Source organism: Pyxicephalus adspersus, chromosome 4 (assembly GCF_032062135.1).
Source record: "Pyxicephalus adspersus chromosome 4, UCB_Pads_2.0, whole genome shotgun sequence".
NCBI lineage: Eukaryota > Metazoa > Chordata > Amphibia > Anura > Pyxicephalidae > Pyxicephalus > Pyxicephalus adspersus.
In genome coordinates, this window is record NC_092861.1 from 74,070,725 (window position 1) to 74,142,813 (window position 72,089).

Here is a 72,089-nt window from a genome sequence, read left to right on the forward strand (position 1 = left end):
AACATTAATAACAGTATAATAGGTGCATGTGTCCTGGACCTTCTGCACATTTCAACTGTATATTTCCAATGATCTGGGTCACTTTTCAATGTCACAAACAAAACAAAAAAAATGTATGATATTGATCAATATCAAATTTTGCATATCAATACCAAATGTATGGTATTGATATGCAAAAAGAAACAACTGCAGAGTTTGTGTTGGTCATTAAACAGTTACAAGATGTTGCAGAAAGAGCTCAGTCCTTAAGATCACCCACAACCTCAGCTGTGTTTAGCAAAAGACTTAGTCTGCATGTCATGCAAACCGCCCCCTCCCCCCATCAAGCCTCTGTCCTGCACACAAACGAGCAGGGAAGCCCTGTTCATATATAGGAGTTGTCCATTTGTCGGATGTCCTTAACACGGGGACTACTTGTAGCTGGTGAACAATCCTATCTCCTAACAGAAAAATAAAAGATGGGAGATGTCTGTGGAACTGTGCACAGCTACAGAAAGCACAGCTAGGCAGTGTACATTTTAATTTAAAAATTGCATTTTGAAAGGTAAAACTTACATGCAACTTTACATGCATCGGTATTGCTTTTACAATTTGCTGTGTTCAGTGTTCCCCTTATTTTAGCTTTGGATCTCTGCAATAGATTATTAGTGATATTTATTCAATCTATGTTTGATACCACTGCTCAACAAAAAAAAAAATGTTTCACTTGTCATAGATTTTTTTATTATATTTAGTGTATTTCAGGTCTGCTGAATCCAGAAATGACATCAGTTTCATTGAATGGGTTCTAGTTCTTGTGATACAGGAATTTTAACAACAACAAATGGTAACACAGCATATTATTATCAATCTTTATTTACACAGATGTTTTGCATTTTATATATTAAATGTAGCAATATTTTCATGAAACCTTTATTCGCCTTCTTTTTATTCATACATTTTCTTTCTTTACAGAAATATGAGTTCTTCAAAAATAAGTTGTTTAAATGACCCTCATTTTTTTTGCTACATTTGTGGTGAATATTCTCAGAAAAAACAGAGATGAAACATTACAACATTTGTGAAACAACCATATCTTGCATATTTTGGTATTAAACTGGGGGACCAAGATAAGTATTAGGCTCCCCATATGGTATGCAAAAAATGGAATACCCATGGTATGGCGACAGCCCAAAAATCATCATAATGATTGCTTTTTTTGTGTTGTGAATGTAAAAGGTTTCAGTTTTCAAAAAGAGTACTCTGATTTGGAATCGGCAAGACGACCTGTGCCGTATGGCCCTGATGTTCCCATACCAGTGTTCAGTATACTCTCTGATATTCCTGTATCTGACATGGAGGATATACATGTTTTGGAGTGTAATCCAGGAGTTAGGAGTGGAAGTGAATATGAAGGAAGTGTTTCATTAAACCAGCAGTTCTCCCAAGAAGAGCTCAATGTTTTAATACATGACCTAAGTGTGTCAAAACAAGCATCTGAACTTTTAGCATTCAGGCTAAAAGAAAAGAACTCTCTGATAGCAGAAGTTAAAATACCAGTTTATAGGACAAGAGAGGTGACACTCCTACCATATTTCATTGAAGATGGAGACTTCGTGTACTGTTGTAACATCCCTGGACTACTAGCCCATATGGGAATACCAGAATACCGAGCAGAAGACTGGCAGCTTTTCATAGACAGTTCCACACGAAGTTTTAAATCTGTTTTACTGCATAATGGCAACTGCTATGCATCAATTCCACTTGGTCACTCAACAAATTTTAAGAAAGAATATGAAAATATCAAAATGGTCTTACAAAAGCTTTGCTATCATGAACACCAATGGTCCATATGTGTTGATTTAAAAATGGTGAGCTTCCTACATGGACAGCAAAGTGGACACACAAAGTACCCATGTTTCATCTGCTTGTGGGATAGTAAAGCAAAGCACGATCACTGGAAAAAAAGTGACATGGCCTCCAAGGGAAAACATGAAAAAAGTTGCAACGAACATCATTAACGAGCCAAAGGTTGACAAAGAAAAAATCATTCTCCCTCCACTACACATAAAGTTGGGATTAATTAAGCAATTTTTGGAGCTCTGAACAAGGATGGTAATTGATTCAAATACATTTGTAGATTCTTACCTGGATTGAGTACTGAAAAATTAAAAGCAGGAAACTTTGATGGACCCCAGATTCGGAAACTGATAAATGATTAAAATTCCACAAGTTACATGACTGATACTGAAGCTTCTGCCTGGCAAAGCTATGTTATGGTTGTCAAGAACTTCTTGGGTAACCATAAAGCACAAAATTATGAAGAACTGGTACAAATATTTCTTAAACTTTACTATGAGCATAAAGGTACACTATCTCCATAGCCATTTGCGAAATTTTCCACAAAACCTTGCCAATTTTAGTGAGGAACAAGGGGAGAGGTTCCATCAAGATATAAAGGTGATGGAAGAAAGGTATCAGGAAAGATGGGATAGACACATGATGGCAGGACTACTGCTGGAGCCTTCAACGTGATTGTCCTGATCATCAGCATAAAAGGAAATCATACAATGCTTTCTTTGTGATTAGTTCTGTAAATATACTGAATATCAAATATATTGATGACTTTAAGTATTTCATAAAATACATTTTGTATACGTAGGCAGATCTAGTTTAATTTTACCTAATTTTCATGTTTCATTGGTTTTCTATGAGGTTATTTTACAGGTCATTGTTTCAAAAACTAGAGCCAATGTAGCAAAACCAATAGCATGTTTGGAACCTGTGCATCAAACATAACCTTAAATTAATTTAATCTGTTTGGCAATAAAATGTTTGTTAGCCAGTGTATTTTATCTGAATGATAGATATTCTTTTAGAAAAAACGCAATGTCTGCTTAATTTTTGATCAACTTTTTCCCCAAATATTGATTTATGAATACAACTGAAAACTGAATGAAAATATTTACTGAGCAATGATCAGTGTGGTGTCCGCTCAATACAATTTAATATGAGTAGTTTTTTTAGGTAGACCATCAACCTGTATTGTTGTTTTCACATGAAACATAATCCGATGGAGTATGGCTAGAATGAAATTTACATAAAAGTAGTATACATTGTATCACCAAGAACTATAATGTACATTTGCACTTACATGCTTGTTTTTTTAATCTATTAAATATATGTTAGTTTTAATAAAAATAGATGACACAATATTTAAAACACATTATATTTAAATAGCGCTATCCCTTCTCACAAACATGTACACCATTGGTTAGTTCTTGTAACATCTCAGATATACTTTTTTCACTGCTTCATCTAGAGTAATATTCACTGTAAACAATAAAACTTAGTGCTGGTAATTTCTGTAAGAAAGGATAAAGATCTTCACAGTTTCCCATTTGCAAACAGTTCTTTTCATTTCCTGAACTCATTTAAAGATAACGACAATCATGTTTCATTTACTTTCATTCAATAATTTCCTCTAATCAAAGCAGCAATGTACTTGTACTACTGCATGCTTGGAAGTGTACTGCTATAATGCAGAAATGATCACTTAATTGTTACAGAATCAACATTGTGCCATGACTCTTTTCATGCCTCCTTCTTTTTTTCTAAATAAGAAAAAGGCACAACCTCAAGTCCCTTTATGCATAAACCGTTTTATTTCTTAACAGTTCCCCTCCTCTAATATATGCATTCTTTTTATTTAATGTACCATATCCGTTGAGGTAATAATTATTTTATGTCTCTGTAGAAACCTCACAGGCTCTGCAGAAGTCATAATACTGCTGCAAATGGAAGTAGGGATTTTAGAGGATGCCCTGCACTATTATCTGTAGACGTAGGGCAATCTTTTTGATGATGTGGGGTTATTGGAACTAACAAAGATAACACTCATCATCAGTGTTTCTAACCATGGAAGCGTACTGGTTGACAAAATTGGCATAAATTCACTGAATGGGATTTAGATTTGGCATTTTGTGGCAGAAAGCACTCTAGTAGGGTCATCAGACAATTATTAGAGAAAGAAAGACCATAAAAATAAGTTGAATATGGAAATTCTATTTTTTTTTTTTTTACTTTACTGCTATTTTATTAACATAATATTATTTTTGGATGTAGTTGTAATTTTAACTTTTTTAAGCAAACACATATCCTTGTAATACCAATATAATTTATGCAAGAAACAAAAAAATAAGTACTTCATACGCTGAACATGTTTTGTATTATGTAGGGTACTGCAGAGGTAAAGTCCATATAGAATGGGAGAGACTAACGGCCTGATTTAATAAAGCTCTCCAAGGCTGGAGAGAATACACTTTCACCAGTGAAGCTAGGTGATCAAGCAAACCTGGAATGGATTTCTTCAATGTCATTTGCTAGCAAATGCTTTGAATCCTGAATCCTGGACCAGATCCATCCCAGGTTTGTTGGATTACCCAGCTTCACTGGTGAAAGCGTATTCTCTCCAGTCTTGGAGAGCTTTAATAAATCAGGGTCTAAATATGAAAGGCCTGTCAAACCATATATCTGTATTTTTCAAGAACTGTTACACCTCTGTAAGTGTCACTGGCTATGGCTTCTGTATAGTTAGGTGATGTCTGACATGCCTAACAGTTTTCAGATTCACGCTTTCTACTCTTTCTTGTCCTAAAAAAATTTAAGACGTGAAAATAGCCACCATTTGTAAAAAAGAAAACCTCACTAAATAACTTATAATGCTACAGGTTAAATATTGTAGTCAATGTATATATTGGTATAAGACATTGTTTTAAATGAATCGTGCTTTCTGTTCGTGTAAACATCTTGACCAAATAGAAAGCCAATACAAGTGTGTTTTGTTCAATGTTACAACAGAAGTTTGTATAGCTGGGTTGTGATAAATATAGTACATTTTGTTTTCACAGTCCTCTGCCCTCTTCAGTAACTAATGCACATGGATAACTTTTACAGAACAATTATTGTGAAATAAAGAACTACAACCATCATATGTTTATCCTTTATTTCAATGCTACATAGACACTCATCTTATGAACAGGGATACTATTTACAATATAGGTACCATCCATATACGATATAAATACAAGCATATATGCTCTTGTTATAGTTTATTATGAGAAGGATTAATTGGTAAACCTAATTTATTGCATACACACCACAACATGTACATGTACAAGACAACATCTACTTTGGGGTGGAAACCATTAACTTTTACCTTAGAAAGATTGCTTGCATCACTCCTAACTTTCTACAGAATAATAGCTATAATCCGTTTTGTAAAATAAAAAAAAATGTGATGCTCAGCTGACAAAATAAGTGTGATGTTCAAGGCAAAATTGGTATTACCCATCACATTCACCTCTAACGGTTACAGCACATAGCTTAACTCCAATTAGTCACAAGCACTTTTGGTTCAAGGACACAACTGTAAAGCATAACTGGCTGATCCTGAATAAAGATGCAGCTAGGCGTTATACAACTTGTCACACACCTGTTACTTGTATGCTTTTTTACATCCAAGGAAGAAGCATTCTTTACAATGAGCTCAGCAATGGAACCTTACATTGTGTCTCAGTGGTAAGTCCATTGTTACACTAGTTGCTTTAAGTGACATAACATCAATACTGATGTAATACAAAATCACTCCTACATATAGACCTCCCTTATAAAGCCAACTTTTACATGTTACCAAAATGTATAACTTGTAGTTAATAAAGGTGAAAACAGCTTTATCTATTTTCTTTTTTTTGGTAATGTTGTCCATTTTTATTAAACACCAATTTATTAAACAGTACAGCATTTTAGGAAATATATAAGAACAGTAAATATATTTGGTACACACTTAGTAACATATCATTTGTGATTATTACACAGAAAGATACATTGTACATTTACAGTTAACATGAAAACAACATGACTATCACAGTGGCTGGTAAAATAAAAACTGACAAGAAATTACTGCTTTCAGCAAACTGGATTACAATAGCAGAATCTGATAATCTAATCTACTAACTGTAATATATTTCACATACAGACTTACTTACTGATTTAAAGATTTACCTAAGTACATATTTCACTTGGCCAGCTAAACCCACTCTGAACTATCCAATCTCCCAAACGACTTGTATATAGAATTTTCCTAATAGAATTATTGTATGATGTATGTTAATGTATCTTTAGTGCTCTAAATGAAAAATGTGATCCTTTACTAAAGCATTCACATAAAAGTGAGTGACCATTTAACCACCTCTAAATTATCACCTTGGTATAGCAAGCCGATGCAAAAAGAGTTAAATACTTTGCTTTTACCCAGTACCCTAATATAGAGCAAGTATAACTCAGTAGAAATAATGTACTTAAGTGTTAGAAAATGATCACCTTGCAATGTTATGCATGTTAATAAAAATATAAAGCTGTGTTTACCTCCAATGTCCTGTTTTGAGCTACTAAAATTTAAATAAGTTTGCGGACGCCTAAAGAACAATTGAAGTGAACAATTTTTTTCTTCACTGAGCAACTGAGCATTGAATTTCCACATACAATGAAAAAACAACCACTTTGAATAGCCAGTTAGATCACTTGTATTTGTATTTTTAGTGCTATTAGAATGACCAAAAGTTTCTGAATGCATCAATATCAGAGTTTCAGGTCATTTTCTGTAAACAAAAAAGAGCTTGAAAGAGGACAAAGTATAAAAGCAAATAAAAATACATTATGGCAGACAAAGAACTACCATTTAGATCTGTATTATAAACAGAAACATCCAGAAATGTACCATTAAATCTATTTTAATTTTATAGTCAACATGCAGATTTCTATTTACAAAGCTAAAACTTTTTTTTTGTTACAGATTGTCCAAGGTGGCTTTCATCTTTTTTAAGGTTTTATTTAAGAATATGACTTTTTGTTTATTTCTTCTTGTTCTGCACATATTTGGAAAAAAAAACAATAGATTGTTGTTAAATTGGTTGCACTGGGTACAGATGCCTATCTATTGTCCTTTCGATTTGCATTTACAGCTTGGAATAAAGCTGTGTTCTGTAATAAGAGTGTTTGCCCTTTAGTTAACATTGTTCTTGGTATTGCAATGCTTTAAGTACCTGTCGTTATAGCAAAATAGCCGCTCCACTTTATGTCTTATAAGCATCTAAGAACTTAGCATAGTACCCTCCTTAGAGACACAATTCAATTACACAGCAAATTGAAATAATTAGCAAAATAGTGCTAATTGAAAGTTAATGGAAAACAAACTATACAAATTAGTTTGTTGCAGTGCTACAAGAGTATAAAAAAACTCCAAGCATCACAATAATTTGGCTACCTGCAAACATATAGCATAGACTTTTTTCGATGTCATCTCCATTGCGAATTATCAGAAAGTTCTGATGCAAAATTAAATTAAAATGTAAAATTTTGCATTAATGCCTATTATTCCTTAATGATCTTTCGGGATTTCGAAATATACTCACATTATTTGATTACCTTGAAAATATACTTGGGCATAACTTTAAAACAAAAACTTTACTAAGGTTTTAAAAAATATTTGTAGATTTTTTTTAGCAGTATTTTGTATAAATTTTGTGCAATAATGAAATAACATGTCCAGTGACTCGATCCACTATTGTGTGTCCCAGAACAGGGAATATGAACTGCTGAAACACTTTAAGAATGTAAGACAATCCCAGGAGAAATCATGAGTTTGTTAGAAAGTTTCAAAGAATTTATGTTTACCTTTTACTGAAAAGATCAACATATAGCATTAATTATTTTAATTTGCTCAATAAAACATTGTAGAATCATTAATACCAATAACATAGCATATTTCATACAATATAGAACATTTAAAGCTGTAAATTTTGTTTGACTTTGTAGTAAACATTTATTAATAAAAATAATCTATCACATAACTCTTTATATGTTTAATATTACAGCAATTAAAACTGACTTTTATTCTAAAAATGTTTTTGGTTTAGATTCTACTGGTTACTGTCTTTTTGCAACCAGAAGGTCATGTTACTTTATTGTTTTAGAGCCAGTTGACCCCATTGCTGAAAACACAGTCTGCATCTTCTCTATTCTTAATTGAGGTGTTGTTATAGTAAAGAAAAAATAATAATTTTATGGGTATTGGTATAATGCATTTGTTTTAGTAGTCATAGATAATCACATATTGTGAAAGCAAAGAGGCACATACCATGCAAAACAACAATCATTAATATGTACAATACACTTTACTACTGTAAAATACTTTACACTGCAATAAATTAATACATTCTAATTATTCATGTCATTACTATTCTACCATCCCTTTACATCGCACATTACAATTACATGTTACAGTATTATAATTTTTAGCTGTACCTTTATATTAATAAAATGAAATATTTATTTAATAAATCCTGACCACAGTCATACATTTTCATGTGCAAAGATGGGTGGGCATTGCTCTTTTCCTGAAACATATACAGTATACGCTTAGCTCCACCTATGTACCTATGAATATCTTTTTAATTGTTGCAATTAATATTTTATATTTGACATATATAATATTAATGTTCTAAAAGCATTGTTTTTTTCTGTATCAAAATGCATTTATACTCTTACGTAAAATATTTATTTTCTGCTATCAAAAAAATTTCCATTTCCCAAATTTTATTGAAATGTTGGCAGAGCTACATGTCCTCTTAATAAAATATGGAAATAAAAATAATTTGAGGCTTTTAAATTGAACAAGTTTTATTTTTGTAAAGAAATAAGAATGTTTAGGAGAAAGTCTGACCATATTAGTTGTGATGTATACAATGCAAGCTATTTTGATGTATTGCACATGCCATAAAAGTAGCTAGCTCCTGTTGTGCTGTGCAGATTGCTCAGGGAAGTTATCAGTCATTGCAGTTCGATGTTCCACACTGAACTACTGTAGATAATATATACAGCTGCATTTTATCTCCCACCCCATTTAGATTATGTGTTTGGATGTTTCAGGAAATAATTTCATATGGCTGTACTTATTTTTTAACTAATTTAAAATTCCCTTGCTTAGTAAATCCAGTAGCTAAAGTTTTATAAAGAAAATGTTTCATTCTTGATTTTCACTGCTTTGAAAATCAAAACAGTTACATCATCAAAGCTTTTCCAGCACCAAGCCATAACACAAAACTGATAACAGTAAAATAGGCACTATCAATTTTCTCTTGCTATTACTATTTTATTAATATACCTGCTTTCTTTCTCTAAAATTGTATTCTTTGTCTGAAAATGATCTTTGTCTTTATTCCTAAATTGTGCATAATACAGGAATCTGTTTCCTATGCCTGTATTACTGTTCACTGGATTATCTGTTACAGAAATGAGCAACATTATTGAAATGAAAAAAAAAAAAATAGAATATATGACTCTTTTTTGAAGAATACAAAACATAATTTTAAGTTTTGTCAGGAGGAAAACAATATAGCATTCCAGCAAGAATAAAAAATGTTAAGGGAAAAGCAGAAACATTTATGGCTCTTTCAGACCATGACATCCTGTGCATTACCACACATGCGTTATTTGTCATTTTTTTCATGGATTAATGTGCATTGTGTTAAGTTAGTCCATGTGCTGGCAACTCACCAAAAAATCCCCCAAAAAAAGACATGTGCTATTAATTGCACCTAAACATGGTAGCGTATTACAGTGGGTTGTGAGGCTCTGCAATGCATGTGCATTGGAACTGTGTTGCCTTGGAACGTTGAGGTGCCAATCAAAATGATCAAAAACGTATGTGATGTGAGTTAGTGCTTTGTAGTAAGTATTGCATTATCCCTATGCACCCTAGCAGAGTAGTGTATTTTGGCCCCCAGTTTATTTTTATTTCAAACTATTATTATAAAAAGGGCTGGAGTGAAAATGGCTACAACAAATTAGTTGGCAGAGAACTAAAATAACATAAACTGTAATGCAAATGAAAGGGGAAACCACACTATCTTAGTCCATAGGGAGCTGCTGCAGCCTATGCAAATCATCTGCAAAAAATGATTTTGCTTATAAGCATATAAGGCCTCAATCATAATTGCAGGACAAAAAAACAGTTCATATTCCATAGAGGTTGGTATAATAAAAGTACCAGAATACTTAATTTTATTTTTATTATTTTTTTAATCCATTTTCTATGCACATGATTGTGTTATTAAAATAAATAGATTTTCACTTCATTAACAAACGTTTGCCAAAGTGATTGCAAAGTTTTATTGACAAAATGTTTGCAAAAGTAAATTACTATAACTTCTTTAGTAAATCAGCCACTTTAAAAACTACCTAAGACACGTGTCAAGCCAGCATACCCATAAACACATCACACTAGATTCGGCAAGATGACAGTTGTGGCTAGTATTTACACTACTGCTTTGTGGGTAAAATGGATAACATTCTGTTTTTGATTTACAATGGTTATTTAAATCCGTGCACAACCTATTGATTTTTTTTTTGTAATATTTCTACACCGAAGCAAACACAGGAGCTTGTTTTTCCCAGTTGTGTAACCAGAGGTGGGTTGTCATTATCCTGTGCAGTTTCACAGTTTAAGCTTTTAACCCAGACATTTTACAAGTAATCTTAGGTGTATATTAAAACGTAAAGGCGTTTTTCTCAGTTATAGTCTTTGAAACATTTCTGTGTGCATGGGGATTTGAAGGACAAAATCTTAACTACTATTTTAAACCCACTGGGCTCAGTTCAAAGAACTTCCATTCATTTCCTTTTCGCTTTGCAGGCAACACATTTTCAAAAGAATGTAAAAACTGAAGTTGATCATTTCAGTCATGTACATTTTGCTGTGAGTATTACTAGGTCAAGATTTCCTTTCTTTTTGTTTTCCTATTTGCTGTTTCAGCGATCTGCAATTTATTTCACTGAGATGGAAATAAAGTTGTTGATAGATCCAGACTTAGTGCATTGAAACTATAAAAGGGATTAAATCTGCTGCCTTGAAAAGAACTTCAGTTCATTGTTGTACAGTGCATTATATAACAATTTTAGCTGCTATGGAGATTTGGATGTTGGCTGAAATCCAAACAACACCATTGACTAGAACTGGTTAAGATGTATTTAAGCTGTGAATTGTGTGGCCAGGACGGACAAGATTGCACGCTAAGAGTAATGCATACAGTAAATGTGTTGGAATAAGTAAAAATGAGGGTGTTATTGCGTTAAAACAAACCATCAAGAATATTGTATTTTATATGTAAATAAACAACAACATAGAAATTATTAATGCATACAGTTAGGCAAATTATTCATTTCTATTAAATACATAAGATATGGTTACATATCCAAACCGTATGCATTTAGAGCTTGCAACCTACTTATAAATTATTTTACATACTAGGAAAAAGAAGAGTCACATGGTATTTTTGATAATGGTATTGTTCTTTGCTCCACTAGCCTAAGTGATTACTATACACAGGTTTTATGCAGCATTATAAAAAAAAATTATTTTCAGTTATCTTCACTGATGTGCATGAGGTGGCTGTACTTACTACTACAAAGAATCATTATAGTGAAATTAGGAAAACTTTATCACCATTGTATGGTATTTTCGTTTATTACTCTACTAAATGTGAATAGAGTTTGAAAGATATTTCCACAAGAATATATTTTTGATTCCTTTGTTATTCAGTGAATAAAACATGAAGTCAGTAAGATGGTGTTGGTAAAAATTGTAAACCATTGCCTGCTTAAGCTTCATTTCATTTATTGTTGCATTTACAAATATATGATACATCAATCTATAATTTTTGTATACTAGTTGAGTGAAAATGTTTTATAGCCAATGAAAATTTATATCTTATACATAAAATGTATATTTTTCATAAAAATATCAACATGCAAAGAATGTGTTTTTAATACATCATGTTCCTTCCAAGTTCTGTGTATACTTTAGCTGCCATTTAGAGTTCACTTATTGGGGTGATATACTAAATGTGTAAAGATTGTTTTCTTAGAAAGAAGATGCTGTGTATATTTTGAAAACTCAAAAATGCAGGTGAATAAGAAAATTGCAACCCTTTTGAGACAAACTTTTTTTTTAGTATTCACTAAAATCTCATCATTTTCTTCTGAAAATGCAGTATTTTAGGAATGCAATCTGACAGCAATAACCAATACGCTTCTACTGTTGCATTGTATAAAAGTCTGTATCTGATACATATAACTTTTGTTTACATTATTTTATATATGTCAATAAAGAAGTTTTGGATATCCTTTACTATTTCTAAAATAAGAAATATATCAATGATAATACATATTATCATTTTGTCCTTGTGAACCTGGATCATTTTTGTGCCCCTTTTTATTTATGTGTCTTTTATGATGTTTCAAGCTCAAACTTTTTTTGTGGTTATCTGTACTTATAATAGTCACATAAACAGTAACAGTAATTTTCCAATGGGGGAACTTGTTCAACAGACAACTGTCTAAGGGCCCTCACTATGTAGAGTTTGGAGTCTTTGGCCCTGATTTATCAAACAAACTCGCCGCTTGTAAGTATGTGCCGATATACAAGGCGTATTTGAGCTGTGGTTGAGTGCTAGTACACTCGCTTTCATTTGCCAGCTGGATTATGGCTTTGATGAATGAGCAATGGGGTCGAGAATATGCCAAGTAAGGTGATTCATTTTCAGCTGCGCCTTTCAGGAGGATCTGTTAAGCTCTGTCAATATGGAGGTCAGAGCAAATAATTAGTGCACACCTGGTCCCTGTTCTGTGCGCATCTACAGTCCATTACAGGTCAATTTGAATCTTTAAAGCTTCATCTCTTTTTGGGTAAGTGCTACTTTATTATACTCTTTCACAAAATTGCTTCATTTACTGTAACATTTGTGGCATATGTTGTTTTGATACTTTTTTGCCACACTGCAAACTAATTGATATCAAGATGTATACATACTTATTAGCACTTTATTATATGTCATCACACAATAGTAAGTAAAAAAATATGACCAAGCATTTTGGATCTGATTCAAATTTCATTCTTGTTTGGCTTTAGGGAAATCATATAATTGCAAAAAGGATTGTTGGCAAAGATGATGTAATACATTTATCAAGGGACATGAGTGATTTCCTTTGTGTGTGTGTGTGTGTGTGTGTGTATGTCAAAATACATTTAAATGCATAGAAATACATATGCATTTTCATTATTACAATTTTAACTGGACTGGTTTGGGGGGGGGGGGATTAATCAAGAAAGTATGCTTGGATAGTATGCATTGATGTGACTTTTTGTAATCTTCATTATTGTTATGTTAGCTTTTTCTGTTGCTGCAATGGTTTTGTGCCTGCTTTCTAATTACGGTTTCTGTTGTTTAGCAATTCTTCAGCAACGTTTTGTCATTTGTTCCACAAATATTGAGTACAAATGTATGCATGGTTTCCACTACAAACTGCTACTTTACCCCCTCGGTGCCTTTGTTCCATTCTCAAAGTCACATTGTCACATATTGGTATTTGAATGTCTTATGTACATATTCCTGACATTTGAACTCATGTTGATTTGCTGCCACACAACTCCTCTGTTCATTTGTAGTAGTGTTACAGGTTTGTTCTCATTGTGCTGTGATGCCTGATCTTAGCACTATTGTATACAAACACAGTTCCACCTGCTGTCCAAACAGGTGGTCAATTAGCTGTCAAGTTTAGTTGCATACTCATTTTAACACACTTGATGGTGATGGAAGGACATCCAGGTTGCCAAGCACAACATCAAACCACATTGATTGACATTATTATGCAATTTTTTAGGTGTTTACACAAAACAAATAGTACTAGTATATCAAACTTCCAGGAGCAAATTCACATATTTTCTTGTTTTTTCAGCCTTTCAGGGTGTTTATGCAGGTTTTTATGGCATTTTAGACCCTGGCCCGCTATATATTTACTTATCTATCTCAGCTTGGTAGCACATAACGGTGGATTCCTCTGTTAAACCAGAAGCAATATCCTATATGAATGTTGCTTGGAACCAAATCCATGACTTCAGAAATTATAGGAAGAAATAGGCACTCTTCAATGTAAAGCATGTTAAGCTATATGCCCAAAAAAATTCTCTTTGCCTATTTCTTTCTCTAATTTCTCTTTTCGAAGTATGTGTACACACATATAAATGCATGCATACATACATACATACATACATACAAGAGTGCACATGAAGGCAAACAAACAATATACACCTAAAAAGAAAAACTTACCTAAGGATCCTTCTCTGCAAAAGTGGCCAGTGCGATTTTATACTGATAGAACATGCGCACATAGACAACAGTTTTAATTAGACAATTGTGCTGTTTTTAGCTTTTCAATAATTCAGAGAAAGGAACTGCTTCAAAACAATCACAATTGACTTGTTAAATTGGAGGTCTGTTGAATCACCCAAGATTAAAAGTTCCTGGGAGATTGTAAAGGAGATCACAAAAACAAACCCATCATAAAAAATGACAACATTTTGAAAACAACTTTATTCAAAATTAACACATTTGCTAAAACATCACATTAAAATATAATGACTACACAGACACCACTGAATTTACATTACAAAAAAAAACAAAAACAAAAAAACAAACAAAAACATGTAAACCCACATTTCTATATCAAGCCAAAATGGTTCAAAAATGGCCCAAGAAATATTGCATTTAAAAATACTTACCAAACCAATATGCATTTGGGACCTATCAAGGGTGGAAAACTGGATTAGAAAATGTTTATGCAGGACAAACATTTAAAGGTGGTAATTAAGACATATTATTGCAATTAAGCAATATGGCCACAAACACAATAACATAGCATTAACATTGACTTTTTAATTGCAAAATGGACATTGAAACATTCAAAGTTTAAAAAACAAAAGCAGCTTTTGTGCTAAATGATAATCAAAGTATTAATTGTAGCAACACAGATTAGCAGAACACATCAAACAACTTCCCCCCTAAGACAAAAAAACAGACAAAGCAAAAACCAAGTCAGACAACACCCCTATATATGCTCATAGTTATGCACACAGCTGATATGAATTTGCGTGTAATTTGGACACGTGCAGTCTATGCAATTTGGCTGTTTTTTGACAGTTTGACATTTCATAATCATTTATTGATATGATCCTTTACATTTGTACACCAGTGAACATCTATCTAATAAATAATACATTAAAACAAAGTAGGCTTTAATGTTCAAGTGATTTATTAAATGTGTGTGTTTAGTGTAACACACACACTCTCTCTCTCTCTCTTTCTCTCTCTCTATGTATATATATAGATATATATAGATAGATAGATAGATAGATAGATAGATAGATAGATAGATAGATATAAATATCTATGGAAGCAAAGAAGAACTTGGTTGGATGATCTAGTCCGCTGGCAAAAGCGAGGTCTCTCCTGTTGGAACTCGCAAGTATTCATCACCCGGCAGATCTTCGGGTCTGGCATCATAAGCGTTTAGGTAGGTGACTATGTAAACAGCTGAAATCACTTGAAATCACTTGCAAGCCACTAACTAAAATGGTGGTTAAAAGGTTAAAGAACTTTAATGTGTAGCCAAGGATAATCCTAAAATAGCCAAAGATATGAGAACATGTGAGATTTATGAGATATCAGAACACATGTATCGTGTAATAGTAAAGGAGTAAAGAATAATAAAATGGCATGCATTCCCCTCAGATAAAAAATAATAAAGCAACTTTAATCTGAGGTACGTTTCCAGAAATACAGTGGTGCTTAAAAGTTTAGGGACGCTTTACAATTTTCTATAATACTATATGAATGTGACCTAAACCATGATTTGATTTTCAAACAAGTCCTAAAAATAGATAAAGAAAAAACCTAGTTAAACATTTGAAACAACAACTAATGAAAAAATGTTGATGTTTATGATTCCAACATAAGGACAACATTAAACAGCAATGGGGTGTATGGCAGTGAGGCAAAGAGAAGACCACTGCTCTCCTATAAAAAATGTACTGACTTTCTACACTTTTGTAGCAGGAATGGTGGGACTTTATACTACTAATACTAATGAGCCATGTAAGAGATACTGAATACATGTATTGTGGTTGTACAGGTTGATTTGTATAGACTGTCTAGTCTGTGCCCTTGTGAACATCTTGTGTCCTCCTTCCTACATTTATTTAGGGTGTGAGTGACCTGATAAAAAGAAAGTTGTGGTTGTTTTGCCTCAATGGGTCATGAGAAAAAAAGCAGCTGGTAATATACAAAATAAAATATAATTCTAACAATTGCAAGTTTTTCTGAAGTATAATGTAACCAGGAGGTTTGGCCATATTAGGCTAGCAATGGTCATGCAACAATTTGATTGGTTAAGATGAGTGTATAAATATTAACATAGTTATATAGTTACATAGTAGGTCAGGTTGAATAAAGACATAAGTCCATCAAGTTCAACCACCAGGGAAATAAACATATCCCAGATAATATTAATATTAATAAACAGGATTTATATAGCACTAACATATTTCGCAGCGCTGTACATTAAATAGGGGTTGCAAATGACAGACTAATACGAACAGTGATACAAGAGGAGAGGACCCTGCCCCGAAGAGCTAACAATCTAGTAGGTGGGGGAATTTACACACAATAGGGTGGGAGATATGTAGTGGTGGGTAGTTTGAAAAAATGGGTTTTGAGCGCTCTTTTAAGTGAGCAGAAAGTAGGAGCAAGCCGAATAGGATGAGGAAGACCATTCCAGAGAGTTGAGGCAGCTCTAGAGAAGTCTTCTTTCCGTGCGTGTGATGAGGTTATGAGTGAGGAAGTCATTAGTAGGTCTTAGAAGGAGCGGAGAGAGTCGCTGGGGGAGTACTTTTTTATCAGCTCAGAAATGTAAGTGGGACAATAACTGTGGAGGGATTTGAAGGCAAAGCACAGGAGGTTGAATTTGATTCTTAGGTGAAATGGAAGCCAGTGTAGAGAACTACAAAGAGATGCAGCGGAAGAGGAGCGGTGGGAAGGATGGATGAGTCTGGCTGCAGCATTCATAATAGATTGAAGATGAGAGAGTCGGGTTAGTGGAATACCAGAGAGGAGGATGTTCCAGTAGTCCAGACGAGAGATGATAGGAGCGTGTACAAGGAGTTTGGTGGTCTCAGGGGACAGGTAGGGGCAGATTTTGGAGATGTTGCGTAGGAGAAAGTGACAGGACCTGGAAATGTTCTGAATATGGGGAGTAAATGAGAGGGCAGAGTCAAAGGTGCCTCCAAGACAACGTGCCTGAGGTGGGGATGATGATGAGTTATGTTTTATCCAGGTTGAGTTTCAGGAATCGGTCAGACATCCATGATGATATGGCTGACAGGCAGCTTGAGACCTTATCCAGGACTGAGGGAGATACGTCAGGAGTGGACAGATAGATTTGAGTGTCATCAGCATACAGATGGTACTGTAAACCAAAGGAGGATATGAGACTCCGAGAGAGGAGGTGTACAGAGAAAAGAGAACCGGTCCAAGGACTGACCCTTGGGGAACACCAACAGGGAGGAAAGTGAGCGAGGAGGAGTTATTATTGAAAGAAACTTGAAAGGAGCGGTCTGACAGATAGGAGGCAAACCAAGAAAGAGCAGTGTCACTGATACCAACGATTTGTATTAGAATGGGGTCATCAACAGTGTCAAAAGCAGAGGAAAGATCAAGGAGAAGGAGCAGGGAAAAGTTGCCTTGAGACTTAGCTCTGATTGGCCACGTGAATAAGGGCTGTTTCAGATATAAAGCCCTATGAACATTGTTGGTCCAGAGGAAATAAAAAAAAAAAAACCCTGGTACAATTTGCTTCAACAGGGGAAAAAGATACCTTCCTGATTCCATGAGGCAATCAAGAGGATCAACAGTCTCTGTTACCTTTACTTTACAAATATCATGAGTGCTGATGCTGACATTTTCTGGATACACAAAAAATGCCAGCTTTTCCCTGCTTGAATCTGTTAGATGATGTGAAAATAGGTTAAGTGATCATGCTGTTGAAACTGTTGCTGTTACTTTGAATTAAGTGTTGAGTGTTTTGTGTCTTTCTTTATCCCTTTCTGACTTTGTAGTCCCAAAAATACTAAAAGACTATCGGCTGGGCTGATTCTCCACAAGAAAGTCTCCCCCCCCCTTCTCCCCCAGAAAACTCTGTCCTCCCCACAAAACTATCCCCCAGCCCCCTCTCTCTATGCAACAGGTTCCTCCGTTTGTTTGTTCCCTCTCCATGCTGCCTTCTAGCGGTGGTTAAGGCACAGTCTTCATACAATATAATGACTTTGCTAAGAACATTAACCTTAAAGTCTTTAAAGGACATAAACACATCTGCTCCCTTACAGGGGCTACAAAAACAAACAGCCAAATTTCACAGACTGCGTGCGTTCCAATTACAGGTGAATTTGTAGCAGGTGTGCGCATAAAGATGTGCATATATAAGGGTGTTGTCTACCTTGCTTTTTCTTTTGTCTTTTTTTTTTCTTAGAGGATTTTGCAATGCAAATTTAGTGATGTCTGTGTGGTCTCTCTATTTTAATGTGGCTTTTTAGAAAATGTGTTTATTTTGAATAAAGTTATTTTTAAAAAATTTGTAGTTGTTTTTTTTTTACCTCGGGTGATCCAACAGACCTACAATTTAACTAGAAAATTGTGATTCTTTTTAAGCATTTCCTTTCTATGAAATGTTGAAAGGCTAAAAACAGCACAATTGTCTTATTTAACCTCAGCTGTGTGATGCGCATTGTTGTGTGCCAAACCTCAGGTGTTTGATGTGCATTGTTGTGTGCAAGTGCAAACTATGTGCGCGTGAACTGTGTTCTATCAGTTCCAAAAAGCGTCAGCAACTTTGGAAGAGAAAGATCCTCATTCGGGTAAGTTTTCCTTTTTATGTGTATATTGTTTTTTTGCTTCATGTGCACTCACGTATGTACATACATGCATATATGTATGTATGTATTAATATGTGTGCACATATACATAGAAAAGATAAATTATAGGAAGAAAAAGGCAAAGAGGGTTTTTTTTTGGCATATTGCTTAACCTGCTTCAAATTGAAAAGATTGCCCATTTCTTCCTATGATTTCTGATGACATAGGCTTGGTTCAAAATGAATTTGTCCCTGGAAGTTTGATATACTAGTACTATTTGTTTTGTGTAAACACCTAAATAATGCATACAATACAGTATTAATTGAGCAAAATTAAGTGGAGCAAAACAGAACATCTTTTCCTTTTCAAGTGTGCTTGACCCTGCTTGTGAGCTTGTCAATAAATGTGGTTTAATGTTGTGCTTGGCAACCTGGACCTCCTTCTATCACCATCAGGTGTGTTAAGCTACGTACACACGTCAGATTTTTATCGCCCGATAATCGGCATCGGCCAATTATCGGGCGAAAATCTGCCGTGTGTACAGTCGGGGTCGTCCATCGTCCGGACGACCGACCTGCCGGATCCACGGACGATGGACGACAGCCGATCCTAATGAAAGGGAAGGGGAGAGCGCGCAGCAGGGTGCCGCTCCGTCCCTCTCCCCCTCCCCTCTCCATAGAGCATGAACGGTGCTGTATGTACAGCACCGTTCATGCATCATGCACTCCCAAAAATTGGAAGTGTGTACGCAGCTTAAGAATAAGTATGCAAATCAGCTTGACAGCTTGACAACCTGTTTGGACAGCAAATGGAAGTAAGATTGTATATAACAGGGGTAAAATCAGGCAGCACAGCACAATGATAACAAACCTATAACACTACTACAAATGAACAGAGGAGTTCTGTAGGATAGTGGCAGCAAAACAACATGAGTAAAGTATGTTAAAGGAAAACTACAGCTTATTTAGCAAATGTCATACTATTAAAAGAAATAAAAAACATGCCAATTTATTCATAAAAGGACTATGTACATAATACATTCAAATGACAATATGAATTTGAGAATGGAACAAAGGCAAAGAGGGGGGTAAAGTAGCAGTTTGGAGTGGAAACCATGCATATATTTGTACTAATTATTTGTGGATAGAATGACAAAACATTGCTGAAGAATTGCTAAACAACAGAAACTGTAATTAGAAACCAGGCACAAAAACATTGCAGCAACAGATGAAGCTAACAGTAATGAAGATTACAAAAAGTCACATCAATGCATACCATCCAAGCAAACTTACTTGTTAATCCCCTCCCCCTCACACACACAAACCAGTCTAGTTAAAATAGTATAAATGAAAATGCATGTATTTATATACATTTAAATCTATTTTGACATACACACACAAGTGAAATCACAAAATGGTATTTGATACTTAAAAACATCTTTGCTAACAATCTTTTTTTTAAATATTTGATTTATCTAAGGCCAAACTTTAATGAAATGTGAATCGGATCCAAAATGCTTTTGAACATATTTTTTACATTCATACTATTGTGTGATGACATATTATAAAGTGCTAATTAAATAAATATATAGCTTGATATAAATAAGTTTGCGTTGTTGCAACCAAACAAAAGTATCAAAACAACAACTGCAACAAATCAAAGTTTAAACTTTCTATATACTTCGCTTACTGTTACTATACATGATGTTAACTGGTTGGTTTTGACCCGTGTCTTAAATCTGCCATAAATCATCCAAGTTGTTTCTTACCTCTTGGGTACCTTGTTAGGCTTCCTTATCCATGAAAAGATTGGTTTTAATATTTTTGGTGTAACCCCCTTGGCCTTTCTTTGATAGCATACCTCTCGTTTTAAAAAAAAAAAGGGTAAAATGAACCTCAAGAGAATTATATATAAGTAAATAAAAGGTTGTTATGTTACCAGACTATTACTGAGGGGTATTAAAACACATCTCTTAAATATTTGTTTTTTTATTTCTTTTTATGTTATTAATATTAATTATAGTAACATCTATGGCAGTGGTCGCCAACCTTTTCACTAAAAACACTGACTCCCAACCGCACATGTGCAGGTAGCCGGGTGTCACTCAAAGGGGGAGAAACCTCCCCCAGAGTGACGTCAATATGACATAACCCCGCCCACTCTCCCATCGCAGATTTGAGCCTGCAATGGGAGAGTGGGTGAGTTGTGTGCAGGGATACAGCCCGCCCACCTTCCTGAGCCTGGGAACTGCTCGGGGGACATGGCCCGCGGCTCTGGCCGGTGCGTCACCCCAGCAGGGTCCTTCTTCTGACTCTGCTGGGAGATGCACCGACCAGGGCAGCGGCCCCCCAAAATTTTCCCGCAGACCACCGGTTGGCGACCACTCATCCATGGTGTAGATGGAGTCAATTTTGACCCATATTATATTTACTGCAACAAAAGGCTAAAAAGTTTTTTTTTTTTCAAAAATAGAAAAGCGGAACAAGTAATAATAAAAAATGTGGATCTGCAAGGTTAAACAAACAACAGCCAAGCAAATCAATAGAAATTATTTGGGCAAGAACATGCATGTTTGTGTGTGTTTAGATGCATGTGTGGCAAAAAGTCAAACTTTTAGTGTGTTCTTTGCATAAAGTTTTTTTTCCAGTGTAAGCACAATGTGTTTGTCTTCCTGCCCTTATTGCTGGGGAAGACCTGACACCTCTGTTTTAGAATCGGGTGGATTCAATGGAGTTGTGGCTGTGCTGGTTGATGCTGAAACAGGGCTGGCTGAGGATGCTGGCGCTGATGCTCTTTGTGTTGTTGATGACGTGGACAGAGTGCTTGGTGAACTCTGCAGCTGTCTGACAAAGGTTGCAGCGACTGGATCTCGGGGAACCTGTTTCCTCTGCTCAATGTGCGCCTTGACAAGGGAATTTTCTAGCGACATTCTCTGCTTGTTATATTTGGTTGAGTTCCACCCCAGATAGATGTGGGTCCACAACACAAACTTGTTATTCACTGACAAGTGCATGTGGCAGTCAGCTTGTCCACTCCTCCTTTGTTTTTATTGTAATCCAAGATAAGTATGAGCTTTTTGTCAGGTCTTGATGACACAGCTGCATCTTTGTGAAAAGTGGACATAAGTATCACACTCCAATTTCTTTTTGGACAACATGAACAATAGTGGTAGTGTCTGTAAATGCAATTTTTGAAGAAAGTGGAGCCCTGCCCTTCACCTGCACAATTTTGGTTGCCAGCTCAGGTTTATTTTTTCTCATTGTACCTACCATGGTAAGTTTCCTCCTGAGAAGTTCTTGTCCAAGGTCATAACTTGTAAAAAAATTGTCACACATGATATTGTGACCCTGCAGTCCAGAAATCATATTGAGGAGTACACGTTTTTATTGGTTTTTCTCTGGGATGCCACTTGCAGGTTTGCCTGTCTAAATCTTTAGATTCCACGCATAGCTTGTTTTTGCATCACAGGCTGCCCAGGTTTTTATTCTGTATTTGCCTGGCTTACTGGACATGTGTTTCCAGAAGGGGCATTTTCCACGGAAAGGGACAAAATGTTCATCTAGTGTCACCTAAGGCCCAGGGTAAAACATCAGTGGAAGGAGCTGCACCCATCTCTCCCAGACATCCCTGATGAGAGCAAGCTTGGCAGCCTTTGCTCTAGTATCTCTGTTTTCAAATCTGAGGACTCTTGATATCATTCGAAAGGTTGGAAGTGACATTGTTGACTGGAAAATTGTTCTGCCTGATGACGCACCCCAAACACTATGAGTGGCCTCATTACAGGATCTGTACACTCCAACCAGAAGAAGAACACCATTATAGGCATCCTGGCATTCCTCATCAATTTCATTTCAAATGTCCGCATGGACTTTTTTTCCTTCAAGGTTTGTCATAGAAATTATGACTTTTTTAGTGACAATTGCATGAACAATTCAAAACATGTCTTGATGTCACTTGTGTAAGGATACCACAGGATACCTTGTGATCCCAGGGAGCATTTTATTGACATTTTTAGCAGCTCGTCTGCCATGTATGTCAGGAGGTCAGGAGATGTTACCACTTTTGGATTTGAATGTTTGAGCTAGAATGGAAGCAGCTTTAGCAGTGGTATCTGTGAATTCTGGTTGATGCTCTACTTCGTCTTCCGTCTCAGAAACCTGTTCATCCGTAATCCAGAATTTTACTTTTCTATATATCTTCTATGCATTTTTGCAATATGCAATTAGGAGATGTGTGCTTTGCAAGTAACAAGACTAAGGCTGCATACACACGCACTAATTGACATTGGAAAGGATCTTTTACGACTGCAGGATGCATACAGCACCGTTCTACTCTATGGAGAGGGGAGGGGGGGAATTACAGAGCACCACCCCGCTGCACACTCCATCTTCACTTCTATTAAGATCCTTGGTCATCCGTGGATCCACCAGGACGGTGGTTTGGACGACGGGCGCTAATTCTCGGTCCTGAGCCGATTATCGGGAAAAAAACATTGGACGTGTATATGTAGCCTAACTGAATAGTTCCTTCTATAGCTACGTACACACTTATCACTGGTCACCCTTACAGATAGCCAAAAAAGTAATATTTCAGTTGATCTGACCCGAGACACAAATTCTCATTGCTCAAGGAACCCTTAGCAACCTCTGGAGGAACATTGGTCTAGACAGTATTAGACTAAAGCTACGTACACACTTCCAATTATTATCGTCGTTAAACGAACGACGAACGATCCTGCACGATATCTGCGAACGATCGTATAGCACCGATCCTGCACATACAGATAACGACACGATCGTTCGTAGATATTGTACACACAATAGATACGATCGTTTGAGCGATACAGGGAGTGACGTGCACGACAGGAAGTGAACGAACGTTCGTTCGTCACGCATGCTCAGGCGATGGACGATCAACGAAGGATCGTACACAGGAACGATGGTCAACGATCGTCGTCCAATCCGATCCGCTGGTCCGGTCGTTCGTTTCCAACGACTTTCCTCGTTCGTCGGCGTCGTTGGTTAGATTCAAATTGACCCGTAATGGACTGTAGATTTGCACAGAAGCGGGACCAGGTGTGCACTAATTGATTGCATTGACATCACCATTGACAAAGATTAACAGATCCTTCGAAATCACACCGCTGAAAATTAATCGCTTCGATTGGTGAATTTTCAACCCCACTGATCATTTATCAATGCTATAAGCCCCCAGGCGAGTGCACTAGCACTCGGCCCTGGCTCGTTGTTATGTGCCGTGTCTAGCGGAGCGTATATTCGCACGGTGAGCTTACGCACATTTGCGTGATAAGTTAGCACAGGAGTCCTGTGTTCCTTGATAGAAAAACTCTATCTAGGAAAACAAACTACAGGGCCGAAAAAGCAATCAGGGAAGTGGAGCTGTTTCCTCTGCTTCCTGATTGCTGCAGCCCTGTAATATGTGTTCCAGGAACAAAGTGTGAGTCTCGCTAGCTGCTCATGAATTAATGCCTGCATTTATTAATGAACGCAGCCCTGGGAAAAATCAGAGGATTTTTCCCACGGCTGCATTCATTCATAAACGCAAGCCACATGACTCACTCTGAGTGAAGGAGTATCGCGGCTGCATTTATGAATGGAGCCCTGAGAATCCTCCTGTCAGTGAGAGATCCCCGGGCACTACAGGTCAGAATGAAGGCTTGGTTTCCATTATGTTATCATTAATGTGAAGTTTTTGCTATGACATTAGGATCACTCGCAGGCCTGAACTTAATAAAGAAAAAAATAATTTTCAACCCCCAGATGCAACTGCTGCCTAAAAATACAGTTTCATACTGATGCTGTGTTGTCTTGGCACCCAGGATTCAAAAAAAGATTTATTAGATAAAGTAGAAAAAAATAGCAATGGAATCTGGTTTTGTTTTTTTTTTTTTTATTTCACAAAAGTTTTATTAGGTTTTTGAAAAAAAAACTGCATAAACATAAAAAAAATGGCATAAACATATTAATAACAACCATCAGCATACATATTAGCATATATAATTTAACAATCCCATAGTAACAACAAAATAAAGACTATAATTTAAGATGATATAAGGAAGTCGTTACACAGTCTAGAGCAGCCGTTGCCAACCCGAAAAGACCCCGCTGGGGGCGTGCACTGGTCAGAGCCACGGACCATGTCCCCAGTACAGTTCCCGGGCTCAGATCTGCGATGGGAGAGTGGGCAGAGTTATGTCATAATGACATCCCTCTGGGGTCGGTTCTTCCCCTGTGACATCCCTCTGAGGTTGGTTCTTCCCTATTGAGTGACACCGGCTCCCCACGCATGCACGGTCGGGAGCAGGTGATTTTAGTGCTTTGCCGGACCGAAAAGAGCAATAGCATATCTTGTTGCTGAATGGTGGACCTTCTTACACAGGATATTTAACCTCCCCTGCGGTAATCCTGAGTGTGACTCGGGGTAAGAAAAACATGCTAGAAGTGGTAACCCTGAGTCTCACTCAGGGAAGCTAAAACAGTGAAGATTAATAGTAAATCCAGCCTTACCTGATCCACGGGCGTCCTCCTTCATCCTCCATCGTCCCTCGCGTCTCCTCTCTTCCTCCGGCCGGCGTCTTCTGCATCCGATGAGTCACCAGGGAGTTCCCAGTGACAATGGTGCATGCAGACGCTCTGTACGGGGCATGGCGGGAATTTCAAATCTATTTGTATTGCATTCAATACAAAGTAACTGTATTCAATGCAATACATTCGACTTATATGTGTAAAAGCAGTACATTGTCTTTCATTAACATTTATTTTACAGTATAATATAATAGTATGAAAATAATATTTATTTTTAGAAAATTCTTTTTTTTTAAAAAACCTCCTTCAATGTCCATTCCCTGCAATTCTCTACATACCCAGAGAAGTATAGTGCTGAATTAAACTCTTATACACAGCACAAAAAAAAAAATGTAGAGAAGTAAGTGAGACAAACTATATCCCCTGGTTCTGTTTTTTTTTAAATCTTCCTATTGATGTTAAATAGCGGTAAATGTAAACAAACAATTCTCAAGAAAATGACAGATCTTGACAGTGTGAACTTTTAACAAAGAGGAACATCATGTATGTTTTTATTAGGAAAAAAGAAAAAAAACAACAAAATAAAATAGACATATTCAATCCGGAGAGATCAAACAAAATACATAACATGCTTTTAATATAATTAGAGAAGTACTAGACAGAAGGAACAAATCACATATTAATAAGAGGGTCATTTAACATCACTCTTTCAAGAAACCATGTGGTGTGTCGAAAACAATCGTATAGTTTTGTCCTATTGGCTGTATAAAGTGTAGCAATAAAGCTTTCCCACGTTTCAAACAAATTTTATGTTTTGGATTCTTTGTGTAAGGCCGCTTCTGTTCATTCCATTCTAAATAACTCTTGTAATTTAATTAAAAAGAGCCTCATCGTTGGAGGGGTGGAATCCAACCAACAATGTAAAATATTTTTTTTTAGCTTTTGCTGAGAGTAGCAATGCTAAATCCTTGCTCCCCTGGTAAACCTAACACCCAGGACTTCCACCACCCCATCTTGACAAAATTAAACAAATAAAAAGGTTACAAGATGTATGAATTATGAAATAATGTAAGAATGAAATTAGCAGGGAAACCATTGAAAATTTAAGCCACTTAACAGGTCAGATATGTCCCATGAGTCAGTTCAAATGCAACATTTTTATATTTGACTAAAGTGTACATCTAAAGAAAGTAACTCTTTGTTCCCTCAAATGCTAAAAAAGAGTAATTGATTTGCCCTTTGTGGCTGTCAGAGATGCATTTCTTTTTTTGACAGTTAGTTGTAATTCTATCAAAAGCTTATCAACTTTTCAGTGAAATCGATCTATGTAGCATCAGATGGGTTTTCTTAAACCCACAGTCTCATTTTGTCTGTATGTTGAAAAAGTACACTTTGGCATCTTACTGAATGAGATTCTAAAAGATGTTTGAAAACGAATATCATTTAGCCAAGCTGACAAAGCTTCTGGTGGCAGAAAAGATGTGACCTTTTCTTGGCAAGTTTGCAGAGATGCCTGATGATGCTGGCATGTATAAATGACTGTCAATTTCTCCTATTAATTTACCTTGCTGTCCCATGTCTAGGTTTAAAGATCACTGTCACCAGCGATGTCCTAAACATTAATCCATAGCTCTGTTTAATTTTACACTGTATCGCCAAGGGTTGAATACTTGAGAAATGAAGTCAGTGTCATAGACTGTCTATCACTTTTTGAAATGGTGAAGAGAAATTTAAAATTACATGGGAGCGTACACTCCTATAGGTCAGGAAGAGAGGTTATTACAATACCGAGCAAGGATAGAGATATTAAAACAAAATTTAATGAAATTCATGCAGAGTGTCGCCTTTAGAATTTTAAGCAGTTTTGGGCAGTTATGCTTTTCACATTATGCTGCGTTTGCTTTGCCAAAGATTTGCCACAATTAAAACACCTTTTAATTAACACGCACAGAATTTGGATTACCAGACTCCATTTTACCTACAGCTTTACTACATGAACATTTTAGTAAAGATGATTTTGGCTTCACTGTCAAAGGCATTAGGTTTGCTTCACTAACACATATGCTACATACAAACACACTGCTTTTTGTGCAAAGGTTCCTTGTGACTTAAAGCTACAGCATGCCTAAAAAAATGTATTTGTTTCTTTTGTTTTAGGGTCTACGTAGCGTTTGCACAGTTAGATACCGTGTTTTGGTAGATGTGTATACCATAGGAATATTCCCGGATTGTATACAGCACACAGTACTCACAGCTATAGTTATAGGATACTGTAAAAATGTAATTTTTAAAAAAGCATCAGTGAACCCTACAAGCATTTTTGTATAACCTGATAATCAAGCACCAGTCAGCATACAAAATTCCATACAATGGTGGTAGGAATACAAATAAAGTGACAGACTATATATTTATTCTTTCATGATTGTGTTCTTGTTTGCATTCAGAGGAAACACGAGGCATATCGACAACATTTGGATGTTTAATGCACACAGCATGGTAGGACTACACTGTTCACATTGAGCCCAACAATATGATAATCTAGATAGGTACTTAGTTCGAGATTGTGCAAGTTGTCTCACAAAAACCAACCGTTTGTTTAAAGTTTATCTCTGTTCTTATCTTATATATTATCTTCTATGACAATAATTTTTGCCAATGAAATTGGGAAATATTTGCACATGTGCAAGAATGTAGCTGTAAAATGGAAAATTACACCTTTTTCTTTTCTTTTGATTAGCTAATATATTTAATGTACTTTGCTGGCTTCTACATCCAAGTAGAACAAAAAGAACAATTATAAGGCACACAATGTGCTGCTAGTTGAAGTTGCTTCTTAACCACCTGGGTGGTTAGCCCGTACCTGGTTCGGGGTAAGAAAACTTGCTACTATCGGTTGCCCTAAACCAGGTGCAGAGTAGCTAAAAATATAAACAAGCGTGACATTGCAATCCGATTGTCATACAACATTGTATGAGAATCAGATTACAACTGAAAAAAATACTTACCTTGTCCCCACAGCTCCTCCGGAGACATCTTCTCTCTTCTTTCTTCATCCGGCGTGTGCAGTGACGATCTCCAGGGTTTCCCGGTGACGTCACTGCAAGCGTCGGTGTGGACGGAGGCGGGCGGGAAATTCAAATCACTTTGAATTGAACTCAATACAAAAAAACTGTATTGAGTCCAATACAAAGAAATCTTTATATAATATATAAATAATTGTATTATATATATATTATTTAAGTTTTTTAATGTTTTATAAAAAAAATTTTTTTAAAGTTTATTATTAAATTTTAGACATATTTTGGTGAGCCATGCCTAAATATTATAGCCTACAATCTAAAATAAATTTCCATGCAAAAAAATTTTTTTTTTCCTTTTTGCATGGAAGTATGGAAAGAATTAGAACACCCGGCATTCGTGTACGCATCCTTTGACGATTCCTGATGATGTCAGTGTATACGTCCGTCGACGGGGGTCGTAGCGGGAAATTCAAAGTCCTGTATCCAATCCATTTATGTGGTTTTGTCTATAGGTATGTGACGTTGGACTCTGTTTTAAAATTTACCACACTAGGGAGGTGTTTTAGAAAAATATATTACTATGCAGTATACCGAATTATTGCATTTTTAGTATTTTTTATTTATTTATGCATTCTTGTTAAGCTGATTTTTGTGTTTTTTATTTAATTTTATTATTAAAGTTATTTTTTTTTTTCATGATTGTGTGTTTCAAACTTTATTATATTCAGGATATCTACTAGACCCTTGTTCGGACATATTTCTGTAAGTTACAGGTCTACAATTTAAAAAAAAAAAGTGAAACGCCCAGGTGGTTAAATTATCTCTCTAGATTGCCTTTGGAGTAAAGATGCATTTAAAGAATATTGAATCAATATGATGGCAATGTTGAGCTATCCTTTTAAATATGGATTAATATACATCCTATGTGTACTGACCACAAGTATGCAAACTGGAAATGTTTTTTTCCCTTATTGAATACAGGGAGTGCCTGCAAAAATAAATAAGTAGATAACTGCTGCAGGTAAATCCTGCCTGTGGGAGCCTTCAGGCAGCAGAAAAGGCAAGTGGATGATTCAACACACCAATTGTCTTCTCTCAACTGAAAAATAAATGTAGTTGACCTAGAGTCAAAGATTAGGAACTATCAGGATAGTAAAGCTGCTGGTTCCTAAATGTTGATAAGCAAGCTATATTTGGCATGCTGACACTGGCATATATGAAGAAAAGAAAGACACAATACGCTAATGCCTATATCAGACTCAAATTCTAGCGTTCTTCATCCTGTACTAAGATTTGGTCTTGAATATGCATCTTAACCAACAAATCTGGCCGCCTGTTATGACCCTACTTAGTTTGTGGACTTTTTTTGATCATGCCTGTAAATCATCCGCTTTGCATCTGTGTTACTTTATATTTTGTGTTGCTAACCTTTGGTTTTCCTTATCTATCACTTGGCTCTTTAACGGATACCTCTACAAGTTATTGAATGTTCCATACCTGGCTGGCCTTTCCATCTCTCATATTTGCTGGTTTGAGTATGTGATGTGTATCCTGTCAATACTAAGATCTGCTGCTCCAGTCCTACTTTCCTGTCATATTTCTAGCCTACTAGTCCACATTAGGCATGAGGAAAAAAACTTTTATCATCACAGCAAGAATCTTAAAATAAAAATAATACAACTTTTTTTTAGTTTTGTCTCTAAAAGGCATTTTTCATGTTCATTAGCCTAGACAAAATTCGCACTCTGAAACATCTGACAGACTTGAAAAATAAAGTTCAAAAAAGTTCAATATGTAATAACTGCAAATATCTGACAAAATAGAAAATAATTAACAAATGATACATCATGGGTAAGCAAGAACTGCACATGAAAAATAGTACAATGTTGGCCAAACTGAGATATGATAGCAACTTGATACCTATAGCTAATGTCCTAAATGGCAATTTTGCCACAAGCAACTTACCCTTCCATAGTTTTTAAGATTTCTGTCTTACCTTTCAAAAAAAAAAAAAAAAGAGAATGGAAACATTATTTGCCATATATATAGTAATGTTTCTTTCCGTGTGTCCATCCATGTTAGCATATCATATATATGCTTGCATGTGGGGTTAACATAAACCTAAATTATTTTACTCATTATTTATGATGGAGGGGCTTTGAGAAGCAGGAAACAATACACTTTTTTTTTACCTTTCTACCAAAGATGGTGCCTATATCCGTATACCAGTAGATATTATTTTAGTATGTCAGCTCACACAAGATATCTTGAGTGAAAAAGAAATGTTCATTGTTTGAATTTTCCAATTAAGGGCCATTGACCTTTACCTTTTCACTTTAAATAATACATGACTGCAGCTAACTCTCTTATCCGTTTTCTCTCGGGGTTCTTTTATTCATTGAAAATGGTTCCTGAAATTGAAAAATAGACACAACATTTTTTCAAGATAAAAAAATATGATGGTATGAAAAATTACTGCTTAAAACATTTACAAGGCTGCATGAAAGGTGTGCTAGAAAAAAAAATCTTGTCCATAACTACCAATTAGCACCTTACAGCCTTCTTTGATCCCTGACAATGACATAAAAAAAACCTCACACTGGAAAACAAGACTTTCTTTTTGCAGCACTTATTTTTTTGACTTGACTTTTTAAAGTCATTTGATGTAGTACTATGGTCATAATTATAATTGCATCTGCAAAGTTTTCTCCGATTTCCCCTGCAAAGTCCTACAAATATCTATAAATATCTCACAATGTATTCCACACAATGAAGCTTCCTTTGATAGGGTGTTGATGGGCTTTACAGTGGGATTAAAGAAAAACTGCATTTGGCTTGGGTAATAGTATTACTGTTAATTTGAAAAATTGTAGCTAGTCAATCAGAACATTGCATTTTGGATTAAAAACCTCTGCTGAATCCATCAATCTGTATCCTGCAGTGTCAGGGAGGAAAAAACATGTGGGGCACACACATAGGGTGGGTTTGGCTCTGTCAAATAAAGTCTTTTAATTAACTATAGGAGGCGAATTCATCATATGGTGACTAAATTTGGGACTTGTCATACATGAGCCTTTACACAGACCAACTGAATTTAGAAATACATCCTGTACTGTACATGCATTTATCAAATAGACATGTTCTCCATGTGACAAAACAAACTTCCTGCTGTTAGATACAAATCATGGTACAGGTAATAATTCACTTATCCTTCCTAATTCATCCTAAATTGATATCACAGCTAGGGGAAGGCACTAAACACGTTTCACAGAATATATTTTATACTGCTTCTTCAGGAATACATTAAGCACACATTTGATATACTTTTTATTAGAAAGGTGTATGTTGGTAAATATGACGTGGAATCTATTCAGTAAAATAGGTGAGTCAGCAAGGAAAAAAACTTGCTGGTGGCTGCAGTGGTAACAAGATGATAATATATTAAGTGTATGAGATAAAAGAACATAGCCCACATTTCTTTTATACATTATGATTTTTGGGAATGGCATTACTACAATAAATACATTTGTGGTCTTTTATCCCAGTATATTCTCAATAGAGTAAAAAGCTTTCTCCAAAATTGCCTTGTCTCAAAATAATGTCATCTGTGTAAAAAACACAATGCCCCTTTGTTTTTGGTTTGTTTGAACTGCAATTGGAAGTACAGTATATCTTCATACTGTACATCAAAGAAACATTCTCACAAGATCTTAATATGGTACACTCTCTGAGATAATGAAACCAAGTGAATTTAGCCATTTCATGTACCTTTTTTTTTAATTCTGTTCCTATAAAAAATATGGTGTGGCAAATCTTTAGGCTCTGAAGGAACATTTTGACAATAATTACCCTTCAAGCATAATGAAAAAGAGCAACTTGAAGTATCTCTACAAAAGAGTCTGCTGGTACCTAAAGCTACACTTGCAATTTTACCTTGCTTTAGGAGGATTGACCTTAATTGTAGCCTGAGATTTATATTGAGAGCTGATGTCAGCTGCTATTGCTGAACCTTTGGAAAGAATAATGATTGTTTGGATGCGAAGTTGACCTTTTGGTGCCAGTGGTGGCGGTCACACCTCAGAAACCTCAAGATAAGTGTGAGATTCTGGGTCAGTGATTCAGAAGGTTTTACAAGCAGAGAATTAGACAACTGGCAAGCTTACATAATCTTTCAGTATAGGTCCTGTAAGGGTTTGAATGATTGCCATAAAGTACCCAAACAACCTAATAACTTACATTTAATTCCAGCTGGAAAAACAGCAACAGGGTGCATGTGTTTATAGACTACTCTGACTTTTTCTGCCCATACTTATCAACGGAGCAATAAACTAGAACAGAAAGCAAATGGCTAGTATTAGGAGCATACTGCTTCGAGCATCAGTTTTATAAATGCTCTTGATTGGGTGTCACAGTTATCAAATAATATTTATTAACCCTCATCATCCTGCTTATAAGGCCAATGGTTTGCAGCAAAGTGTGTGGTGCTCAACATTCTTCCATCATGATTCATGAAATCTTTGAATCATCTGTAAATGGCATCTCAAATGCTTTATGAGGATGATTACAGGATATAAATTCTTTGGAAAACTGATTAGACAATCTTCGATGTGCATTAAATTTGAGGAGGTCACAGTTTGCCAGTTCTCAGCAGAAATGCCATTGGTCACATCTGTTTGCTCAAAGCTCTTTTGTGAGTGATCATAATCAGGTGAAAATGTAAGGTTACCCATACTGAGTGAAAAGGAAAGGTCATTTTCCTTCTGAATAGTTTGTAAGACTCTATACTAACTGCAGAGGCTTTTATTCTGCAGATGTGTCTCAAGAGATGCTGAGCGATCCCCTGTTGTTACTGTGCAGTATCACTTATTAGATGAATACAGCTACACTTTTCCTTACTTACTGAATGTAGGACACCAATCTACCTTTGTGTGCTTGCACTCGCTTAAACACAATGCTTATTGAAATCATCAAAGGATAGAGTGTTTGCTTCAATTGCTAGGGACTTTGGCAAAGGAAAATTGTGTTTGTCGCTACACAAAGGATTAAAAGTTAACGGGTATTCTTGATGTGCTTTGGATGAAGGTAATAATTTCTTCCACAGTATATTTGTTTCACTTGAAAGTTGTCATTTTTGTGTGCTATATAATAAAACACAGTTTAAAACAGCCTGATAGAAAAAATAAATAAATAACATGTTTTCATGGAATACTGAAAAATATGGTTTGTTTTAGGCCATGTGCATGTCATTTTAGTACAAAGTATTTAAATAACTAATTTAAAGATGATAGAAACTCACAATTGAAATGAGCAGTTTTTATATAATCCCATAGGATTGAATATAATATATATCAAGATATAAAGGTGATGGAAGAAAGATATCAGGGCAGATGGGATAGACACATGATGGCAGACTACTACTGGAGCCTTCAACGTGATTGTTCTTATCATCAGCATAAAAGAAAATCATACTGAGTTTTTTCCCTGACTTCTTTGTGATTAGTTCTGTAAATATACGAAATATAGAATATATTGACATTAATTATTTCAAAAATTTAATTTTGTATACATAGGCATATCTAGTTTAATTTTGCTTAATTTTCATGTTTCATTGGGTTTTTTATGAGGTTATTATTGAGGTCATTGTTTCACAAACTAGAGCCAATCTAGCAAAACCAATACCATATTTGGAATCTGTGCATCACACATAACCTAAAATGACTTTAATCTGTTTGACAAGAAAACGTTTGTTGACCAGTGTAATAGAATATTTAGTGAGTTATTTTCTTGTATATGCTATTAGCTATGCAAAAAAATATAAAACCCTAACAAATTTCCAAAAGAGTTCTAACAATGTGTCCAAATAAGCACAGCATCCAGACTTCAATCCTGGACTTTCATCAGTGAACCTGGGTGATCCAGCAAAGTCTATCTACTCGTGCCTTGAGAGCTTTAATAAATCAGGCTCTTTGTGTCCAGGTCATAAATCTGTCTTGTTTCATTTTTAAGGACTTTCCTTTTTATATTGGAGCTGCTGCTTTTCTACTGTATCTGATCTATGGAATGCAACACCTCTGTTGAGATAGTGTTTAAATGATGGAAGATATATGAGAAAAAGTCCCAGGATGCTTGTTTGGGAGAGGTGTCTTTTATTGTGGATTCTGCATATTGAGGGGACAAATACACAGATAAAAAGCGTCTTTTATGCATGTATGTGAACTATCAAACTATACCCACCAAAATAACACAGGTCAACAAAAAATTAGTTTTGATAATCATCAGAAACCACAGCAAACTTTTATAAATCAGATTTTAGAGCAGCTTTCCGATCTGTTTTCTGTTTTTCCCTAACACATACAGTTCCTGAGTTATGATTACTAATATAGCTAACACTGTACATGCATGTATTTTGTACTAAAACGTAAGCACCATTGAACTGAATGTTAATACATCTTCAGTGTGAAGTAAAATAAGGCACACTGTGGTAATGATCTACTGAACAGTGCCAGTCCGGTACCATTATTTCTTCACAAATGCTATGTTTGCACAGATGAGTATTCTTTTCCTGTGTATTCTTTGGATTGTCGTGGTACAGCATCCAGCAGTAGTCAGCCGTCATACTTTCATTCCAGAAACCTTGGTAGTGGTGCTCCATTAACTGAATGTCCTGGTGAAAACGTTCACCTTGTTCATCACTCACCGTACCAAGATTTTCTGGGAAGAATTCTACATGTGAGTGCAAGAAATCTATTTTTAATGACATGCAACACCCCATTTTCGGGTATGAATCAAGCAGATTCTGAACTCCTTCCATGTATGCAGGGGACTTGTGGTTGCCCAGGAAATGTTCACACAGCCACTTGAATGCATCCCAAGCTACTAGCTCAACTTCTGAGAGAGATTGTGTGTTAGCAATATTTTGTGAATCCTTCTTACATTCCCATCAGCAAGCCAATGACCTTTAGATCCCCACAGATTTTCCACTGGTGTGTTTTATACTGGATTGCTTCAAGAAGTGACTTCATGTTGTCATAGGACTCCTTTAGGTTAACGGAATGGGCAATCAGTAAACTTGATTTGGAATTACCATTATGCAGTAGCACAGTGAGCCATCACTAGTGAAGAACGTTGTCAAGTTATGATTTCCTTTTCTGTAGTGAGTTACAGTTACACCCTTTGCAAGCAAGTGCTTCTGTTTAAGCCATGAGGCAAGAAGTTCGAGGCAAGAAGTTCTGCTTTGTCTTTGGAGAGATTTAGATCACGAACAAGATCATTCAGCTCTGCTTGTGTAAATGTCTCTGCTTTTGAATCTTCATCGGCCAAGTAGTCAGGATCGGATGATTCAGGGTTGTAACTGGCTGCAACTCCAGCGCATTCCTCATCATCTTCTACTGAAGCAAGTCCATCATGTGGCGGTACTGGAACTGGCAATGAATCATCATAAGGAACAGGACTAGTTGCGGAATCGAGGCAGGGTTATACAATTTTGTGCTTAGTTTTACCTGAGAATCCACTTTTGTTGACGCAGCAAAAATAGCAGTCGATTAGATTGTCTCGCAGTTCTCTCCACACCATCGGGATTGCAAATAGCATTGCTGCTTTACGCCGATTTAGCCAGTCACACAGTCTGTTGGAACAACTGGTACAGATGACATGTGGAGCCCAAGATTTATCCTGGTCACCAAGTGGACAGCCGAAATGTAATTTGTATATCTTTTTGAGTTCTGTGGTGATTTGGCAACGTGCTTTCGTCGTGAATGAACCACACACGTAACAGAAACTGCCTGGATCATTAAGGCAATTTCTAGGCATGATGACAAATGACATTAATCACAGTTAGTGTGGTCTCTAACCTAAAAAAAGAAAACTGTCGGTAAATGTTGTAATATGTTAAGGCTATTTATAACAAATTTCACACAATATATAATTAGCTGCATCACAAAAACTAGATGTGCTAGAGAAAAACTGAAAACAATCTGAAAAAATACCGCAAAGCCCTTATAAAATTATATTTGGTGAAAATGACATGTTGACCTGTGTAATTTTTAGTAACTTACAGAGATGAGGTCAACACTAGGCTGTCCCCTCGAATGAGCAAGCCTTCATTGTTTATATATTAACAACATTGTTCAAAGCAGTAAAGCCCATTCTTAATGCTGATGTGGCAAAAAATGTAGTAGACTAGTTAAAATAGTCTATGGGATATTCGGGCTAGCCATGGAGCCCCTAGCAATCCACATTCCGTGCCAAGATCTTGTACAGGTGGGTGGTACAGAGTACAAACAACATTTGTACGCCAACGACATGCTGCTCACCCTGAAAGAGCCTCTAATCTCCCTTCCTAACCTCCTAAGCTCAATGTAGAGGTTCTCGGCTTTCTCAGGCCTAATGGTAAATTATGGAAAAGTCAGTGACCTATAATATCATCTTCCCCTTTACAATCCTCACGCAACTCCAGGCCTCCTATCCATTCACCTGGTCAACATCCCCAATCACTATCTGGAAGTCAAAATATCTAGGTCATACCACACCCTGTATCCCACCAATTATCACCTCTTGCTCTTTTCCCTACAATCTCTGCTCCAATCCTGGTCCTCTCTGCCTCTATCCTGGCTTGGCCAGATAGTAGCCATAAAAACTTGACTTGGCTTCTATAGATTCTTTAGACCCTTCAGGTGGCAGTTCCTGCCCAAGTGCTTCAAACCCTGCAACACAAAGCAAACTTCTTTATCTGGAACCAAGCAAAACTCAGGGTCCCCAAGTGGACTTTGTACACACATAGGCATTCTGGGGGGTGGGGGTGCCCAATCTCGCTAAATATTATGCTGCTGCACAGATTAGCCAGCTATCAGCTCTCCATGCTTCCTCCATGGGTCTCTCTGGAGGCCTCCAATTGCAGTTCTTTCTCAGTGCCAGCCCACCTGGGGGCTGCCCCATCAAGCCATCTCAAATCCCTCAGCCCACTCATAGTGCACTCTCTCAAAATATGGGATGTACATAAACACTGGTCCTACCTGGCCTTATTTCATGGGCTCCCTTGCAACCACTGCTCATCAACCCTGTGATATTAATTCTTGCTCTTTCCTTTAAATATAAAACTGTCTTTTTTAAAAATGCCTTTTTCTGAAAATTTTCTCTCTAGCAGACTAAATTTCCCCTTATCAGGTATTTTTTTATCTGACAACCAGGGTCCTTCCAGGCCCTCTAGTCACAACAACTGCTGTGACTGTCTGTTTTTTTGGCTGCAAGACTCAAAAAATTCAGATAAGGCTAGACAGAGTGTCTCAGATTAAGCTGTATTTTGAAACCCTAAAAAGCTTTATATTTGTAATATAACATTTTGTATCAAATAGTAGCATTTTGAGACCGAGAACTAATCTCTTAGGCCTCAGGAGAGCCTAAAAACCATATTTAGCCTTTTCTGGTGAACCATAAGCCCTAGACATGCCAAGTTTGGTCTCTGTGAACTCCTTATTTTGTGGTGATTATTAATCTAGGGGATTGGTATTTCATTAAACCTGTGCTTATGGAATTAATAATAATAATAGAACAAGGGCCTCTTGGGAGTGTCTACAAGCATCCTAATTTATGTGGACACATCCCATCAGGCAGCACCCACCCTGCTATCATTGGATGGTCCTATTAGTCCCACCTCTGTTGTTGGCATAGAAAAAGCCATGTAAGTCTAGCAGAGGAAGCTCTCACTGATATCATCTGGTTGCTAAGGAGAACAGCACTGACATATTGAGCACTGCAGGGAGCCCAGTGACTCTGGCTAGCCACTTGGACTTTATACCGCAACCTGGACCAAGGAAAACCAACTCTACCTAAGTAATATTTCCCAGTTTCCCCTTTTTATTTTTTGCTGTTGCTATAGTTTTGTTATTGTTATTTGATTAGTCCCTATTTTTCTGTAATTGTTTTTGCTCTGTGTTTGTATGTTTTTACTTAATAAACACCATAAAAAGTGTAAGCTGAATCTTTGAATGCTCTAAGTAAAAATAATGTAACTTGCTAACCTGAAGACACTACTATAAATATTGTGATTACTCATTACAGAAAACATAACTGTGGTTGCCAAGGATAACGGTGCAACTAAGCATGTGGTGGCAGTCTTCCTGTGATGATGTGTGTGGCAAGGGGTAACAGAGTGGTTAACCTTGCCCCGTGACGGCCCTTCTCAGCCTGCTGGTGCATGGACTGTTGCTGAGCATGGTGGAAAGTCTATGTGCAGGGCTGTGGACTGAGATAGCGTTCGTCACATACTGGTGGCAGAATGTTGGGATCTCAGTGTGTGTACTGCTTATAGGTGTTGTCCTGTGCTCAGATTGAGGTATTTGCTGAGGACGCGTGATGGTTAGAGATAGCCTCGAGCATCCGCAGACATCCCTCATCATTGTACCCCTAATCACTCAGCCTGGCACATCACACCCTATAGTAGTTTGCTGGGATCTGTTCTTACATTAGAGCATTAGTGCAGGGTTAAGTGATTGACTCTGTACTGAAGGACTGTGACCCCAGGAGAAACAGTTTTTGGAGATAGGCTAGTGCATACGTTTTATTTTTTTGGGAACATCTTTGTTTTTCTATCCTATCTTTTATTTTGCAACCATGCCTGGTCCAGTGGATTACAAACAGATGACCAAAGCTGACCTGGTAAACCTATGTGAGGTCAAAGGCATCTCAACAACCCAGGGGCAGACTAAGGAGCAGCTGATCTGCGCCCTGGTGGAGCAAGAAAGGGCAGAGTAAACCCATGAGGCGAGGTCGCCGGATACAACCCCTCATGCATCAGAGATGGCCCCAGAAGAGGGATAGTCTTACCCACCCAAGAATGTGGACAGACGTGGTGTCCAGGGTGATCGATTGGACAATCAGATATCGTCCGCAGAGGCTGATCTGCAGTTGCTGGGCTCTGCCTTAAGCTTATTCTCCAGCTTCAACAGGCAGCAGCAGCAGCAGAGCGCTGAGCTGGAAGGGAGGCAGCAGGAACAGCGTGCCAGGCTGAGATAGAGGCAACAGAGCACAGGACTGAGAGGGCGTTCGTCACAAACCCTATGTTCCAACCTGGTCACATGAATCCATCCGCATTCAGATGGTGAATGGCGCAAGGACTAACAGTTGTACACCATTTACAGGACCTGGGACAGGCTGCGCTCTGCATATGAAATTCCTCCCCGGTAATACTATAGGTACCTACAACTACAATATTGCTTATCCCCCACTGGTAGGAGTCTGCATTGCCCCCTAATTATCACCTCTTTTAAATGAGTCAGCCTCCAGGAATGGGTTTTCTCTGTGGCTTATATCCCTTCGTTATTGCCAATTCAATGCTCTTCCTTACCCCGGGTCTCAGCCTTACATCTGCAGATGGAAGGCAGACCTTGAGTGTACTAGGCCCACTGAGGACTGGGAGGATATTTGGAAGGTGGCGTCTTTCTGCTCTATTAATGTTACCACTCAAGAATCTGCATACAATGTCCTGCTCCGCTGGTATCTGACACCATCCAGCATGGAGCACATTGACCCCGCAACTCCAGGCCATAGCTTTCGTGGATGTGACTACATAGGTGACATGCTCCACATTTGGTGGACCTGGGTGATTACATTTACTGCGGGCCCCTCAGAACAAAATGTAGTGCATGCTTCACATTTAGAAACTGGAAAAGTATCTTTGGAGTGCATTTAAAAACCAATAGCAACCCAGTACACCAATGCATGTCTTGTGTGTTGCCACATGTAACACTAACATTAGTGTTTCTACATGTAGACAATTTCATGAATGCAACATACTGATGAGAATGAACCCTTAGGCATGAATTTTACCTTTAACAGAATACAGATTTATTTTTTTAATGTACTCCATTGAATATAAAAAAATGTACTTGTATTACAACAATTCAGCAAAACAGACATACTAGATTTTATGTTTTCCTATTCAGAGATTTAATCTGAAAATAGTACATTCTTGAATCAAAGGTCATTTTGCCAAAAATCAAGGGTTGCATAATGCAATTCAAGGATCTGGTTTAGCATGGAACGCTGAGATTCAAATGTGACACATTTATATATTGTACAGCTCTCAGGAAAGAATAATTAGGGGAGAAATGGATCTGCAAAAACAATTACCTTTCGTCGCTTCATTATGCAGATTAGCTGTAGGTTGTGAAAACTTTTTTTAAAGTCAAGTTTAAGTTCAAGGGCACAGTCACTGCAAAAAGTTAAAATACTTTCACAACAGTAAATGTCTAAATCAATGAATACTAGCATTAATTGGTTATTACTTGTAAAGATTTTACCTTTTTAACCTTAATACATTTACTTAAAAGCATTCCTGCAACGGCATAATGATATTATAGAAAATACAATTTTCTAATGTTTTAATGATTAGAAGTAGCTCATTTTATGACTTGGTTTGTTTTAATTAGATGTTTCATTTTGCTGAAAAATAATATTTTTTATTCATAGTTTTGAATACACCTGGCTGCTTTTGAAAATGGTTGGCATTTTTGTCTATGTTGCATGTTGTCTATATGTTTTATTTGCACATGTGTGTATTACATTAAATTACTGATCATTACACTTATTACATATACTTACTATATATTTACACATGTTGAATTTACGGGGGTGATAGATAGATTAAGCATTTATATTAAACATGTTAAGCTGTTGTTATGGTTAATCTGTGCTTTAATACTCTAATACCAGCTCCACATTAAATTAGCCCTCTCCATCATTATATGCTTATATTCCTTTTGTTCCCATGCTGGAGTCAGAGCTTACAGAAGGTTATGGAGTCCCAGTGTGACAGTGCTTTTTGGTCCAGTTCTGTCACATGGGGTAAGTTATGGAGGTATTGGTGTATTTCTCTCACTTCCCATGCTGACTGGGGCCACAAGGATTTAATTCAAGTTTTTTCTTGGGATTAAAGAAATATGTTGCTTTGCCCAAAACTGCCACATTATAAGTATGCTTTATAAAGCACAGAACAGTTTTATAGCTAAGGTTACATATGAGTTGTATATTGTATGAACAGGAAACAACCAGCATACCTACCTCCCTTTGCCAATTTTAGAACAAGACACTTTAACAGGCTTGGGACATTCCTAGAAAGAATAGGGCAGTGAATGTGTGTGCCTTCTTTTTTATGCATAAAAAAATCCTCTGGAATCTGTGTTGCCAAAAAAGAAGGAGGGCAAAAGGTATGAAGATTCTGCCTGTGGACACATCTGTGCTAGGAGCAGGGAAGAGTCAAGTGCCTCCCGGTGTGTCCACTACTACAAAAGTGATAAATGACCACTAGTCCTAAAATGTAGTGTAAGTGAAATGTTAATGGTTCTATACAGAAGACGAATTTTAATTGAGTGATACAATGAGACAGTGTCATGGTGCAAATGGATGGTTCCACAGAGGAAAACACGTAATAGAAACATATTCATGTCACCTTACCTTGCAATACAAGAGAGATATTAATGAAAATACACAATAAATTGAGGGTCACCTTTTAGAATTCTAAACACTGTAAAACAAGTATATGCAATTTACACAATGTCCTGTACTGGTGACAACAAATGATACAGGAATTTCTGCTACCAGTAGGGCAGAAATAACAGTCCCACTGATAGAGGAGGAAAGCAATGAAGTTAAAGTTGTGGGCCACATAATGTACGATCAGCAACAGCTGTGCTGCTCAATTTTTGATTTAATATATGCTGGCCTTGCAAATAATCTAGTACAATGTGCTTGGTGACAGCAAAAAGTAATGAAGATGATGATAATTGCTTTACAGCACAGCTCCTTACAGACCCTGTCTGCAGGAAATTATAAATATCTTGCAAGTACAGTAACTCTAAGCTCCCCAGTCCCCATTGCAGTAGAAATCAGCAGTTCATATCCCCTTTTATTGTCCTGTTTGTATCTTAGCACATCATTTTATTCCAATATTAACTTTTTTAGTTCTTGTAAAACTGAACTGAAACAATAATGTACTGGTCAAATTTGATATTACCCACATTCTTTAAACAGTAAGATTAAATTTAGTTAATGAGAGGATATATTCTCTAGTCTGTAATTAAATGCCATAGTATCTATAGCTGTGAGGAAACTGATTGCACAAATTATAAGTAGATAAAGCTTCACACTACCCAGTTATTTACAGCTTCAACCTAGGAGAAGAAGAAAAGAAAATTTGCATCCATGAATTATGCTCTCAGGTGATTGCAGTAATCAGAGTTAAGGTTAAGAATGAGGACCTGCGAAACATTTAAATCTGTGCAGAAAGCTAAAGGTGTAGTAGGGTAAAAGGCATTATTGGAGTATGTTAAGTTTTGTTATACCATTGGAAAATAGGTTGGAGGTTTTTACACCAAAATGTGGGCCACATATTTTGACACAAGACTAGTCCATGTGATAACTTTTGGATTTTGTGTTGTTTCCTACATTCCCTCTGCTTCCTTTAGGCTGTCTTACTACTTAATCTGGATTTAGTTGGAATAAACTGCTAATTTTGCTCTCGACTACCCAGATAAAAGTTTTAGTAGTGCTTACTGTTTGCATCCCTTATGCAAAGAGTGCGGTTGGACAAGAAATGTTTTCTTTGAATTGGAATGCTATGTTTCTCTCTATGTTGCTGCATGCTGGGTTCTTGTAAATGTAACATGAAAAAAGTGTTAGAAATTGTATACCGTGCTAAGACTAAAATCAGAGCAACAGTTTCTAACTTTTGGGCTATCATTATTATCTCTATTGCTATCCATTACATGACTTTATAAAATGTTTTTTTTTTCAAATAAATTGTAACCTGTTAAACGCTGACTGGACTTCTTCAGAGTCTTCTGAGTCAGAGTCTGAAGAAGCCTGGATGTGCAAAATGCATCAGGAAGTGATACAAGAAGTGATGCACCATCCTTCTATTATGGTTAGCCTAATATCCTAATATTCTGTACTGTTAAGTTACTAAAATATAAACCCCCAAATGTTAAATGAGAAAAGGGGGTCTTGTAACCATTGTATATATATACCATATGTACTATCTGTATATATTGTAAATATTGTTTGTACCTACATGCATAATGAAATATTCTCTTAAATGCCATATAAACCCCTACTTTTTCTCTTCTTTCAAACCATTGATATATATTATGTATATCTATTAAATAGGCATTCCCATATATATATATATATATATATATATATATATATATATATATATATATGAAAGTATTCACAAATTTAAAATTTTACATTTTAAAATTCAAATTTAAATCTGTTTTCTATTTGGAGACTTTTTCTCCATCCCAAGCTTTATACAGAACTCATGAAAATATGTGAAGTGGAACATCTTGAGCTTCATGTGCTGGATGCATTAATATGGACTATATTTTTTTTATCTTATTAAAAACAACATATTTTTAAAATCGATTATTTACAACAAACCTGCACATTTCTGATAAATTCTGTTTATGTTGTGTTACCTTTTCTAATCAGTGTTACATGTTCCCCTCGGAATCCTACTTTATTACAATGCTGTTGTGTGTGGGTGATCAAGTTTATCACCTTTGTTTATTGCCCAGGTACTTCCAAATTTTCTGCATTGTTAAATTGATGATGTCCTAGAGACAAACTTTGTGATCCATCCAAACAAGAATCAATATCCACATAGACACTGCTTTCTGCATGTGTAACATGTTTTTTTAATTAGGAGCCAGTTTCCCACAATGATCCTATTTTGTGCATTATATTTCTCAATTAACAGAACAGTTTTTATTTCCCAAAAATCTGTCAGTACTCAGGTGTTTTGGTAAAATGTTTTTTTGGTGTGGCAAAAATGATTTTTGCCTTTTTTTGAGGTACTATGGTAAAATATTAGAAGCTAGATAAACTCAGTTTAAATATTTTAATAGATTTTTTTTGCAAACGAACAGAAATTTTTCGGAAAAAAAAACAGATCTCAAAGAATAGTAAAAGAAAAATGTAGAATTAAAAGAAAACAAATACAAATAACAACTAGGTAAATACACCAATTAAATAAAATTTAGTAAATAAACAAAGCAACGCTAAAAGCAATCAGAAAAAGCATGAACTGGTGGGTTTTTCTTCCACATACTTTTTGCCTAAGGAGTCTGAAAAGCGAAAATGAGTTTCTACTTTGAAGAATTATCACCAATAGTAAAATAAGTATTTTCACGATTAAACCAGATGCACTTATATTGCTCACCTCTAATTGGAAGCTTTTATTTAATCACCTGGGCGTTACACTGAGGTCTAGATTTCTGTACCAAAAGTGTTACAGGTTTTCATGAAATTTTTTTTTTTAAATTGTAGACCTGTAACTTACAGAAATATGTCCGAATAGGGGTCTAGTAGATATAATGAATATAAAAAATCCAATACAAAATGAATGAATGAGTTTCAATTTGAATTTCCCGCCCACGCGCCGACGTCATCGCGCACGCACGCACAAGAAGCCGGCCGGCGGAGGAAAAAAACTTGTTTCAGAGATCACCCGGCGCTGGAACGAGAACGACGCTGGATGATCAGCGGGAGCAGGTAAGAAACCCGCCGGCATCTTGTGTTCCGCCAGCCGGCCAGTGGAACACAGGATGCCGGCCGGCTTCTTACCTGGTCCCGCTTGTATACGAGAAGGCACCAGACGCTGGAAAGGGAGACCGATGGACGATGATCGACGGAGGACGACGCTGGAACACGAACCCGACGCTGGATGAGCACAGGGGGACCGAGATTTTCCCTACATTAAAATCCCCACTTACCTGGGTAAGTGGGGATTTTAATGTACGGAAAATCTCAGGCTTAAAGAAAAGAGCAACTTTTTTTAGCCCGTACGAAAGTCGGGCTTAACGGCAAGGAGGTTAAGAAAATTTTACAAAGCAGTGACATGTTTGCGGTGATGGTACCAAATCTCTGTAAATCTATTTTGTAAGATACTGCTGGCTCAATTTATCTGCAAAGTCAATAAGTAAACCTGGCAGCTTGCCGGAAGTCTTCCATGCATTGAATCTCCAGTAGCTTGCTGGCTGACAGAAGTGATGTCAGCATTACAGGATAACTTCTTTAAGATTTTTCCCCCTGCCCTCTATAAAGGAACAAGTATGTGGATCAGGAGTTCTGACTTTCATGTCTCATTTCTTGTACCCAGTCAAATACAGCTAGAATTTTTGCTACTAGGTTTTAAGTTTGGAGAAAGCCTTTGATTCCTATACATTTCTGTTCATATTGGATTTGTATACTGCTGGCATATTATTCAGCACTTTACAAAGTCTATAGTTACTTCACTAACTGTCCCTCAAGGAGGCTCAAAATCTAATGTCCCTTTCATAGTCATATGGCATTAACACAGTTCAAGGCCAATTTGTTGGGGAGACCAAATACCTAACTACATGTTTATGGAACTGTTCTATGAAACCGAGGAAACTGTTTCTAACAACTGTTGATGTTTGGGGATCCTCAATATTTTGGTATTTATGGTGCTCCGATAGTCTAAAATCAGAATGCTACCCAAGTTGCTTTCCTGCAAGAATGAACACACCCTTTGTTTACCTTCCTTAATCACCAAAGCTATATACCAGCAAACCTTTGTGGAAAAATCTACAATAATTTGAAGGAGATTTCTGTTTTCCATATCCTTAAAAAGGCTAAATGCGTTTCTTCTAATGGAATGGGCCATATTCACATTGCAAACAGTTTAGAGCTTGTATGACAAAATTGTAAATAGTAAGCATCTTTAAAGCAAAGAGTCCTTCACTATTACTCTGGGAAATTTAAATGTGCACTCTAAATTCATAAATATATTATTCTCTTTAGTTTGGGCATATATTCATACATGTGGTATATTATTATGGGCCATATTACTTGTCTGTAGAAGCCATTTAACCTACCGAACAGTTTCTATAGACTATAGAACAAAGTTGGAGAAACCCTAACAATACAAAATCCTTGGAAGCTGTACCCCGGCCCTCAGTCATGCAAAGCCAGCATTGTAACCACAAATCCCTTGCATTACTCATAGTTTAGTAAATGTACCTGCACAGCACTCAGTATCATCCTGCTTTTATTTTACATTGCTATTTCTTTGCTCTGCAATTTTAGGTGGTACAAAACGACTGCAACAGAATAGTACAATAAATCATATTAAACTCTTCTTGTCATTAATGTGCAGTTCCCATAAACTTGAATTCTCACAGGCTTAGCTGATAATCCCATTAATATAGCAAATTACTAAGGCAGTTCAGAGGCATAGTGTAGATATATTATATCAAGATGTATTCATTAAATTTTGAAGTGAGCTTTGTAACCTGTGAGCTTGGCAGTTTGCCACCATACAGTTCAAGTTCATATAATCTTATTATTGTCTTTCAGTTCAATTTCAGAACTGCTATTTAGTACAGATTCAGCAAACAGAATGCCAATACACCGCAGGGTTTCACAATGCATCACATGATAAAGTGGCAATGTGTACAATATTTTTCAGCGCTAGTGTCGTAATTGTGTATTAGGTTTGCTATTACTTTTTCTTTTCCTTGAGTTTTTTGATTGCATCCAAAAGCATTGACAGCCTTTTTTTTTACAGAGTACTATTAGAAAAAAGCAATCTACTGATAAAAGCTAAAGTGTTTTGAACGCAGGCCTCCAAAACTTATTGACTTTTGTCAAGTTTTTCATAAATTCTTTTTTGTACATTTTTAAGGACTTTACTGGGAATTGTGTGAACACATGAATGATTGTGCATGTGCAAGAAAAGACAATTAGTATAATTTGTCTTACAGGTCACTGAGGTCTTTATTAGTTGCCAATAGTTGTGTCATTGTACTATTATTTACAGGTGATGTGATCTCTGTGTTTTTGCCTGTGATCTGTGCAGGAAGTTAAATTAAGTTTCATGGGTTACCTTGTTTAGGTATCAGAAGAGAATGTGCTTCCTATATCTTCATAGCTTTTAAATAATTTGAGGCTAAAACTCTAAAAATCAATTAAATAGACTGCTTTGCACATTTATATCTTCTGTTATTTAATATTTTTAGAATTCATTTTATCATTTAATGATATAACACCAACATATCACTCTTTATAGAGACATGTCACTAACTATCTCCCGAAGCTCCCATCCTTATGTCTTTATTATACTATTCAGCCAAATTGGGATGTGGCCAACAATTGTAACAGTATGCTAAACATGGAGAGAACATACAGGTTGGGAAAAGCTGCATGTGAATAATGAATTAGTTGAAAATGAAGACATCATCCAATGTGATAAATTTACAATAATAATTATAAAACAAAGGCAAACATTCATGTTGGAATAGTCAAAGTGGAACAAAATTTTACACTGTGAGCACTTTAACTGCCTATGTTACCAACAAGCTCATAGGAAACAAAATTGGGATTACAGTTGCTTATTTACACTAGCTTAGTACAAGCTTATAACTAAAAAAATAATGTGGTTTTAAGTCTTTTGTCATGGAAAATATCAGGCAGCATTCCCATTGGCTGATGGATGTTAACAATTGGGGCCATCCCAACAACCACTCTCCAAAGGGTGCTGCCTTTTTCTTGACAAGAAGCTTACAACCACAATGTATACAGTTACATACTAGCTAAGGTGAGTATGTCGTAGTAATCCTGGCAGCTTCCCCTTAAGTCCACTGTGCACACAGAATGAGGCAACCAAAATTAGTCAACCAATAAGTTTATTTTGTTCTGTTTAAACCAAACCAAATGACAGATGTGAGGGCCAGTTTGTTAATCAGTGCGAATCCTAACAGCAACATTAGTATTGAGGTTCTACAGTTATTCGTTTTGGTGAAACATGTCTTTTTTTGTTATCTTAAGAGAAACTTTATTCTACTTTTTTGGGTTATTTTAGCAGATTAAACTAAAAAAAACTCTTGTAGTTGAAGAATCAGCAGTATTCTAGGATGCTTGAACAGATGTGATACAAAAAGCCTTTTAATTTCTTATTTTTTTAGAGTAAAAGAATAATGACTCTGCAAGTTTGTGTGGCGAAATGAGCAATAATTTGATAAACATTGTCTTTCTATTAGATTAGATCAATTAATCTGATTCTAATTTGGCTAAGCATTACCATACTCGAATCCCCAGAGCCTTGTGAATAATCTCTAAACACATTGACACTCTCAGCAGTCAAACATTATCCCTGCTCACACTGTTTGTCCATATGGTCTCATCCCATGGTGAAGGAGAGCACCCTGCTGCTTCAATCAAATAAATGTCAATTATCTAAAATGAATTTTTAGCAAGGCTATGTGTTTCTGATACAGCCAAGTAAATATAATCAAAATAAGTTTCCATGAAATCAATTACTTTTTTTCCTAATGACATTGCTTGCTTTGTTTTCCCAGAAATCTAACCATAAAGCTATTGGCTTTGTGCTTTTACTACTTAAATCTTGCAAATTATAGATCCTATGTTCTTGGATGTGTCTGAGATTACATAGGGGCTATAAATAACCATTGCTTTTTTTTTTTTGGACAATCAGTGAAAGATAAAGATTAGCATTATAATACTAATTAAAGGTAATTTCTATGTTAGAAGATGGCATTGTGTGGCAAAATATCAGCATTACTTACAATGAGGAGAAAGCATGGTTAAGTAGACATTGTACCAGGTGTACTTAATTCTAAGTACAGGTATGAAAGGAGAGGAAGCCCAAAAATGTTTTCAGATCACAAAGGTTTTCAATTTTTCAACCCTACCTGCAGTCTAGTTAGTGTTCATGTGTTGCAAAGACAGACAGAGACAGCTTGAATATTAGGAAAGACTATTGTAGGCATCTTGTATAGAGAAAAATACTGTTAGTACAGTTTCACAAGGGAAGGGTGCAGTTACATAGAGCTGCATATAGGGATAGGTTTAAAGGGGTATGGGTCAAAAGAGTCTACGCCTACTCACAATACACATTCCACATTTCCCCTGTTCTGGTACCTGCTAAATTCTCTGTAAAAACATTGCCACAAAAAATGATTGTAATAATTATACATTTTACTAATTAAATAAAAAAAAAATAAAAAAGCACATGGAAGCCACATATCAATTAGGAACTGTTAGGGCCATAAACACTTAGATCAGTAGTATGTAACTAACAGCTAATACATCATGCAATAAGGATTGCATTCAAATACAATATTGCAATGCAGGGGTCAGGAACATAATGTATGAAAGAATATACACTAGAGAGCCAGGGGTGTAATGGACAACAAAGCATATGCAATGCTGGGATCAGGAGTAAAATGTCCAATATAGACTATGCAGTGCGGGGATAAGAAGTATACCATTTAACATAGCATATACAGGGGTCAGAGGTGTAATGTACAACATAATATTTGCAGCGCGGGGACTATAACATACAACATAGTGTATACAACACAGGGATCAGGAGTGTAACATACAACATGGTGTATACTCTACAGTGCAGGGATCAGAAGAATGACATAGAAAATAGTGTATACAGTGCACAAATGTTAATATTTAACATAGCATATATAGTGCAGAGGTCCATCATAATGAATGCAGTGTGGGTTTTAGGACTGTGAAAGATACAGCACTGTCAGAGGCAGTGGTTCAAGCAATTCCACATTGGAACACTAAACAAGCATATGGTGAAAAACCTAGAAATACATTATTGTGTTTTTATCATATGCTGTGCGTATAGACTTCCTTTCTCCCCATGCAGTATAATTTTTGTTCCTGGTCTAGTCTACGTAAAAACAAAAATTGTGTAAAAAACTCCCCTGTGCATGCGTCCAAAATAAAGTAGCTCGAACTTCTGCAAGATAATGCCTTGGGTGGACTGTTTCTCTTTTTGTTGGAACATACTGCAGCTGAATAAAACATTTTGTTCTCTCTTAAAACTATCTTTTATGTAATGTTTTGTGTTAAGTTTTCATGAATATAAAAACAAATATTTTGTTTAACCTTTTATAATTACATCAAAAACAGACTATACGATTATTTATTAACATTTTGATCATGGGCATTGTGTACATAGTATATGCATCAAGTAAAAAAAAAGTTGTAATCATTGCATGCTAAGTTCTATTTTAAATTTTATCCCTGTTTGTTCAGCAATGAGATATACTTTATACCAGCTTTCCTCTTGCTTTTTTCATTATATTTCACAACAATTTGTGCTTCTTTTGTTTTGCACGTGTACTGTTTAATTGTCAGATTTTGATTTAACTGGATCAAATGACCATCTGGAAACCTATGAGAAAAGAAAAATGTGCTTTCTAACATAAGAAAAAGAAATCAGTAGGTCAAGGTGACTCTTGATAAGGTGAAGATAAACTGTGTGGGAAGTAAGCAATGTCCAGTATTGGTAACAACTTTCTTCACACAAGTGAATCTCTCAGCATGTGGGAAGATGGTGTAAAGGCTTTCACTGTTCAAATTTGCTAGATTAAGGTCAGTTGTAATTTAAGGGAGAGAAAAACAGAATGTCAATAGCCAAAATTGAATCTCCAACACATGACAGTGTCTTATGAACCAAGACCAAAAACAGTAAATGCTTTGCTATTGGTTGTATGGTGGAGTTTTTTGTTGGAAGGGCTTTTCGATCTTTATATATATTAGGAAAATAAAATTAACTATATGTGTAAAACTTAATACTTATATTTGATATGTAAGTTTTAGTTTTTCCTATGATAAGTCATATATTGCCAGCTTTAATATGTGATATAATGTGATTATTTATACTTAATAATGAGCACATCTGGTATACACTGATATTTACACTTTAAAGATGGCATGAAATGGCATTTGTGTTTTATTGGTGTAATATGTCTCCCATTTTGCTTTTTTGCTTGGCTGAACAGAAGTATCAGCCTTCTCATGTTTAAAATGTCATACAGATAAGAGACTAACCTCTGCCTTGTGGTATAGCTAGAATAATGTTTCCTTGTTGATTCTTTTAATTCTCATTTGAGGATTTGTGCTTCTGCATGAGAAAGTTCATTCTTAATCTTGAGAGTTGATATCCTGCTTTTTATCTTCAATCTGTACATTGCAGATTTGACAGTAGTATTTGCAACTTGAAATGAACACATCTGTAATATTAAATTTCAAATACAGTATGAAAACACAAGTCAAATATCAAAGGCTTAAAGTTATTAAATGCTAGTCATAGAAATGTAACCCAACAAATATTATTTTGGTATCTATTTATCAAAGATTTACTGACCATTTTGGCTGGAATTTACCTATAATTTGTTGGTTTCATTTTTAACATTAACATTCATTCTATTTATCTTTCTAAAATTTTTTAACATTTCATTGGCTCAGCATTTGAAAAGTTAAATATTATTCTGAAACATTCGTTCATGTCTTTTGTTTAACCTCCTGGGCAGTTCATTTCTGTCTGGATTTATATGTCTAAAAGTGGTATGTTGTCTTTCATGAAAATTTATTTCACATTGTAGGCCTGTAATTCTTAGGCATAACGCACCAAAATATGTCCAATATTTAATAAATTTATTAAAAAAAATTCTGTGCACAAATAAATCAAAAATTCTGAAACCTGTAATATAACTGTACAGTAGCATATATAAAATATGTATTGGATTCAATACAGTTATTTTGTGTTGAATCCAATACAAAATAACTTAAAAAATTCCTGCCACGCTCCCTCGCACGCACCAACGTCATCAGGAACTGCCGGGGAACGTCAGTGCTATTGCCGGGGGTGAGATCGAAGGAAGAGGACCTGGCCAGGGGATGGGATCGGACGGGCAGGACGCTGGAGGATGCCGGTGGGACCAGGTAAGTCTTTATTTTTTATTTTTTAGCTACCCCGAGTGTCTCTCATGGTTACCGCTATGAGCTGTTTTTTTTTTTTCAGAAGGTTAACAAGAAAAACTCCATATGGATATATGATCTTGGTGGCCTTTCTCTTTGAGGTTTTTGATGAATGGTATATTATCCTTCTGCTTTCAGAAACCCTTGTGTTCCAGGGACAATTCATGCTCATAAGACACTGGACTGGTGCTCCTGTGTTTCTGCTTGCTGCTATTTCAGTTAGTGACTTGTTTTTGACTGTTCCTATTTGCTGTCTACCCTGACCTTTGGCCTTTTCCCAGTTTTCCTGTTGTCTTGGTACCTTGCTTTACAGCTGCATTCACTAAGGACTACAACCTATGGGCTGTCTGTAATAAGGCCAATATTATTGACAATATTGTCATGAATATGAGATGATACACTTTTATCAGTGAAGCTGTGTTATCCAGCAAACCTGGAATAGATCTGTTCCAAAACATTTGCTAATGACTAATAGAAATCCATTCCAGGTTTGCTGGATTACCCAGCTTAACCTATAAAAGTGTATCTTCTCCAGCCTTGGAGAGCTTTAATAAATCAATCCTTTGGAAAGGCGTAAAGTAACTCTTACAGTGTTTTGTAACACCAAGACACAAACTTAAAGCCCAATTCTTGGAACCTGCTGCGGATCAAAGATTTATGAGCTAATAGAAGGATTCTTTTTTTTGTGATTGAGTAAAAGATATCCCCAGCTCTCATATCTAGATCTCCTTTGTGGTGCAATGTCCCCATTTCTTTATTTTTTTATATAAGTGTATTGCATCTGTGTTTCTAAAAATAAAAGCAGCATCTCATTACCAGCAGTAAGATGCTGTTGCCTAGCTCTAGTAAACACACGGATTGCATACCTGAATGTAGCATCTTTCATTACTATAGTTCTATACATGTTTAATTTCTCATTGGAATGTTGTCACTTGAGCATATAGTCTATGTGTTTGGACATGACAGTCTGCAGAATCCCATAAGCAGTTTCTTTGACATTGACATATATATCATGCAGTGTTTTATGCTTGGAAGACAACTAGGTGGGGTCTTCATCACAATTTGACCTGTTTTTTGTAACTTAAGGGAACCTTGGATTTTGCACTCCTGTTGCTGCAAGGTATATTCATTTTTTTAGGACAGCTGATTCCAGTGTTTATGGGCAAATGATCGACATGAACAAGTCTATGTTTAGGTATGTGCAATTCACATTAGCAGTTGAGCTAAGCCAGCTCAGTAAATGATATAAATGTTTTATGTGGCTAGATACAAATCAGAAGCACACTATATTTACTAATAGTTTGGTGCACCTGTGTAGTAATTCAACAGTTATTTTTAAAGAAATCCTTAAGAAAGACGTTTGCCTGTCTTTTTTTTTTTTTTATGCCTATATAAACGTCATCAATGGTTCCATACTTATGGCCTGTTGACAGGCTTTTGTTGGTGTCAAAACTTCTTTTCTTCGTAAACAAGTCAATGAAAACCAAACGCAGCATGATGAAGGTTGATGCATCATGTCGAAAGAATGGCAACATTAGGCTTGTTAGTATTTATATTTCAAAAATAAAGGATAGGATGAACCCCCATAAAAAGCATTCATATTTTAGTAGGATGGCCTGACCCCTTGCTTGATTAGAGCACAGATTAAAAGGACAACAGAAAATGTTTTTTTTCTTTGCCAAAGAAGTAACAATAGAATTTTTAGTAATAAAAAATAATATATATATTGTGAAGGTTACATTACAAATGATAATAGCATGGCTATAAAAGAATAAAAAATAAATTTAGTGCACAGTGATTTACATAATCCCCTGTACAATATAGGGGATAAGAGGTAGATGCCTAGACAAATACCTCTCTGACAGACATTTATATACAACTGTACATCATTTATCATCTTGCACGCAGATGATGTAGGGAATGGAATCTTAGAGACATGGTTGGTTCACCTGACTCGTTTTGAACTTATGGCTTCCTCAGGGGTATAGAAGCAACCGTGACATAAGGTTAAAATCTGGAGATAGATTCTTGCCCTAGTGTGGTAATAGATGATAGAGGTATATTAGCAGATGATAGAAAATTTCCCGGAGTTCACATTTGGTTGTATACATTTGAAAAAGGTGGGCTGTTCTTTGGAATATGCAGGTATGAAGGTTTTTTGTACTGCAAAGTGCCAAGATATCTACAGCAGTTTGAAACAGACTGGTGTTAATAGAGACTCTTTTGTTCTTTGACAAATGTCTCAGACTTTTTCTATGTAACTACTCTTCTAATTGTCTGTGGCTATTCTGTCATCTAAATTTCCCTATAAAACAACTTTATAATAAATTTAGTACACAGTGATTTACATAATCCCCTGTACAATATAGGGGATAAGAGGTAGATGCCTAGACAAATACCTCTCTGACAGACATTTATATACAACTGTACATCATTTATCATCTTGCACGCAGATGATGTAGGGAATAAAATCTTAGAGACATGGTTGGTTCACCTGACTCGTTTTGAACTTATGGCTTCCTCAGGGGTATAGAAGCAACCATGAGATATTGAAATCTGGAGATAGATTCTTGCCCTAGTGTGGTAATAGATGATAGAGGTATATTAGCAAATGGTAGAAAATTTCCTGGAGTTCACATTTGGTTCTATACATTTGAAAAAGGTGGGCTGTTATTTGGGATATGCAGGTATGAAGGTTTTTTGTATTGCAAAGTGCCAAGATATCTACAGCAGTTTGAAACAGACTGGTGTTATAGAGACTCTTTTGTTCTTTGACAAATGTCTCAGACTTTTTCTATGTAACTACTCTTCTAATTGTCTGTGGCTATTCTGTCATCTAAATTTCCCTATAAAACAACTTTATTGTCAATAATCATTACATTTCTGAACCACACTTTAGCTGACGTAATGTGAATTTTGTGTCATTGCATGGTGGGGGCAAAGGAAGAAACAACTAATCCAGGTTGATTGATTTTATTTCCTAATATGTTATTTTTGAAAAGCTTTGCCAAAAGTTTTCTATGAGTTCTAATATGTGAGCTTCCAAGGTAATCTTTTTTCTGTAATAAAGATTCTTAAACTTCCTAGTTGAGATGATTAAGCCATTTGCTGTTTTTCTGCTGGTTATTCACTAATATGTCTCATTCCAAATTTAAGAAACTGAAGTAATCTGTGCTTTTACCTTTTTTATCACTCATTTAATAGTTGTAAACATAAAAATATCATAGCAAAGAGCAAAATACATGCGTGATGAGCAACCTATTTCAAGCACCTAGGCTTTAGTTTTCCATTTACATATCAATATCAAGACATCATGTCTGATTGTTGCTGTGTTTCTTCACTTTGTTCATTGTTTGCAAGGTCACAGAGAATAACTTTGCAGTGTAAGGTCATTTCTATAATGTATTACTAGCGTGCTTGTCACTTATTCTTGTATTGAGGCTCACTCTTATGTAAACAGTATTTATGAGCCACAGAATACATATATCTTTCATATGCAAATGTTTACATTTATTTTATTCTGCTGTTAAATTTAATAAGAACTTAACTGTATAAAAGAAACAAAAAGACGACACAATGCATCTCATTTCATACTTCAGTTGTAGTTCTGTAATCAACTATGTCTAGCTGTGCAGTTTTGGAATACAGTGCCCTGTAATGTATCATTTGCTTGGCTGATCTTTTCTCTTAACGTTATCCTCAATCTCTGTCTAAAATATTTGGGACAATGTCAGCCATTAAATGCTAATTACACTAATGTTCTCTGTGCTTATTATTCCCTGGGTGGCAGCCAAATAGAATGCCGACAAGTCTTTCTTTCAAAAATGAAGATGGTGAAATGAATGTTTATATCAGCATCTGTGCTACGGCAGCCATTTCTGTCTAAACAACAATGTTATATGCTCCATCTGATGAGTGTGATGAATTGCAAATTATTTTGATTATTCCAATGGGGACCTATGTAAGCGAGTTTTAATTTTGTCTCTGCCTCAGCAAAGTCACAGATTCACTGTATGACACCGAAAATACTATTTCTTGAGAACTTAAGTCATTTAAACCCAGATGCTGGCCCAGCTAGATCAGATGTGAATTGGGTAGGTGATTAGTCTATGTCACGCAGTTTACCAATGTGATAGATCACTATAAATTGTGCACACTATTACATGAGATTAGGAAAAGGATGAGCAAAACCACTGTACAAAATGGATGACAAGTTAATAGAAAAATTTCCTTTACCAGCAGCCTAAATGGAATGATTTAAAGGTAGAGAACAATGTGTTTTTAGTAAACACATAATAATTATGACTGCAGTGTTAATGTTATAGCTGATCTTCCAGTCAGCAGTGTAAAATTACTTATTCTACACAGGAAGGTATAACCACTTATTTGGTTAAGTGGCAATTGAACAAGGATAAATTCTTACCATATGCCTTATGCCCTAGCCAGTGCTCTCCTATTTTCACTCTCAAAGAAAGGATTTTCAAGTATTTTTTGCTGCAACATCTGATTTTTTTTTTAGCTGTAATAGGCCTGAATTGAGTGGTTAAGGAAGAAGCCAAAAGAGAGGTAAAAGCTATAGGAATAAAAATAAAGCTCTCAGCTTTGAACAAATTGGCACAACAGACACAACAGTTTAATACTATAGTTTGTGAGGTTCTTGCAGATTTTATCTTAGCGTGCAATATTTGAGATAAAAAGTAATGCAGAGATTATTTATATATATTTATACGGTTTTATTATATAATATATACAGTCAGGTCCATATATATTTGGACAGCGACAACTTTTTTCCAATTTTGGTTCTGTACATTACCACAATTCATTTTAAATGAAACAACTTAGATGCAGTTGAACTGCAGACTTTCAGCTTTAATTCAGTGGGTTGAACAAAAAGATTGCATAAAAATGAGCCTCAAGAATAGAAAGGCTAGATTGGACTTTGCTCAAAAACATCTAAAAAGCCAGCACAGTTCTGGAAAAACATTCTTTGGACAGATGAAACCAAGATCAACCTTTACCAGAATGATGGCAAGAAAAAAAGTATGGAGAAGTAGTGGAACAGCTCATGATCCAAAGCATACCACATCATCTGTAAAACATAGCGGAGGCAGTGTGATGGCTTGGGCGTGCATGGCTGCCAAGAAGTAGAATTTTCCTGAATGGCCAAGTCAGTCACCTGATCTGAACCCAATTGAGTTGTTTCATTTAAAATCATTGTGGTAATGTACAGAACCAAGGGAATCAGAAAGAACACACACCAGAACATCAGCCACAAATCTCTAGGCAGGAATGTATCACATATACAGTGTAGGGATATTTGTTAGTTGTACTTATAACAATAAAAATTAAAGGAAGTCAACATAAAATAAAATTATAGTATACCCTATGTGGCTATGCACAATAGAAAGTATGAACACTGCTTTTGATAGGATGATAATACTATGTGTTGTCTTAATTACATATTTTGCTCATGGAAAGGATTTGGAAAAATGCATCCATTCAAATCTTGAATGCAACTGGCTTTACACATTTAAAATTTATTTAGTTTCAGTTTGCAAGATCCTATCAATTGGATTCTCATTTTCAAGTTCTGTAAATAACAAAGCAAACCCACACAATAATGGTAGTAAAGGGATAAAGTACCACATAAATGAAGTAGACACACTGTAATTTACAATGTTGCAAATAGGCACCACATTTGCACAATGGTAAATAAGTTACTCATATAGTTAGACAATCTGCAGAGGTCTATACTTTTTTGTTCATTTGGTAAAATACCATTTTAACAATTTTATCCCCCTCTCCAAATGTTTGTGATATTAGGATTATTTTTTAAACCTTGTAGTGTATCACACTATTTTCAGATTAAAATTATAGTTATTGTGGCTATTATAACATGTTTAATGACAGTAACCACACTTTGAACATCTGTACATGGGATAATAATTGCAATGATGGAATAGAACATGTTTTTTTCTTATATTGTCTAGTAGAGTTATCAATTGTCATAGCAGATATCTCACTACTTAAAGTACGTACACACTCTAAATAATTGTCGCTCAAGAATAATAGTAATGCTTGTCCTCGGAAAAAATATGATGTGTACAGTAGTACTGTGATGCTGTTCATCCACCCACAAGGTGGATTAATGAATGACCCATCAGGAATGATCATTGTACTTTCCTATGGAAGCAATACAGCTGGAAGCCGCTAGCGTATTTTTGCCCAATCCTCTCTATGGAACAGAATGGTGATGTGTGTATAGTGCTTGCTGGTTCCCCCATTACTGGAAATGACCACAAAAAGTTATTTCCAGTGACAGCAATCTCACATCTATCTGACGACTATATGAGACTTTACAGTCTTATGGTCAGTATCATGCTCATCAGCTACCTGCACTTGTCCTTGTTCCCATTATTTAACCAGATCTTTTAAGCAAAAGTATACTCTGTACACACTGAAATAAAAAAAAGGCTGTAGCAACAGGGTGGCAAATTTTGGTGCTTTTTAGTTTTTTTTCTAGATTTGGGTTTTATTGCAAAGCCTCTGACCTTGGTATTTACCACCAAAATTGCTTGAGGGTTATAAAACTAGGGAGATCTGTGGGAATATGTTCCAAGTATTTAAGCTTGAAAGTTTAAGTATAGTCAGGAAAACACGTTAGATATTTTGCCAGGTAGCAGTGCTTCACCCAAGGTGTAGTCCCCTAAACTGTGTCTGTAGTCTTCACCTATAGACAAACCCCTACCTAGAGAGGCTAGTTACATTATTTAGTTGCCCCAAGGAGTTAAGTATGCAAGGGATGAAACCAGTGGACGACAAGGGCTGACAGTCAAAAAGGAAATTCCCTTTATGGATATACCCATGTTAGGCTGCCTTTCCTACAAGAGCCATACAGGAACAACAGAAATCTGAGTGGATGGTCCAAGGGTTTAAGAAGTTTGTGATTGGGAGAGAACAAGCTAAAAGTTAAACACTAAAGGTCATTCAGCCAAGTGGATGCAGCAAATTAAGAATGGTCAGGCAACAGAAAATCAATGCAAACCCTAGCTATTGGCAAATACTGTGTTTTCACAGACATCAAAAGATAGCCATGTCCCAGGGGAACAAGGTGTAGGGTGAGGTGGAGCCAAAACAGCTCACTTATGCAGTTTATTCTTTACCACCCAATCATTTGGCTGAGCATGGTGCTTTGACACTCGCATCCGTATGCAAAGATGCACACATTCATGCGTGCACCACAGCATGTGGTCTTTTTAGGCACTTTAATTTCGCTCCTACATTGCTGTATGGTCTTTGGCTTATCCTTTGCCTGGCCTGACCCATGATCCTGGTTTGCTCATTGAGACTCAAATTTGGCTTTGATTTCTGACCTGCTTCTTGGATATTTCAGAGTTGTTTGGACTCTGACCTACCAGCCCTCTGCTTGTACTTGATTTGACTACCTGTCAATATATACTCACTTATCAGCACTTGTGCTCCACTACATCATTCTCCATTACAAGTTTCACCCTGGCCAGAATTGCAAAAGAGGCTACCCTCATGGACATATATTGGGTAAGTGATGCCTTTTTTAATAATAAAACTAACATATAATCCCACAAAAACTTTTATCTTTCTGTAGCAGTGCAGTCTCCAATACTTTTTATTCTTCCTTCAGCCCCTGTTATAGCAACAAGATTGCCACTACAAAAGCAACCTGTACAAGTTTTTGTTCTCTACAACTCTCAGTAGTTCAGTCATCAAGTCACATGCAAAAAGTCCTGTTTTTTATATCTCCTCTGTACATTTAATAGGTATGACCATAGTTCATCCTTGTTTACTAAGTTTGTAAAAATGTGACAGCCATATAAAAAAAATATGTATTCAATATAACAATACCAAAAATATGCACTAAACAAACATATATTTTACTTTGAGGCCTATTACTGGCTGCCCATGTTTAGGTAAGCAACATTAGGACAGTACGAGAAAGAATGAGAAAGGGAGTATATATACTGGTAAATGTTAAAAAAACAAAAACAGAAGAAAAAACAAAAACAGTATTAGAAGGATTGAACAAAAAAGGGTGTTACACCAAACATTTTTGCACAGACACTGTTCTTAAAATAATTTCACAATATGACTTGTACCTTCATTTCTTCATTGCACAGCCTTATCTGAAAAATGTGTGTTTGCAAATGATGACACCCTATCAAAATGCTTGATGAAAGCAATCTGTCTCTTACATATTTTGCCAACACTAACATGTAATGAGAACCATTTCCTGACAATGAATGGGATATATATATCACTCAAAAAGCTGCACTGGGGCATTGCTGCCAGTCATATGTTATATTCCACCAGAGTTTGCTGTCACCATTCAGTAATATAGCACAGTGAAATTAATATGATTCATGTTTGTTGCCTGCGTAACTCACATGCACAACACAGTGCAGCCTTCCAAACAACTAAAGGAGCTAAATTGGTTTACTAAATTCCTTTTTTCTTCTGACAAGCAGCAGCATGAACGTAGACACATTAGTAAATGAAATGCTGCTTAATTGGCTGATATAGACATTGAAATACAGAGATACAATAAAAGTAACAGCAAAGATGGGACATTGAGGGACAATAAACTGTGGTTACGTTGCTCAATAAAATAATTAATGCTATTTGATCTGTGATTTGTCTTGTCTTGTAATCTATAGGGTCATTAACTTTTACAATATCAATGTGTTTCCATTATCCAGTTCAAGTCATTTATCGTTAAAATAATTGGCTAGAGTATCCTCCAATGAATTTGGTGAAAAGAACATCCACCATTATACACTTACAAAAAATTTATTGAAAACAATTTACAAGGTATTGCAAGGAAATTAAGCAAGTGGTGGCAGAAAAGAAAGGGTAAAGACTGTAGAATAGAAACAGTACACATAACTACAAGAGATATGTAGGTTGATTTATTATCATAGCACAGGTGATGTCATGGTTAGCATTCAAAACCTAAAAAAATTTAGGTCATATAAACATGTAAAACATGCTGATGCCATAATTGTGCAAATAGGACTTCCACTGTAAAAGTAATCACAATAGCGGGATTGAATAGGGAAGGGCTCAGGACAAAAAAAATAGATTTTTTAGAATTATTGTATATCAGATGTATACCAAAGGATTGGAGAAATCTAATTTATGAAATTATCTGACTCCAGTTAGGTCTTTGCTGCCCTATAGCTATGGTATCAGATTGAGATCAACACTGGAAAACTATATAATTGTTTAGCCTGATTTGTTAAGATGACCTATGCTTTTTTTTTAGTCTTCTGTAATAATGGTAAATGTAATTTACTGATTTTAAAAGCTCAAATACAGTCATAATTAGATATTCAGTCAGGTAGACATTGCATTAGCAATCTCCATTTTCATATTCTTTTTTTCAATTTTCTTTTATAGCAGCTGCATGCTGTTTCTTAATGACTACACAGCCTGGTATGTACCATAGTTTGATAAATAGGCACTCTGATACTCACCTTTCTGGACGGCGGTCTAAAAAAACTCTATACCAAGGCACTCCTGCACAATTGTATCAACTTTTGACCCTTACATCACTACATCTCCAGTGATATAGCACACTCTATATTAAGATATAATATTATGGGATAGTTATTAATAAGACTAAAATATGATTACCTAAAAAAAGCCCCAGTGGCCTCAAAACAGAATTTTAATCTTGCCAAGTTTTCAGAGGTTACTATTGGTTGGAAAATGCAGCCTGCACTGTGGACACAGAGGCCCTGATTCATCAATGAAATGCGCGCTCGCTGGACGCGCGTACGTTCGCGCGGCTTACGATTTCGGATCGCGAATACGAATGCGCGAGCGAGCTTCCGATTTTGCTTGATAAATCAGGGCCAGAATGTCTAGTAGTAACTGGTCTTCTAGACAAACTAGACTCCTCATTTAACAGAATCACTGCTTGCTAACATTTTTTACTAAGCCTTTGTATGTTTGCTTCTTACAAAAAGAAAACATCAGAACTACAACAAGTTCATCAAGTAATACTTGTAATCAAGTATTTAGGGTTACCGGTTAACTGTTAAGCTGTAACTAACAATTTAATTACTGGATCACTGGTTACACATATACCCAGCTGAATAGGAGACATAAAGAATCACAGGAGGTTCATATCCCCTCCATTTCTATCAGCGCTATGTCTCTAGATCTTCAGAACCAGAACTAGAACTAGTACTAGAACCGGAACTAGTTTTGATTCATAATAGGTACTCCATCCCAAAATGCATTTTTAAAAAAGTGACCTAAATCCCTATATAGAACAGAGGGATTACCAAAGGACATAAAGCAGGATTTTTCAGGTACTTGCACAATATAATGTTCTAAAAACACAAATTTTTTATTTCCAAATCGATAAAATGTAAACAAATACAAAACATATTGTAAAATCAAGTTTGGCTACTAGACAAGATACTGCTACCACCAAGTTTTTTTTACATTTTTCTCACAAGCCTACAAACAAGTTAGTAGGGGTCTCTCAACATGTTTCTCAGAACTAGTCTACTTCTTCAGGACTATTGCAAAAATAGATTTGGTAGTATGGTGGTGTTGGTAGTGTACATCTAGAAAGAACCATTATAAATAAATTAGGAATCTAAATGCCAAGGAAAAAAACACATTTAAAGTGCCCAGAAAAAACAAACAAACATATAAATAACAAGTAAACATGATAATGTTGGTAGCTTACATTACTCTGGGCCCAGGGAGGAACAAATCCAGACTAAGCACCACAGCAAACACTAACTGGATGTATCTAGAAAGGTATTTAAAATAGCAATAGGTATTTAGGTTTCTATCCCTTTAATGAATCACAAAACACTGTAATGATGTTTATAAGGACATTTCATAGATCAATTTTTAAGGATATTGGCTTTCCTTTTTTACAAATAATGGTCCTTCCAGTGTGGGTGGTTATTTTTTCAAATTTCTCCTAACAGTTCATTTAAAGAAAATAAATGGATAGATAGATAGATAAAAAAATAAAATAAATAGATATTAGACGAGGTACCACAAAAGAGAAAAGAATAAAGAATATAGGAAGTTTAAAGAAATTCCATAAAAATTGGTTATATCGCAATTTGGGTTTCACTTTTGCCATGAAGCTGGAGGCAGACATAAGGTGGTTACATTAGCAGATTTAGAAAATGGAGCGTTTCCACTCACAATAGAAAGCCACTCCCCATGCTCTCCCCCAAAAAAACTTTTTTACAATACTTAAACTGATTTTAACAGATTTAGCTTGGTTTTATATTTTACAATATTTCTTATTTTTACAAGACTTACATTTTAGATGTAATGTTTCAGTTTACAATAATTTATATATTGCATTTCCAGGAAAAATGCTAATGGAGTCAGAAGCCTCTGTATGTTATTTCCACAGTGGGTAGCATTTTATAATTAAACAATTTGTTTTTGCACATGAGCCAGCCACTATTTTCCGCTATGCAGCGTTTGAAGCTTTCCCTTGCTGGTCTCATCTGAAAGACCTTTTGCACTTTGTCCTGCTAAATATTGGATTAGAACAACATTTTCAAGTTAATAGCACAGATTAGTATGCTACATACATCCATTGTATATTTTTTTTAATTCTGAAGTTCTCAAAAATGAAAATACAATACATGTAGGATGTAAAAAGAATTTAGAAAAATAATCAGAAAAAAGGACATGTGCAAGAAACAGTAATTTAACGTCATTTCTGTATTTTTTTAAATAAGGACACTAGAGCGTATGTTAAAGTGTATGTTAATCTAATCACTAATATTACATGCAATATTTACCTTGTGATAAGTATCATTTTAAATGTAATTTCCATCTTAATATCTTTACAGCTTTCATTTAAATAATACCTGATGATGCATTAACCACCTGGGCGTTACACTGATGTCTAGGTTTCTGTTCCAAAAGCGTTACAGGTTTTATTGAATTTTTTTTTTTATGGACGATCGCAGCGGGACCAGGTAAGTGATCGCTAAACCCGAACTTTTCTCACTGTATTTTCATACAGTGAGAAAAGTACGGGCTTATCGATAATAGTAACTTTTTTTTGATGGGAAAAGTACGGGCTTAACGGTTGGAAGGTTAAGTCGTTGGGTCGAGTACTTCTTGTTACTCCAACTGATCTATATATGATGTTTATATATATATATATATATATATATATATAAATATATATAAATATATTATTTTAACACATTACATATTACTGAACACTTACAGAGTGTATTCAAAGTGTGTCAGTATGTGGCCATATCTGCCTATTGCTATGGTTGACTTGGTGGACTTGTGTCTGCTGTATTTGCAGGTGATCTAACTCCTTGTGCCAAGTGCCAGATAACCAGTAGCTTAGTCATTAATTAGGTATATACATAATTATTTATTAGAAAATGTATTTTTATATTTTATTTATACAGATATATCTGTGAATCAACCCCAGTTATTCAAGTTTCCTAATGCAAGAATTAATTGATGAACCCTGCAAGGTTGGTACTGATATAAACCAGGAGATTAAAGCAGACCTAAACTCAACATTTTTACTTTACATAGAAGGGTGGACAGTCCTTCTAAATAAAGTAAAAATGTTGTTTTTTTTTTGGTTTTTTAAGTGCAACACCCTTTTTTAAATAAAAAGACACCACACCGCCCCTTTAAGTCCTGATCACCACGGCACCTACATCATGCATCCCTGTTGGCTCTGGCATGCGCAGAAGGCGATTTTTTCCACTTAATAGCGGCTGTGCAGTGCAAGATTGGATGATGTAGGAAGAAGACGGAAGAGAAGACAGAAGATGGGGCACCTGGTGCTTCCTCTGTGCCGAGACGAAGAGGAATTCAAGGATAACACGGAACCGGATTGTGGGAAAGGCCAGTGCCATTGAGGGATCTACTGTAGTAAAGGTGTAATTTGTTTTTGTTTGTTTGTTTAGTTACGCTTTAACTGGAAGATCTGTTTTATGAAAATATGGCAACATTTATATGTGCAGTCCATTACTTCAATATAGTGTTTAAAGTGAACATGGTTTCATTTTATTTACTTAGCTATGTCACCAAGTTTTTACTTTGTAAAGTGAACATTCACTTTGCTGACTGAACAGTCTCTACTCCCCTGGCAATTCATCCTTTTTTTATTGTATAGGCAGACTGAATTTACAGACTGATAAACTCACCCCTCTCTAACAAGATTAAAATAGTTATTATATATATATATATATAAGTTATAACGATATAAAGTAAATGCTGTGAGAAAGCCAATCAGATTAGAATGTCATCGTCCTCTCTCCTCTTAAACAACAATGCTTTTTAAACCTTTTAATGAATACATCATGTTCTGATGATGCTTGCCTTACAAAAGCTCTTTCCTGTGCTAAAATTTTAATGAAATTCTTGAAGCCTTTTTATTGTCTTTCTTTGAAGTCATATTGCTGAACATGCCAAGGACAAATTTTGGAGTTATAAGAAATTGTATATTACACTTACCTTAAAGGCTTTTTTCAATAAAACAGCTTTGATTTATTCTAAGCTGCTGCTTAGAATTCTGTCTCATTAGATGTGTAGATAGCTCTAATTGGTGTAAAGGTTTACACTCATTGACAACAAACTAGGTCACATACATTCAAATTAGAAAAGGTCATAGAGGGTTTATCTGAATTTGATAGGCTTGGTCACATACATTTGCATATAACTACTTTAGCTTACTCACAGCTTCTTATTGTGCTTAAAATAAAAAAGTGAACCTTAGAGATTTAAATCCCTTGTTGGGGAATGAAAGATTTTGTGGCATAATGACCCAGTATATTAGCTAAATAGAAGAAAATAAATCCATTAAATGGGAACAGAAAAGTTATTCATGGTGAAAACTTCACATTGCCCTTTGTTTTGCCTTCTCTAGTTATTATGCAATTGGGGGCAAACAAAGAACCAGCTGATGTGTTTGTATTATACCTTAAATTACATTGCTTGCCGAGATTGAGTGGATGGGAGGAAAGGAATAGAGATTTTTCATTATTCGGAGACAGAAGAACTGACAGGAAAACTGAGAGAAATGGAGCCTGTCAGTCCATCTGAAAGTCTGCCTGGGGCTTGGAAAAAAGCTTACAAACAGTGAAAGCATTCAGCTTGAGCAACACAAAAGGGCAACCTGAGCATTGTTTTTCTATTTTGCTTGTATAATATAAGTTGGAAGGTTCACAAAGGGCACTTTTCTTTCCCAACTCATAAGTATTTTCCTTTTTAGCTTCAGAGGTAACCTTCATGTGTTTCTGACATTGTCTACAGTATTTGTAATGATGACAGAACTGCTGATGGGATAGTGTACTGTAATGATAAAAAAACCTCTTCATTAACATCGATAACAGATGACATCTGATGTTGAATGACCTTGGCTTTTGGAGATTTTCAATTTAAAGTGAAAATAAATGGTACATGTCACCAAGGATACGAACACGTAAAAGTGGGCCCTTACTGGTAAAATACTGTTCTCTCTACCTGATTACCTGTACTTACATGAATCTTTCTGTTTTTTTTCAGATATAATATTTTGCAATGCACAATGTAATGCAGTAGCCTAGTTTATTCTTGAATTGGCTTTCATAAATATGTAAAGCTAATAACTGTTGCTGTAAATTATGTTTTTACTGTATTACTAAAAAAACCCAAAATCATTGTATATTTTTTGAATTGAAAATGTACCACTAAAAGAGCAACTGTTATGGGCCAAAAAATGGCAGTCATCTAATTTATTACTATGATTACTGATAATAGTGTCATATTTTTTAACTGCACATTATCTTGTTCAAATAGTTTATTATTGCGATTTTGATATGTATTCTGCATTGATTACTGGAGGGTAGAGATTATATTTCAGAACAGTGGCAGTGCTAATGCATGCACTGGGTGACTGTTGGGAAGCAGAACTGAGAAACTTAGTCTGCTGTAGGTTAAGGAAGCTTGTCCATATACATATTTAATAGGAAGGGTGGTTTGAATTGTGATATGATAGGATTGATGACATATTGCTATATATAAGCCAGTTCTTTATTGGCCAAAATGAGTATTTCATCACAGAACTACCAACTGAACCCTCAAAGTGGTGGTTAGGTTCTGCTTGTTTGCAAGCAAAGAACCAGAAGGCTGAAGGGCATGGTGCAGAACGCTGAACTATTAGTATTGGTAATCAATCATACTGAAATCTTACTTAGCATTACATATCCCACATTCTACTTAGAAACACTGGGCCCAGCATGCAGCTCAGTGAATCTACCCAGTGGCCAATGATAGCTGCACCGAGGCATCCCAAAACCCGAACTCTTAAACTTAACCTTAGGTTTAGTATGGTTAATCATTATTTTCCCCTGATTACCTAACTACTAATGACATAGAAGAAGATACAACCCTGCCCAAAAGAAGTTACAATCTAAGAAGAGGAGGAAATAGCACACAGCAGAAGGAGGATATGGAATGGTAATTAGGTAGTGATGGTTGAAGAGACAGAAAAAGATGGGATAGTGAGTTTGAAAAGATGGTTTTTAAGGGCTCTTTAAAACGTGTTGAAAGTGTGAGCAAGTAGAATAGGGTGAAGAAGAAAGTTCCAGAGAGTTGGGGTATCCCTAGAAAAGTCTTGGAGAAGTCATGGGATGAGGTTATGATTGAGGAAGTCATTAGCAGGTCATTGGAGGAGCAAAGCAAGCGGCTTGGGGTGTATTTTCTATCAGGTCAGAAAGGTAAATGCAAAATAGCTGGGTTAAAATATTCTCTATGGGTATCAAAAATACCAAATGCCACACCCACCACAATGAAATTTAGAAATAGGAAGGAAATTTTTTTTTAAAAAAAAAAATAAATTTAAAAAAAAATATATATATATAATAATTTTTACAAAAACATGAATTTATTGTAGGTCACAAATGACAAAGCAATGTACACATACCCACTAATATCTTATACAGACATATACAATTATGTCTTGATGTACATAAAGCATGACACATCTCTTTCCATATCCATGCATCCATCAATGCATTTTGCAATAAATTACAAAGAAAGGTAAATGGGACATGAACTGTGGAGGAAATTGAAGGCAAAGCACAGGAGCTTGACTTTGATTCTAAGGTAAAATGGAAAAGTGTGGTCCTACACCACTGACTCCTGGTTTTCCAATAGAGCAAGGGTGCCCAACACATTGATTGCCATCTACTGTTTGATCACGAAAGTTGAGTCGATCGCAAAACCCTGCCTTACCCCCCTGCTTGTTTACCAGCAGCCCTGCTGTAGGTCTATAGGGATCCTGGGGATGTCTTTCGTCAGACAACACCAGGAACTTTGCGTCCTTCATTCTAGGACACTTACCCTATTGAGAAGGCTCATGTTACAGTGGGGAGTGGGGAAGGAGGCAGAGAGGGCAGGAGGGCGGTCTGAGGTGAGCAGTGCTGGGTGGCCAAGTCAGTTCAGACTCAGTGTCACGGTTCAATTACCGAGATACTTTTGTACAGATTAGCAGTTCTTTTTCTTGTGTGACACGTCATTCCCCTAGGTGAACTGTAGCTTTCCTGTCCCTATAGTCTTGTAGTGCAGTGTCTGTGCAATGTTCTGCCATTCAATGTCTCATTAGCTTCAGTCACTTCTGTGTCATACTCGGTATATATATATAAATAAATATGTTTAGCATTTTTATTGTTGGGAGATCATTTTGACTTGGTCATTTTAAAAGTAGCTTGCAAGCCAAAAAAGTGTGGGCACCCCTGCTATAAAGCTTTGCAGGTGCCATTAGGTTGGAGATCACTCTTCCTGCATAGCTGACTGGGGCTGGACTAAAGGCAATGAATAACCAATGTACATTCCTTAGGAGATTGAGTCTAGTTGTGCCCAAGTTGAGAAATACTACTAATGTATTGGTGATTCCTAGAATAAGAGCACTATCAGAAGTTGTAACTTCTACAGTTTGAGGGCGCATGGTGTATCCCTGTTTTCTGCAACATGATAAGGAAACATTTAGGAAAACCCTAATTTTGGTTTGTAATATATTTTGAACATGATGTCTTCCAGGGGAATTTCAAGCTACATTCTAAAACTCTCTAATGTGTCTTGCTAATCAGAGGGCTGTTCCTAACATAGGGAAAGGTGACAGTATCCAAGAGGAAGTATGATATGGTTATCAATGGGTTTCCATGGGTCTTTGCATTCGCCTGAACACTCCATCTTACTTTCGCTGCCTATCCTTATCAATTGCTCCAAAGAAAGCAATGGTCTGTTTCACTGCTCTCTGCAGCTGATAACTGCAAACAGCATCAGAGAAAAAACAGGAATGTATACAGCATTTCTGACTTCAGTGAAGACTGTTATATGGTAATGCACAGTAAATATATGTTTCTACTACCAGTTCATCACCATAGACCACTCCTAATATTCACTTCACTACAGCAATAATGTTTTATGTAAATATTAGCATGATTTGTAAATAACAAAATTGTAGACATCAATTTATATAACTTAAAGCAGAAGTAAACTAAAAAAAAAACTCATCTTTACTTTTGCAGATTCATCGATACCTATGGAGGTTTTCTGTATTGGGACCCACTTCGTTCTGTATTCAACCTTTGGCCCAGCTTAAAGGAAACACTAGATGCCACCATCTTCTTTCCTTTTCTTTTTACTGTGTATGCGTGTGATCTGCATTTTTTTCCCCGCTAAAGAAAAAGCTTTATCTGTGCATGACATATATATCCCAGGAGGCTCTGTGAGCCCCTTCTGCCTTTATGGCTGCCTTGATAAAGACAGAAGAGGAGGGGCTTTACCTTTTTTTGAAGGGTTTTAACCCCCCCCCCAAAAAAAAATGTCATTTTTACCTTACATTAAGGGTTGCACACTTTTTTATGTAAAATAAAAATTCCGGTGATAGGTCTGCTTTGATAAGTAAAAGATATCTAACCATTGAATTAAACAAGTAATATATTGGATCTTATTCTTAGATGTGGTAGTTGCATTCCATTCCATTCAAGAGAGATAAAAAGCTTGGTGTGGGATATTGTAGTTGCAGCAGTTCAACAAGTAGCACAACAAGCGCAGTGAAATACAAACTTTTACACAAACAAAACTTTGTCAGTGGTTGACTCTTGGGGAAATCAAAACCTAAAAAAAAAAAACAAATGGAGAAACATAAAATTAGTTAATGTAAGAGTGTTCCTTGTGTAAATGTCAGCAAGGTGTGCTTGTGAGCCTTTTGTCTGGCTCTACGTACATCATCATTATTAGGTGTGTGAGAGTGACTATAGTGCCGATCTATTCAGCTATTTGCACTAGCTATTAGCTATTCACCCAGCTTGGATGAGAAGTGAATGCATGCATGTAGCATGTGTGAATGAAAATGCAGGGCAAACATAAGAAAGGTAAGAAGCTTAAAAATGCAATTAACAACCACTAAGTGGTCACAGAAGCTGTTAGACTGCTTAGTGTAAAGCCCAGTTATGGTGAGATTGGGGAAAGATAGATGAATAACAGGGTCAAGAGCATCCAACACAACAAATACAATAAAATTGTGATGAGATTAAGCCTAAAGCACTACACCAAAATCACTGAGCAGTACTGTATAGAAGCAGTTAAACAAAATTAATAAAATATGGAAAAAACAAAAAAACAAGAGCACCCATTGGTCACAAACATTACACAAAAGAAAAACATCTTTATCCACATTTACAACTGAAGCCTTAAAAGCAAGAAATGCACTAAATTGGCTCAAAGAATCTTAAAAATGATGACAGTGCTGATGTCATTATTGTCTTGATCACAAGAGGGCAGGGGTACTATGTACCGCCAAACTCATTCGCGAGCAGGACACAGCAGAAACCTGGGGGACCTATAATAAAAGGGGCCTACAAATTCCAAATAAACCTCCCAAGACTCAAACCTCTACAGCAGTGGCCCTCTTCCCCATTGATGTCCCTTGCCACAGTGGTTGCAGACTTAAAAGCCAGATTTCATAGAACCTGTTATGGTCAGGAGAGGGGCACACACACTGCTGCCCCATTTTCTATCAAGGAAGTATCCCAGCCTACTAAAGGGTCTGGTTTTAAAAAATCAGATGTGCTATTTTTTTTTTTATAAAAACCCACTCTAATTAAGTCCTACAATACCAAATAGCATTCTGATGTTAATTAAACCCTTAAAGCAGAAGTAAACCCAAAATGAACCCAAAACAATAAAGTCACACTTACCTTCAATCACACAGATCAGTCTATCCATCGGGAGGTTTCTTCCATCAGGTCCGGCGTCATCCCGGTATCCGTCTTCGGCCCAGGGCAGAGGGAGCGCCAGGCACCTCCATCTTCTCTCTTCTTCTGTGTTCCTCTTCCTACATCAACCAATCTCACACTGTGCAGGCGCGAGACCAGGTGATGTAGATGGGGGAACAATTTGCAGATTTCACTGTGCATGCTTGAGATCCTCAATTTTTTTTCTCTATTGATAGAAGGGCTTCTTCTGCGCATGCTTGAGATGCTCAAGCATGCGCAGAAGGAGCAACCAAGAGCCTTTTGGGATGCTTGATGTAGGTATCCCAGGAGGCTCTGCACTCCCATTAATTCTTGATCGCCTAGGCGTTTTTTTTTTTTAAAAGTGTTGCATTTAAAAAAACACTAAGAAACAAAATGTTTACATTACATAAAAGGGTTGTCAACCCATGTGGCTTCTCTACCTATGTGAGACATGGAACTATACCTCTGATATACTGTAATTAATAAAAGAAGGCTTCTTACATGCAATGATGATGGTTTTCGTATCTGGGTTACTAGCTTTTCATTTGTTGAAAACGTGGGAATTTGA